This window comes from Lacerta agilis, chromosome 9 (assembly GCF_009819535.1).
Source record: "Lacerta agilis isolate rLacAgi1 chromosome 9, rLacAgi1.pri, whole genome shotgun sequence".
Taxonomy (NCBI): domain Eukaryota; kingdom Metazoa; phylum Chordata; class Lepidosauria; order Squamata; family Lacertidae; genus Lacerta; species Lacerta agilis.
Genome location: NC_046320.1, coordinates 33,402,546 through 33,474,634, shown reverse-complemented (window position 1 = coordinate 33,474,634; position 72,089 = coordinate 33,402,546). Strand labels below are relative to the sequence as shown.

The 72,089-nt window shown below is 42.8% G+C and overlaps 1 long non-coding RNA gene across 2 annotated transcripts; it reads right to left on the bottom strand.

Moving 5' to 3' along the window:
- Positions 1-28,507: 28,507 nt before the first annotated feature.
- Positions 28,508-59,471, bottom strand: LOC117053325. Of its 2 annotated transcripts, none has more exons than XR_004427379.1 (3): positions 59,338-59,471; positions 57,770-58,024; positions 28,508-28,769 (listed from the first exon to the last, which is right to left on the bottom strand). It is a non-coding gene; the product is annotated as an uncharacterized LOC117053325 (long non-coding RNA). The 2 variants fall into 2 exon arrangements; XR_004427380.1 differs by lacking the exon at positions 28,508-28,769 and adding an exon at positions 49,778-49,956.
- Positions 59,472-72,089: the final 12,618 nt, after the last annotated feature.

Genomic DNA, 72,089 nt, shown 5'->3' with positions numbered 1-72,089 from the left:
AGATTCGGGAACCTGGGAAACACCAATCGTCACACAGGTTAAGCCGGACGGCTCAGTCCGTATCTGTGGTGATTACAAATGCACCCTGAATCTGGCCTTACAGAACCACGTGTACCCAGTTCCTGTAGTGAACCACGTGTCAGCGACCCTGGCTGGGGCCAAGATTTTCGGGAAGTTAGATTTAGCGCAAGCTTATCAGCAGCTGCCCATTGATGAGGCCACCGCAGACGCCCAGACAATTGTGACTCACAGGGGTGCTTTCAGGGTCAAACGCCTACAGTTTGGAGTTTGCGTGGCCCCAGGGTTATTTCAGAGCCTAATGGACCGTCTCCTTAAAGGCATCCCCGGAGTCACACCATTTTTCGATGATGTGCTGATTGCTGCATCATCAAAAGAGGACTTTACCGCCAGATTACAGACAGTGCTCCAACGCTTCCAGGCAGCAGGACTTAAAGTAAAGCAGAAAAAGTGCCTGTTGGGAGTTAGCAGTGTGGATTTCCTGGGGTTCCGGGTTGACGCGGATGGCCTCCATCCAGCAGAGGACAAAGTGTGCGCCATTTGTGATGCCCCAGACCCAAAGAGCAAGGCAGAGTTACAAGCCTTCTTGGGACTTCTTAATTTTTACCATGCGTTCCTGCCACACAAGGCAGCCGTAGCTGAGCGTTTGCACAGGCTCTTATTGGCCCAACACACCACCCCAAGCACAGTGACCGGCCGGAGCCCAGTGGAGTTGCTTATGGGAAGGAGGCTCACTACCCTCCTTGATCGTATGCACCCCGACCGGGCTCTTGAGCAATGGCCATCGACTGTGGTGCGGGGGGCTCCTAGAGGGTTCTTCCCGGGGGACACTGTGTACGTACGGAACTATGGGCCCGGACAGGGTTGGGTCCCAGGTACCATTGCCTGCTGTACAGGTCCGGTCTCCTACGAGGTAGGGTTGGAGGGAGGACTGGTTTGGAAGAGATACCTCGACCAGATCAGAACCAGGACACCTCCAAACAGGGAACTTCAAGCGGAACCCGAGGACAGAGAAATGGGTACTTTGGGAGACTCTGTGCCCAGGCCAGGGTGGGGACCAGATGGGTTGCCAGTGACTGAGTTACCTCAGCAGGGTGACTTCAGGCCAGAGTCCTCAGTGGTGCCATCGGCTATGACCCCTTCGGAGCTGGCCTCACCACTTAAGACTGCGGGTACCAGAGGAACCTCCTGGGTCACCCACTCGGGCATAGGAACCACGACTGTCCCAGCGGGAGCGGAAAAGGCCAGCACACCTTGATGACTATGTTTGTTCCTTTTGTTAGGAAGTTGGGGGGGAGGAGTGTTATGTATTGGGTTTAACACATGTTATGATTCTAACCAATCGTAGAAGCGTAGGTGGACGAAAGTTCTAATGGCAAGCACTGTCAACTGTCAACTGGCACTTCTTGCTGGGGCTTTCAGAGTGTGTTCTTGTTTAATATGGGAGTGAGCTGTTGAATAAACAAAGTTGCATTGGGCTTCTGACTTTTCCTGAATATTTAATAGCAGCACAATCCTGTACATGTATACTTAGAAGTAAGTCCCAGTGCGTATAATAGAGCTTTCTCCCTGTTGGGAAGGAATAGGGCTGCAGCCTTAGTTACTGTAGGACACTGTCCCCTAGCAGTAAACATACATACCGGTACATACATCATTTTATTTGCATGCCACATTTCCAGTTATAGCCATGCTGCAGATGGCTTACGCCATGAAAAGAAATACACAATTCAAAATACAGCAAAAGTAGTCATAAGGGATAATTAAAACATCAAAAGTACACAACCAAACTGAACAATTTCCACATAAATCACAATAAAGCTACACAAATTAATATCAATAGCAGCAACAATAACACCCCCTCTACAAAAATCCCTAAGCAATGCCCCCACCGAGAGTCTGTTTAGCAGCCTCATCATTTGTGCCTGGAGTCAGTCCCAGGACAGTTGGAAGAAGGCAAGGAGCAGGCCTTGCAGGACTCACACCCAAGATGATATTCCAGCAGTAAATGTAATCTCTTATTCTCTGGCCAGAGTTACTACTCTTTCAACATGGATGCTTTTCCCACAACCATTTTTCCCCATCCCTCTGTTGCAAGATCAAAATCACCCTCCAAACGTTTTCTCTTTCATCTTTGATTGTCCTTAAAGGTGCTTTTCCCTCCCTGTCAGTTCCCTCCTGCAGGAAAACACTCCCAGCAGAAACTATATAGCCTAAAATATCTGTTAATCTACAAATACATGATACAGAAGTTTGTTTTTAAATGAAATCCTTCACTAAATGTGTTCAACATACCCATGCCAGCACCCATAATTCCTTACATGCTGAGATAACGGGGCCAGGGGGGAAGAGAAGTTGGCAGGAGAGAGGAGGAAAATGTCTTCCTCCGCTAAGGGAAAAGGAACTGAGGAGATGCTGAAGGAAGTTAGAAAGTGAGATAAAAGGCTAACATATAACATAATCAACAACAGACAAACCGGGAATGGAAGGGGGGGGGATATCAGAAGAAACAGGACAAAAAAGTGATGTACATGGCCATGGAAGAGAAAATGGGAGAAGAAACCACAAGAGATGGATAAAATATTTTTGAGAGACTGGGTGGAAATACAAAAATATAAAAGCAAAAGCTTTTCCCACTTAAAGCTGGATCAGTTTTCCCAATACCAGCGGGAAAAGTGCCTGTATTTAGCACGAGGAAAACTGATGTAACGGATTCCTTGCTGCAAGGGAAATGCGTGCACCAAACTCTGCCTTGCCACCATTTTGTTTCTTCTGCCCCTGCACCACCATTTTGTGACTGCTGGGCCTCAGTCATTGCCAGCCATGTTAGTGGGCTCTGGGAGCAAACAGTTTAATCATGATCTAGTTAATCCTAAATAATACTATCTGCTCCTTTTAATATAACTAGTGAAGTATAAAAGCTTTAATATATCCTGTACATGTATACTCAGAAGTCCCAGTGCATATAATGGAGCTTTCTCCCTGTTAGGAAGGAATAGGGCTGCTGTTATGTCTTGGGTTCTGGGAGCAATAAGTCCAGCGACACTTCTTTGTGAACAGCTCTTTATTGTAAGGATAGGACAAGACTGGGGAATAGGGGGCAGGGGAAGCTCTATTTATAGACACACTGGTACAGAGAAGAAAGATACATTTAAGCGGGAACCAATAATATTCAAACTTTCCGGCGGGACCCAATCAGGCTGTGGATTGTGCTTGTACTCTTTAAATTGACCAATGACATTACTCCACCCGGCTGACAGAATATCTTAATTAATACACAACAGCTGCAGCCTTAGTCACTTTAGGACACTGTCTCCTAGCAGTATGACACCTATCAAATGCCTAAAAGAGAGTGTGAATCAATTGGGAACCTGGCTTGCTGCAAAGGCATCCCTTTATTTAGGTGAAAAGAGAGCTAGAATAGATCGCAAAAGCAGCAGCTATGACATACTCCCAAGCCTACGGTCATCCATTTTGGAGAGGGAAGAAATAAACTGGAGATCTACCTTCCTGGAAACTTGCTTTATAAAAAATGGACTAAGCTTCAGCTAACTTTCATATTGGTTATGCTGCGATATACTGGAAAAATATACATAGCCTTTTTCTCTGTGTTGTATATTTATGTAAAGCTAGCGTGCAAGTCATGTGACTAGTCAAGCAAAATGGCTGCATCTGCAGTGGAGAAGGCGTTTTGAGTTCTTGAATTGAGCAAAACAGAATCTGTAACTTGTGCAATGACATTTTCGATTGTGATTTGGGGGGAAAAACCTCCAAGCAGAAAATGTATCTACAAATGGCATAAAAAAATGTGAAACTACAGGCTGTTTGTGCAAACTTAGAAGTCCTGGAAGTGTGTGTCGGAAGTCATCAATAGTGTTTGCACCACCATTCAACGAAGCCCGGGAAAATCAACACGTAGTGTGAGTCGTGTTTGGGCAGATAAGGATTACCGGTTCGATGTGTGTCGTTTGACAATGGGTGCACATAGAGAACATCTGTGACTGTTTCTAAAAAAAAAAAAAAAAAAAAACTTTAAATATTCCCCTACAAGTCTGTTACAGGTAATATATATTACATTCTTCTTTTTTATAGTGCATTGAAACGGTATATTTAATTATTAATCACCCTGTATTAAGATATAAAGAGGTTCACACACCTACAAGTGCAATCATACATGTCACCTATTCCATCTCAGTCTTGCAGCGAAGCCACTTGGAGGAAAGCAATCCCCAGCAGACCTCAAATATATCCTAATCTGCACTTAAATTTGAGAGTGGATGTAGCTGTGATGCACCAGGCTCCAGTACTCCAGATAAAAATAATTAATGAAAAGGGAAACTAATACAGGTTGTAAAGGGCAGTAAAATTAGGGCATCTGGGAGAGAAAAGTAGATTTGACAGTTGGTGGCCTCTGTAAAAATTTGTTTGCAGCTGTAAAACATTTAATGTTAGGATCCTTTAATTCAGACATTTTTGTTCACCATTTCAACTGACTATGGAAAGCAAGGCTGAATGTCAGATATCTAGGCCTATGTTTCAGACAACAGGGGGCTTTTATAATCAATATCACCAGTGCATCCAAATGAGCTGGTTATGTCTCTTCTAAACCTCTGGTAATAACATGCTTCTTTTGCTAGTATACTAACGGAATGACTCACAGCATTTTACAGCTGCAGTTTCTGAATAGACTTTACTGTATTACCCATTACAACACTTTCATCTGGCAGTAACAAACACTTACTTCTCGAAATGAGGGAACCGCCAGAAGGCCCTTGATGCTGGATCTCAGTGTCCGGGCTGAATGATGGGGTGGAGACGCTCCTGCAGGTATACTGGACTGAGACCTTTTAGGGCTTTAAAGGTCAGCACCAACACTTTAAGAGAGCCAGTGTGGTGTAGTGGTTAAGAGCGGTGGACTTGTAATGTGGTGAACCAGGTTCGCGTCTCCGCTCCTCCACATGCAGCTGCTGGGTGACCTTGGGCTAGTCACACTTCTCTGGAGTCTCTCAGCCCCACTCACCTCACAGAGTGTTTGTTGTGGGGGAGGAAGGTAAAGGAGAATGTTAGCCGCTTTGAGACTCCTTTGGGTAGTGATAAAGCGGGATATCAAATCCAAATTCTTCTTCTTCTTCTTCTTCTTCTTCTTCTTCTTCTTCTTCTTCTTCTTCTTCTTCTTCTTCTTCCAGATCATCATAGCCACATCTTTGCACTAAAAATCATCCTTGTTGGAAAGCAATGTTGTAATAGATCTGAGAACATTTTTGGTAAGACAGGAAAGCCATACCACTTCTACCATAATCTTTTGATGATTCTTCAACTCACAAATACAGTATTGCTTGAACATTGCAGTTCAGAAAAGACCTACAATTTTATGGTGCATAATCTCGTGTTTTTGTTTATCAGTGTTTGCATTTGTCAGTTGCTAAATATAATATAAAATAATATAATATAATACACTTTTAGTTTTACTTCAGAAAATTGAATACAAGAACCTATATTTGTGATATAGAAGGGGAAGAAATGGAGGCAGTGAGAGATTTCACTTTCTTGGGTTCCATGATCACTGCAGATGGTGACAGCAGTCACGAAATTAGAAGACGCCTGCTTCTTGGGAGAAAAGCAATGACAAACCTAGACAGCATCTTAAAAAGCAAAGACGTCACCTTGCCGACAAAGGTCCGTATAGTTAAAGCTATGGTTTTCCCAGTAGTAATGTACGGAAGTGAGAGCTGGACCATCAAGAAGGCTGATCGCCGAAGAATTGATGCTTTTGAATTATGGTGCTGGAGGAGACTCTTGAGAGTCCCATGGACTTCAAGAAGATCAAACCTATCCATTCTTAAAGAAATTGGCCCTGAGTGCTCACTGGAAGGGCAGATCCTGAAGTTGAGGCTCCAGTACTTTGGCCACCTCATGAGAAGGGAAGACTCCCTGGAAAAGACCCTGATGTTGGGAAAGATGGAGGGCACAAGGAGAAGGGGACGACAGAGGATGAGATGGTTGGACAGTGTTCTCGAAGCTACTAACATGAGTGTGGCCAAACTGCGGGAGGCAGTGAAGGATAGGCGTGCCTGGCGTGCTCTGGTCCATGGGGTCACGAAGAGTCAGACACGACTGAACGATTGAACAACAACACGTTTGTGATGCTGCAAATGCAGGTGTCATTTTGAACAGAGATTAAAACCCTCAACATATTTTAAAATTCATTATTTAGTGGCTTAAACTTAGCTCCAGTTGCAATATTATGAACTACTTGGGAAAATATACCCATGCCTGAACCCATAATGCCTTGCATGCTGAGACACGGAGCAGTGGAGACATAGAAGTTGGCAGGGGAGAGGAGGGAAATGTCTCCCTCCACTAAGGGAAAAGGAACTGAGGAGATGTTGAGGGAAGTTAGAAAGTGAGATAAAAGGCTACTACAGTGGTATCCCATGTTACGCACGTGATCCGTTCTGGATCGAGCTACATAACGGGCGTGCTTAACACGAACGCCCCGGGGGGGGGGAATAAAAACCTGGAAGTTCGCACATTTTTGTGCTTCTGTGAAGTGCGCACAATGCTTTGCGCACCTGCCATTGTGCATGCTCCTGGGAGGACTTCCGGGTCGCGGAGGTCTGTAATTTGAACGTATGCAACATGGGGCGTATGCAACTTGAGGTATGACTGTATATAACATAATGAACAACAGACAAACTGGGATTGGAAAAGGGGGAATATCAGAAGAAACAGGACAAAAAAGTGAATGTACATGGCCATGGAAGAGAAAATGGGAGAAAAAACCACAAGAGATGGGTAAAATATTTTTGAGAGACTGGGTGGAAATACAAAAATATAAAAGCAAAATCTTTCCCCACTTAAAGCTGGATAAGCTTTCCCAATACCACCGGGAAAAGTGCCTGTATTTAGCATGAGGAAAACTGACATAGTTGATTCTTTCTGAGAGGAAAATGCTGAAGTAAAAAATAGCCATTTCCAAAGATTGATTTGATACCAGTAGAAAATTATGCAAGTAATTGCCAGCTCCTTGTGCCAAACTCTGCCTTGCCACCATTTTGTAACTTCTTCTGCCCCTGCACCACCATTTTGGGTCTGGTGGGTCTTAGTCATGTGGGCCCTGGGGATAGGCAGTTTAAGAATTTACAATCTAAGTAATCCTGAATATTACAGTCTGCTCCATTTATTCCAGCTAGTGAAGTATAAAAGTTTAATTCATATATTTTTACCAATTTGAACATTGAGTTTATTTTAATGCCTACTCTGTATACATTATACCTCCATGTACCATCAGATAATCAAAGCTTGATTCTGATTCTGTAATAATATAATAACATATATATAATATATAGACATATGTTTTCTTGGAAGTAAGCCCCACTGTGTTCATGGAGCTTACACCCAGGTAAGTGACTGTGTGCTCCCTTAGTATTGTGATAAAGTTCAATACACCCAACTGCTTTGGGTGGGAGGAATATTCATCTGTTGCTATTGGAGAGGCATGTAGTATACAGCCTTTTTCTGAGGCAGGTCATTGATCAATCTAGACCATTGCTGCCTACTGTTGGATGGCAGCAATTCCCCAGGATCTGGTGCAGCCTTTTCCATCCTCTGCTATGGTGGAGGTGTTAGGGATTGGTTCTGGGACTGTCTGTGTGTGGACTTTGTTACTATGGTCTGTGACTTCATTGCCTTTCTTCAGGTCCAACCTAAGCTACTTTGAAACCAGTCAATGTCCTCTTGGTTGAAGGATGAAACTATGCATATGTATCTATCCTATTTCCAACTGACCTTAAAGATAGAAAGATCCGCTGGTAAGAGTCTGGTGTAACATTTAATGAGGCAGCTTCCCTCCCCCTCCCCTTCCACAAAAAACCTGCTTTCTATTTTGTCTCAGTACGCCTCTTACTACTAAGTGTTCACCATGGAAATTTGGAACTGGGTCTGAATTTGTAGTTTCCATGGCAATCAGGATGTGATTGCAATGATGTAGGGCCAAATGAGTCCTTGGAATAATGCCAAGAGAAGGCAGCTTTCCTAAAATGTTTGCATGCCATTCATTTGCTATATCACCCGGTGTACAAAATTCTAAATAACTAATATATTGTAGGGGTGCGGGTGGCGCTGTGGTCTAAACCACTGGGCTTCTTGGGCTTGCTGATCAGAAGGTCAGCGGTTTGAATCCCCGTGATGGGGTGAGCTCCTGTTGCTCAGTTGCAGCTCCTGCCAACCTAGCAGTTCAAAAGCATGCCAAAAAGTGCAAGTAGATAAATAAGTACCATTCCGGCAAGAAGGCAAATGGCATTTCCATGTGCTGCTCTGGTTTCGGTGTTCCGTTGCGCCAGAAGCAGCTTAGTCATGCTGACCACATGACCCAGAAAAACTGTCTGCGGACAAATGCTGGCTCCCTCGGCCTGTAAAGCAAGATGAGTAATTTATACCCCGCCCATCTGGCTGGGTTTCCCCAGCCACTCTGGGCGGCTTCCAACAGAATATTAAAAACACAATACAGCATTAAACATTAAAAACATCCCTAAACAGATGTCTTTTCAAAGTAAGATAATTGCTTATTGCCTTGACATCTGATGGGTAGAGGAGGTGATCAGAGAAAGGGCTCAATACAGCTGTTCTCCTGAAAGAATGTTGTGTTATCCTCCACAGGCAGGATGGGGAGCTTGTGGCCTTCCAAACATTGTCGGGCTCCAACTCCCAGAATGGCTAAAGGTAAGAGATAATAAGATTTGGAATTCAACAGCACCTGCAGGGCCACAAGCTCCAAGTACCTATACTGCAACACCCACAACTGTCATGGCCCAGGAATCAGCTTCACCTGTTGAACAGCAGCCTGAAAGGGGAGGTGGTGGAGGAGGTGCTGATGAGAACCATCTGCCTACAGTCTTCTTAAGCAGAGTTTCCAGCAGCAGTCAGATGCTGGTAACAACGCTTGTAGTTCATGGCCCTACCTTGCTGCTTCCTGCATGTCTTGACCCTTGACCATCGGATTCCTTTACAGTACTTCTGGACTGTCTCACCACACGGATTGCTGTTTGCTCGACCCTAGGGCTGGACCTGACCTGACCTTGCAAGCTGATTCTGCCTACAGGCAAGTACCGGGTACACCTCAGAAACTCTCTTTGCTGGTTGGCCTCCCACTCCACTGAGATCTGCATGTTGCTGCTTAGCAACAAGACTATGACAACAACTTGGTCTGATGCAACTGTTCAAGCATTGTTCTCTCATGCCACACGTCTGGTACTGGTGTTTGGTGAGAGTTCAAACCCCAGCCACAAAGCTTGATGGGATGAGTCCCTGTCTCTCAGCCTCCCCTAACTTATAGTGGTGTTTTGAAGATAAAATGGGCAGAGCAGAACCATGTACCCTTGTAGGATGGGTGGATTTCTCCCTATTAGGAAGGAATAGGGCTGCAGCCTTAGTCACTGTCTCCTAGCAGTATGACACCTATCAAATGCCTAGAAGAGTTTGTGAATCAATTGGGAACCTTGCTTGCTGCACAGGCGTCCCTTTATTTAGAAGGTGAAAAGAGAGCTAGAATATATCACAAAAGCAGCAGCTATGACATACTCCCAAGCCTATGGTCATCCATTTTGGAGAGGGAGGAAGTAAACTGGAGGTGTACCTTTCTGGAAACTTGCTTTATAAAAAATGGACTAAGCTTCAGCTAACTTTCATATTGGTTGTGCTGTGATATACTGAAAACATACAAAACCTATTTCTCTGTGTTGTATATTTATGTAAAGTTGGAATGCTGACAGTCTATATTTAAAAGCACAGCTTTCGGATGTTTACGGATGGGATTATGTGGTGGAATTAGCACACTTTGCCATCTGTCTGTACAGATTTTTTTGTTGCTTCTCAAGGTCTGTGTAGAAAAATATGTATCTCATATAAAATTGTGATGCTTTAGTAGAGATTGCTTTATTGCAGAGGGTTGGACTAGATGACCCTTAGGGTCCCTTCCAACTCTACAAATTTGTGAAATGTGAAAGCTGGCTTTCTTGCGCTTGTAATGTGAATGGGATGATGTATATGCCTTCACCTGCAGGGAAAAGTTAAGCAGGCTGAGAAGAGAGAGGCTGGATTTAATGGGCCGTTCAATGGTATTTAAATAGGAACACTGTAAGACCTTTATTTTTACAGAAGCTCTAATGGATACCAGGATTAGAGTTTGTGGGATGCTTTATTTATCAGATTTTAATTAACAGTTTTGAATGTAGGGTGGGGTGGTTGTTGTTGTTTAGACCTTGGTTTTGTCCACACTCTTGCCTTCCACATGGAGAAAGCTAGAAAACTGGATAAATGAATGAATGAAAATGCTGCTGCTCTTTCCAGTCCCCATGTTTTCTATCCAGCATGTTGGGTATTTGGTCTACATGTGATCCAAATCTGAGGTGGTGACTGGGTAGCTGAATGGGGCTAGATTAATGGCATGATTTTTTGTTTATTTTATTACATTCATACCCCACGTTTCCTCCAAGGAGTTCAAGGTGGTGTACACTGTTCTCTCCTTCCTCATTTAATCCTCACAAGAACCCTGTGAAGTAGGTTAGGCTGGGAGGCAGTAGCGACCGGCCCAATATAACCCAGTGGGCTTCATGGCTGAGAGTTAATTCAAACTCTCGTCTCCCAGATCCTAGTCCAACACTCTAACCACTATACACACTGGCTCTCTGATTTGGTTAGAATTGTTGTTTGTAATAGGAAGGAGTCAATCTTTTTTGGTGTTTGTGTGTGTGTGAGAGAAAGAGAGCTTTTGAGAATCATCAGAATATGACCTGCCCATGTCATCATTGCAAACTGGACAGCAAAAACAGGTGGAAGTCAGTTTTGGTTTAGCTGCATTGTACCACATGGTTGTTGTTCTACATAGTGAGCCACTTCTGTGCACTGGTTCACTATTTGGATCTGACCCCAGGGGCAAGAGCTCATGGACCTGATTGAAGACTGCAGGAATACTTGATGGAACTGAAATTTCCACAACTACCTCCTTATAGAGACAGGAAGCCTATATTGTATTTTCTGCATCATTTAAAGTGATAGTAACCATATGGGATGAGCATTTAGAAGGGATGGAAAATTTGTCTATTTCAACTTTCTCTTTTTCCTGATCTTAAATTCAGTTCCCCATAGTTTCACTTCGGATTGTATTTTTTTTTAACATTCCCACAAACATTAGCATTTCAGTCCATGTTCTCCTAACATATATATTTTGCATGCTGTTTTGACTAATATATGCATTCTTGCAAGGTGTTTTGCGTGTCATTTTCATGGGTATGTACATTTTTATGAACAGTTTCCACTAATATACACATTTTTTGGTACACGGTTGTAGAAGAGCACAGCAAAATCTGGAGTAGTGTGAATTTCAAAGGACAGCTGTACAGTATTTGGGTTCACATATTGTTTCTTGAAAGGTAAATTAGGTACCATAGGTTCATCGTAAGATGCAAACTGAACCAAATTTCCACCCACCCCAGTCTTCAGCAAGTTCTTATGTAATTCTAAGATTTTACAAGATGGTATGCTGTGCACTATTTAATTTTTTTCCTGCAGAATATATATTTGATGTTGGCGTGCTAACTGGAGATAACGCAGCATCTGAAATACATACTTAAGGAGACCTCTTGTGTTTGTTGTTAAGTACTACAGGTTTAATATTATTTTAATACAGAATTATTTGTGACAACCCAGAACAATTGCAATTTCCAATTCTACATTTGGATGACATTATGTGTGCACATCTCATTGGATATAAAGGCCATGCTAGTGTTATTTCTGTTCCCCTTTCATTTTAAATTACTTTAGTTTGTAAGCACGTGGACAGTCTCTATGTTGTGTTTTATGTTATTTTGATTGCTTTATAAACAATGAGAAATACAGTGATAACATTAACAGTGGCTAGACCTTTCCCACACAAAGCTCACATGTATTTTGATAAAGGGGTGACTTATACATGTAGGTGTTTCAAAAATACCATGTTCATGTATTTTTCTACTTGCATGTTGAGGTCACCAAGCCACCCCTCAAATAACACACACTTCACACAAGAAATTAAGCTTAAGGTTTTTGGCATAATTTTGGCCACAACTTAATTAAATTACAAAATGTGAGTGGTTGCTTAGGCATTGGTTCCGACTATCTGTCCCCGTTTGGGGACAGACTGACATCCACCCGCCTTGCGTAAAGTCAGTAAAGGGAAAACACTTTGGGGAGAATGGGGGCTGGGGGATCGTGCCCTCACCTCTCCCCTAATGTTCCCAGGGGCTCTTGCGTGGGCCTAGCCCCTGACCAGGGGATGCGGACAAAAGCATGGTGAGCCCCTGGATTCCTTTAACAGAATTCCCCGTGCAGCAGCAGCATTGGAGGGGCAGGCACAGCCAACCACTTCCCCTCCACCAACCAATTTTAACCAATGCCTAACCGCAACCTTACAAGTTGTGACTAATTGCTACGCAGTAGGCGAAAACCAAATGGCACCAGCCAATCAGCCAAACGGAAAATATCCTACCAGGCCCCTGCCCCAAAAGCAGACGACCCCATGACAGGCATAGCAAGGTCAACGCAGAAGCCTAAAATTGTAGGGAGGAGGGCGGGTGATCCGGTGCATGCAGCGAAGAGGGGCTGCGTGCCAGAAACATATATAGCCTCTGGGCTGTCCATCAAAAGTTGCAACATTCAATTCTCCCCAACAACCCACAGAACCCAATCATAGTCCTTGGCCATCTAAACGATCCCACCCAGCAACAGAGAGGTGTTTTGCTGGCCCCCACCGCAACGTGTGCTCTCCATGAAGGAGAACTCGCTTTGTGAGTGGCTACAGAACACAAAGCATCATGTAAGAAGCAGCCTTCAGACTTCCTATCATGAGGGCATGCTAAATTGAATGTGCATGCTAAATCTTTGTGCATGATAAACTGAATGCGAAAATCTATGATCGTACTAAGCTCAGTTGCCTCAGACCCTGCCAACATGGCCAATGTTCAGGCACGACAGAAATGGACTAAAGCTGTTTGGCAGTGGAACAGACTCCCACAAGAGGTGGTGGACTCTTCTTCCTTGGAAGTTTTTTTTAGCAGAGATTGGGTGGTCATCTGTCATGGATGCTTTAGTTGAGATTCCTGCATTGCAGGTGGTTGGACCAGATGACCCTTGGGTCACTTCCAACTCTAGGATTCTATGAATGGTGATAGGTTCCCCACTTCTGCCTTATAGTGTATGGGCAGTAAAGAGGAAACAACACCCATACCGTGCTTGGAGCTGCTTCAAGTGTGAGGCAGGAGATGTCTAATAGCTCTCACCTTGAGTAGAAAGAAAGTCTACTGAAGCTGACAGTTGGCCAGAGGAATGAAGTTGCATTCACAATTCAGGTATAAGGTCTTTGCATCTTGTTGCAATGATAAATAACTGACGCGTCGAACAGAAGAGTGAGAATGGAGGGAAGGCCTCGAGCCACGCATGAGGCTCCCATTTATTGAAAACTTCACAGCTAAGTTAACCATTAACATACACAGAGAACTCCAAAGACCAAATAAGGAATGGTGTGCCTTCTAATACCAAATATGGAAAAGCCCCTCCTAATGGCACACCCTTTTCCTCCCTTCATTGAGTACGTGACTTGATGCATGCTTACAGCTCTCTCACTCACCCCCTCCTCTAAACACCTCATGATCCCCAGTACTTTTCCACCTATTCCTTTGTTCTCCTGCTCTGCCTAAACATGTGTTTCCCAACTTGGTGCCCACAATGCCCACAGAGCCATATGGCATGCCAAATGAAGGCTCTGTAGCTTGGCTAATTAAGTGTGGTATGCCAACACTGTATATTAATTATTCTATCTTGACAGTATCTTGACAGAGAGGCGTGGTATGCCAGCGCCTGGCTAAACTATAATTCCCACAGCATCTGACATCCCCAGCTGTTGAATCTACACTATCTAATGGGTGGTCCATTCTATTTTGCTGCCTGAGGTGAAACAGAAAGTGCCAGCTCCCTCCACCAAAGCTTCACTTACTGAGGTTGCATGGTGGCAGCTTCTCACGAGATCTCTTGTGAGATTTCTGCCATTGCCTTTCCTCATTTCTCCAGTGCCAGGGATGGGTGGGGCATATGCAGGGACAGTGCCCTTTGGGATTCGGCCACCTGAGGTGACTGCTCAGGCCACCTCATGGGCAAACCAGCCCTGCTGTCAAAAGATGGCTGAGATGGGGTGGTGTAGGTGCTGTGAACTAGGCCAAGGAAAGGGCACTGAATAGGCTGTATGATAGTCTTTACTTTGATATGGGAAATAAAGGGCTTAGGGCAAAGATGGGGCCTGTGGCACTTCCCAGCCAGCATGATAAATTATTGGGAATGGCAGAAGGTGCTGTCCAGCAACACCTGCAGGGCTTCAGGTTCCACACCCCTGACACAGGGCCACAGACGTTTTCTTCTGTTGTCAAATCATATTGCCAATGATACAGTGGTTCCATTATGCTGTTTTCCTTCTGGAATTGACAAATGGTAGCACCCAGGGAAGTAGTGTGTACCCAGGGACTGTCTGTTGCTTGCCCTTAATGCATACCTCTAGTTGAGACATTTTTTGTTGTTAAAAATTGTGGGGAAATGATTGCCAATCTGCAACAATGTTTGTTAGTGTGTTAATCATTTATTTACCCCATTCATTTTTGGCCCAAAACAAATCCCTACCCCTTGGGAAATAACATTTTTATAAAGTGCACTATAAAAGCAGCATGAAGGGTTTCCAAAGGCAAAACAAGCTTTTGAACTTTTTTGCAGTAGAAAGGGAAGATGTGACTTTTGTGTGCTGGCAATGCTTTTACCTTTTTACCAACAGTGTGCATTGGTATCGAGTTTATTGTGGCTTAACCTTATCTAAAACGAATGAAAGCATAGAAGCTTCCACCTCTATGAAGTGTGTATTGATTTCTGCCTTTTTCTTTCTTGTCTGTTCTTGGTGGTCGGCTGTCTCCCTAATGTGGCCATTTGCAGCTACTGCAGGCTTTGCTTGAATGCTCCTTGTAGGAGAGTAAAAGAGGTCAGTCAATCAGCTACCAAACTAGAAATAGGTGCAATAAGGCTGAAATATTATACAGTGGTACCTTGGGTTACAGATGCTTCTGGTTACAGACTCCGCTAACCCAGAAATAGTACCTCGGATTAAGAACTTTGCTTCAGGATGAGAACAGAAATCGTGCAGCGGTGGCGCGGTGGCAGTGGGAGGCCCCATTAGCTAAAGTGGTACCTCAGGTTAAGAACAGACCTCCAGTACGAATTAAGGTCTTAATTTGAGGTACCACTGTATACACTTAACTGGGAATCAGCTGCATGATACACAGTAGGATGTATGTCTGAGTGAACATGCATAGGAGAATGGTGTAAAAAATAGTATAAGCGATCTATATTACCGTACCTTTTGGAAATTCAAATTAGCAATGTTTTGTTGAAGGAAGGTACAGCAGCTCAGCTGAAAGCAACACAGTTAATTACAGGGATCGGGGAGGATCTAGTCAATTCCTGATCATAATCTAAAATATGTTATACTGCAATGCAGGTTTAAGAAACTGGCTCTGGTAGGTGGGCCCAATCCTTGTTTCCTCTACCCCTCACAGGGTATGTTATGCTTACAAATGTATGCATGGTTATGCACACTTTATCCTAGGATATGCCTTTTTGTATGTGTTAGTTGGCTGGAGTTCTGGACTGCAAAGTTCAAAGAAGTACAAATTTTGAAGGTTGTGTTTAGAATCATGGACTCCCAGAATTGTAGAGTGGGAAGGAATCCTGAGCATCATCTAGTCCAAACTCTTGCAATTAAGGTATATTTTTGCTGAACATGGGGCATGAACCCATGACCATGAGATTAAGAACCTCATGCTCTATCGACTAAGCTAGCGTGTACTGCTTTGGAAAGCTAGGGAAGTTCACCTTCAAATGTGAACTGAATCAAATTGATTTCCCATCCCTAGTGTGTAGACAAGCTTCAGACAAGGATAGAACTGTTGCTGCCCCCCAACGTAAAAAGTTTTATGGTCAGCAGAAATGGAGCACATGTATCTTTCTTCCATTACAGCATTTCTGTTGCTGGTATGGCGATGGTAACTACAGGTGAAGGTTAAAGAACTTCAGCTCTGGGGACAAACAAAGCTGTGGATTCCAAGTATGTGTTCCTTGATAGTTTAGGAATATGCATTTACCCTGAACATTTTTATAGTTTACTGCAGTAAAACCAACTGATATTAGCCTAGCCATGTATGAACCTGATTAATACATTATTAGCCCTGAGCGTCACAGAATAAGTATTTTATCCTCTGTTTCCTGTGTCCAGTCCACCAAACTCCAACACTCTACCCACGTTCTTAAGAATGGATGAGATGTGAAATGCCTGAGTTCTTTGAGCTTTTCCTTTGGAGGTTCAGCAGCAGCTTCTTGCTGTCATCAGTTTTAATTGAATTTTTAAATTTGTATTTTAATCTGTTATTTTAAATAGATCGTTTTTATGTTTTCTTGCTGTGATTTTAATTGATGTTAGCCGCCCTGAGCCCGGTTTTCTGGCTGGGAAGGGCGGGGTATAAATAAAATTATTATTATTATTATTATTATTATTATTATTATTATTATTAGGTGGGGTGTCAGAGAACCCAATGCATTATCCAATGAAAAATCAAGTTGACAAAGTCAACTTTCTCCTGTTAGTCATCTAGTGAAAAAAATTAATGCATTGTGAAACTACTAAACTATGAAGGTTCATGTGTCGATAGTGCCATCTCTGATGAAAATAGAGTAGAACAGCAATACTTACTTCATGTAAACTCATTTTTAAGATGTCAGCTAAATTAACAGCAGAGGGACATGCTTACTGTCAGAGCAATGACTTCCTAAGACACTAATGAGTTTCAGTAGTAATGCAGATGAAGTTTATTACTACAATAGTAGTATAGAAAGAAGCAAGAAAGCAGGTCCCTGACCCTAGGTTCAGAGACAGTAAAACAGTGAGAAAAATACTGAGAACTTTGAAACAGGATCTGCTGGCTGAGTGCTTGCATGTTTTAGAGCAAGAAAGCTGACCAGCAGAATGCAGTGTACTTCTTATCTACTAGTAAAGGCTACTTCTTCTTGCCAAGAAATAATAAAGGCAAATGCTATTTATTGTAGAGGGACGCGGGTGGTGCTGTGGGTTAAACCACAGAGCCTAGGGCTTGCTGATCAGAAGGTCGGCGGTTCAAATCCCCGTGGCGGAGTGAGCTCCCGTTGCTCGGTCCCAGGTCCTGCCCACCTAGCAATTTGAAAGCACGTCAAAGTGCAAGTAGAAAAATGGGTACCACTCCGGCGGGAAGGTAAACAGCGTTTCCGTGCACTGCTCTGGTTCGCCAGAAGCGGCTTTGTCATGCTGGCCACATGACACGGAAGCTGTATGCCATCTCCCTCGGCCAGTAACGCGAGATGAACGCCGCAACCCCAGAGTCAGACACGACTGGACCTAATGGTCAGGGGTCCCTTTACCTTTACCTTTATTTATTGTAGGGGAAACTTACAGGCTATACTTCCAGTCTTCAAACCTACCCACTACCTGAAGCCTTTGCAAAGTGATGATGTATATATTGTTTTATGGTTTTGAAGAAATGCTCATGAGGCCTTCCTGTCATTTTGTTCCTCTTTTTTCTTTCTTTCTTTCTGAGGGGGTGGCAACATTTGGAGTGAGATTCGCTTTATCCAACTCCATTGCAGCTACCGCTCTACCCAAAAACTTAGTTTGCAATCAAGAAAGGGTTTTTTTTGGCTGGAAACCAGCATATGCCATGTGTATTGCATGATCTAGTTTGGAGCTCCATTGCTTTTTCTTCCAAATAAACTTAGTGTCTTGCATTTTTACTTCACTCTGCCTGAAAAGGCCTCTCCGAGAGGGTTACAAAGATGTAGTAGTGTGACAAGCCACTGCTCTCAGGCTTAACAGTCTTCATGGAGAGTGCGATCCCATCCAAAACAAGTTGAACACATAAGCACATATCCACTTGTCCTCATCCAATTCCACCACTAATCTCAGGCATCTGTTTAGGATCTTCTCTCTTCCTCCCTGGGATAATTTCACCCAGCAGTTTTATGCAGATGTTCAAGAACATGGGAGACAAGACTGACCCACACAACAGTGTACATAAATTAGGCATGTCTATTTCAATAGGTTTACTCTGAGTAGGACTAACATTGGACACAACCCCTCTAAGACCTTTGGAGACCTGCTGGCAGTTCTGGGCTAGATGGACCAATGGTTTTTACTTAATATAAGGGAACACTGTTTATTCCTAGGACATGGAAATGTTCAATTCAAAAAGGCAATATTTAGTCATGTACATATGAAACAAGAGACATTCAGAGCTGGGGGGGGGGGAATTACGGCATACTACCACTCCTCCATCTTCCACTAATGCATCCCTTTATTTTCTTCCCTTTTTTGCTGAGTTTCTTCTTGCCCATTTTAACAGAAAAGCACAGAAGCAACGCTTTGTTATTGTTCAGAGTGGCAGGGCATTTTAAAAAACGTTTTAAAGCCCTTCTTTATGGTGTGTGGGCTGTAGATTACATTGTACTGTGGCTAGATGGCAATGTATCTTAAGCAAAGAGCTGCTGTGGGCTATGGATTTATGCCATTCTTGAATTTTTCGGAACTGCTGCTTTGCTTCAGAATATCCATGCCTAATAAGGTTTTGGCTTGATTCTGTGTTTGTTGGGGAGGGACAGAAGAGAGAGATGGGGACTAAACCAAATAGAGGAAGAAAGTAATTTATTTGTTGAACCAGCGGGGTGGGGGAGATCACCCAGAAATGCTATCAGACAGGAGCTAAATCATAATCTGGTTGGTTTCTTTTAGCTCTTTCTGTGCCATCTGTTGCTTCTCCACCATCCCAGCAGGGACAAGAAGAAATGACAGAGAATCCCATTGTACCTCTGGAATCATGAGCAGATTGAAGGTGTGAGGGGCTCAACACACACACCAGTCCAAGCTCTGTGCAGACTGCAACACGGAAACTTTGTCGACAAAAACTATGTAGCCCAATTTAGTGGTGTGAAATCTGCAGCTATCAGCAAGTATACAACAGATAGGTCAGCTGTGGGTTGGCAGGCAGCTGAAAATATGACTCAGTCCACTGATTTGTATTCATGCAGGTACACTTTTAATCATCTTGTTTATTGGACATGATTTCAAGGGCATGAGTGGTGTTTTGATTTAATCACCATGCCTCCTAAGAGTACGAAGAGACAGGAATACCAATCTTAAGACTCCTCACACGCCATTTTTTAAGGCAGAGGTTCTGAGGGTACAGTTAAAAATGTAGAGCGTAAATGTCACCAAGAGGTGCTTGAAAACATGTGCTTCATATAGGAATACTTGCTAGAGTTGCGGGATCGGCCATAGTTACCTGTTACCTGGATCCTTAGACCAAGGCTAGAGAAGGACCTACTTTACTTCTTTCTACTCCCAGGGTTCCTGTGTCTATTAGTGTGAGGTGTGCAGCCTCTTCTCTAGAAAATTGCACATATATTCTTGTTGGAAATGTCCAGTCATTCTTTGCCTGCCATTCTGGGATTTGGCTTGAAACTAAGCAACAATATCATGTACAGTGTAAGAATTGTGTCTCTACTGTGGAGCTTTCTATGCTTCATCACTTACATCTGATTTTATATCTGGTCACTGTCTTTCCTATCCATCTATACAATAAAAATGTAAGAATGTCATCACGCAGTCTATACTGGAGGATTTGTAGAGCCGCATCACAATCCTGGATTTGCATGAAGTCTGGGCTGGGTAGGAGAGCAAATGTGATGGCAGGTGGCACAACGGCAGCAGCTGTGGCCTGGGAGAGTGAAGGCAGGGACACTGAGAGGGAGAAAGTGGTGGTTTAAAATAATGGCAGAAGTTTGAGTAAAGAGGGAATTGAGAGACACTGAGAGGGGGCAAGTGGCAATTTTAAACAATGACAAAGCAGAGCTGCAGTATAAAAGAGAAGTTGGCTTCAGAAATGGAGTTGGGAAGTTGAGAAGAGAAATGAGCTTAGTATTTGCATGGGTTGGGAAGGGGAAGTTCTAGGAGTTTAAGGTGCGGGGAATGGCAGGGGGTATGGCGAGCCGAACAAGCAGGGACACAGCCCCATGTAACCTGATATGATGGTTTCATGTGCAGAGTAGGCAGCTGGAGCAGCTCTAAATCTGTATTTCCCTCCTGTCTTCATCCCCATAGTGTCTTCAGGTGGAATCATAGAAAAGCAACCTTTTTTTTTAAAGGTAGGTTTTACATTTACACAGATGTTTTTGACAACATGGAAAGAAACTGTAGTGTTTACCATTAGCCAGTAGAGTGTGCTCAGTCCTATCTCAGTGAATCGGCGATTGCTCCTGCTTTTCTAAGCACATGGAATACACTCCCAAATGGTATTTATAAATAGATCTCCCTAATACAGCAGGGCTGTGTACTGCAATCTTGCAGCCTATTAGCCTAAATAGAAATACATTCTGGAAGTGTTCCCTCTAATGTTAAAGAACGCCCTCTCAACATGCTAGTGGGGATGGCTTTTAAGGCATGAGGGGCTGGTGCCAGCTGGTAGTCTTATTTTCCTTGGCTCCAGGCTGGCTGGGAGTGGCACAGTCTGTGATTTGGATTGTGTAGCCTTCTGTTCACTCCACCCACAAGACAGGAACTTCCTCTTCTGTCCCATCTGCGAGGAAAGCAAGATGACAATGGGGATGTGTTAATGGAGTTGCCTTACAGGCCTGCCCTCCCTTCACCCATTTCCCCCTTTTTTCCTTGGCAGAAGCTTCCCATGGCATTGGGGTCAGATTAGATTTAGTGAAGGATGACTGAGGTGCCTTTCATCACTGTGTGTGCGCGCACATGCACGTGCACACACACAGGGCAGATCCACACCATACATTGAAAGCACATTCAGTTCATATTTAAAGCACATGGCATCTCCTGGGAAGTTCCTTAAGGGGGCTGGGAATTGTGAAACGACAGTTCCGAGAATTCTTTGGGGGAAGAGTGTGCTTTAAAGGTGCTTTTAATGTACGGTATGAATCTGCCCACAGACTTTCACATGAGATGTAAAAACTTACCGGTAGGTGGTGTGATACAGTGGCGTTCTTAATAGGCTGTTAGTTGGCAAAAACGTCACTGTATATTTTTTTATTTTGGAGTGGGGTTGTAAGAAGTTACCTTTGGCTTGCAAAATTCGCAAATTCTGTTTTGAAAAGGGGTAAGAAGTTTCTTAAAGATGCATCCAGAATCTAGTCAATTCAAAAAGTGACGTGCTATCACATTAGAGGCTCCTCCTGACACCTTTTCCATTGCACATTTATGTGATGCTATTGGGACAGTCGCACACAATCCTGCTTTCAAAAATGTTTATGCAAGCAGAGGTTTCTGGTGCTTATGCCTTTTCACTCCCAGTGTACTTCCTGACTCCATATTCTGTTAACATTCCCCCTTCCAACCTCTAGAACCAACTGTTGAGATGATAAGTATGCTCACATTCCAGCCATACAAATATATCCAAGGTAGGCACAGAGCTAGGCTGATGAGGGGTTGTCAGGGGACCAGCAGGGGTTAGCAGAGAGCACAATGAGGGGGTGTGAGGGATCTCAGATGCTGAGGTTACCGAGCAATGCCTGGAGAGTCCAAGCACGTCATGCAGCGGTGACGAGCAGGAACAGGGCGGAATGGTGGAGGGGCTGTCAGACTCTAGAGAGCCCAAACGCCACCTAAGCAGCCAACTGAGCAGCTCGGGAACAGAGGGGGAGGTGGCAGCCCCATCGCCTCAACAATGTAGGGGGCTCAAGTGGAAGGAAGAGAGGAGGAGATTTGGGGTGCCCCAACTACTGTGTTGGAGGCGTTCCCGCAAAGCGCCACTTCTGGGATCTGAAAGTGACTGAATGGGTGTTAGAACCTTAGCTCTGACTTGTACATATCTGCATAATAAAGCAGTGTAAATATACAGATCGGGAGTCTAGAGTTGTTACTCGTGGGAAGCACCACAACCGCCCTGACAGGGGTGTGGCCAGAGGAGAGCTTGGTGGGCCAGAGGGAAGGCCACATTTGGCACCTGTGCCTGAGGTTTGCCACCTCTCTTTTAAATGAATTTCAATTGTTGGAACAGCAGTGGCATATTGTAGTATATTTCCTTTCTCCTGTTTTTCTAAAAATGTTGTGCCTAAATGGTATCTTGTGTGATCTAACGTGAGCATGATATATTTGCATAGGTTGTAACATTTAAGTAGTTGATGACTAACCAGAACTGCTATTTGTATGGAGCTACTACAATAGAAAGGCGCCCACCGACCTACCTCAGAAAAGAAGAATGTGGGGATCTTTCTGAGACCTCTGTGCAGACTTATGGACCCCACCTGGTTCTCTCCACTTCAGCACGTGTTACCTGCTCTGTTGCCCCTGTACACATTATTTGAAAAGTTTGTCCCCTTTATCTTGAGTATTGACAAGCAAGGGAAACAATCTGAGGCAAACCAGGAGCTGGGGAACCACCAGCCATGGGATCAGACAACTAAACGGGACCAAAGTCACAGCCACAAGTCAAAGCAGGAGACAAGGTTGAGAAGCAAGGAGTACACGATCCATCTCCTGTCCAGTTCTAGCCAAATGGTCCCATATTGTATTAGTGTTCTGAAAAAAGGCAATTGCCATAGTATACTTGGTTGATTTCTAACAGCTGTCAATGGCATGCAACATTGTTCCATTTGAACCTCTTATCCCCCATTGCAAGCAAATATCTGATGTATAGGGAAAGAGAAATGACTATGTATGTTCCTGCTATTTGTGCCGCGCAAGCCTTTTACATCTCACGTCCCTGGTGATCTGTAATCACTTTACTGTGATTCTTCTGTGCTGTGACACCATAACAGAATATTAGATTATAGTGGCATAATGTCATACATAATAACATTAAAACATGGAAAGCCTGAAGCTTGACTCACTTTGATATTACATTCTCATTTTTAAAACCCAAATGCCATTTTTTATTCCAGAGGAGGCTGCTTCAATGTTTAAAATATTTTGAGTGTTACGGTAAAAATGCAAATACTATTTTTAAAGCTGTCTTTTCTCAACAGAATGCTATGCTTGTGCTACATGGCAGATAATGCACTTAATGGAAAGACAGGCAATTAATTATATTCCTTATTAGTTAATTTTGCTTGGCAAATTCAACAGAACTTGGTTATGCTCTATGAATCGAGGTAGACATATGGAGACCATTCTATAAAATCAACACGATTCAATAGATCTAAGGAGATCTTAACCTCTCCTTTCGTTGCATGGCATGATACTTGCAACGAGCCTATGAATTCAACAAACCAAGTGGTAAGGCTTTGCTGGACTATGCTACACAATGGTGAATTGATTGTAGCAAATGCTTTGGGGATGTATAGCCTTGCTATACTGTCTTCAAAAGCAGCTATCTGCTTGCTATGAAAACTTCTTTCTAGTAGGTCCACCATAAAGTCATTTGACTGTTCCTGTTCAGGGGATGCCTCAAAGTACAGTGGTACCTCGGACTAAGAACTTAATTCATTCTGGAGGTCCATTCTTAACCTGAAACTGTTCTTGAGGTACCACTTTAGCTAATGGGGCCTCCCGCTGCCGCGCGCTTTCTGTTCTCATCCTGAAGCAAAGTTCTTAACCCGAGGTACTATTTCTGGGTTAGCGGGTTTGTAACCTGAAGGTGCTACACTCAATATGCCAACAAGTTTGGAAAACTCAGCAGTGGCCAGAGGATTGGAAGATCAGTTTACATCCCAATCCCAAAGAAGGGCAGTGCCAAAGAATGCTCTAACTACCGCACAATTGCACTCATTTCACACGCTAGCAAGGTTATGCTTAAAATTCTACAAGGCAGGCTTAAGCAGTACGTGGACCGAGAACTCCCAGAAGTGCAAGCTGGATTTCGAAGGGGCAGAGGAACCAGAGACCAAATTGCAAACATGCGCTGGATTATGGAGAAAGCTAGAGAGTTCCAGAAAAACATCTACTTCTGCTTCATTGACTACGCAAAAGCATTTGACTGTGTCGACCACAGCAAACTATGGAAAGTTCTTAAAGAAATGGGAGTGCCGGATCACCTCATCTGTCTCCTGAGAAATCTCTATTTGGGACAAGAAGCTACAGTTAGAACTGGATATGGAATAACTGATTGGTTCAAAATTGGGAAAGGAGTACGACAAGGCTGTATATTGTCCCCCTGCTTATTTAACTTATATGCAGAATTCATCATGAGAAAGGCTGGGCTGGATGAATCCCAAACCGGAATTAAGATTGCCGGAAAAAATATCAACAACCTCAGATATGCTGATGATACAACCTTGATGGCAGAAAGTGAGGAGGAATTGAAGAACCTTTTAATGAGGGTGAAAGAGGAAAGCGCAAAATATGGTCTGAAGCTCAACATCAAAAAAACTAAGATCATGGCCACTGGTCCCATCACCTCCTGGCAAATAGAAGGGGAAGAAATGGAGGCAGTGAGAGATTTCACTTTCTTGGGTTCCATGATCACTGCAGATGGTGACAGCAGTCACGAAATTAGAAGACGCCTGCTTCTTGGGAAAAAAGCAATGACAAACCTAGACAGCATCTTAAAAAGCAAAGACATCACCTTGCCAACAAAGGTCCGTATAGTTAAAGCTATGGTTTTCCCAGTAGTAATGTACGGAAGTGAGAGCTGGACCATCAAGAAGGCTGATCGCCGAAGAATTGATGCTTTTGAATTATGGTGCTGGAGGAGACTCTTGAGAGTCCCATGGACTGCAAGAAGATCAAACCTATCCATTCTCAAGGAAATCGGCAGTGAGTGCTCACTAGAAGGACAGATCCTGAAGTTGAGGCTCCAGTACTTTGGCCACCTCATGAGAAGAGAAGACTCCCTGGAAAAGACCCTGATGTTGGGAAAGATGGAGGGCACAAGGAGAAGGGGACGACAAAGGATGAGATGGTTGGACAGTATTCTCGAAGCTACTAACATGAGTTTGGCCAAACTGCGGGAGGCAGTGAAGGATAGGCGTGCCTGGCGTGCTCTGGTCCATGGGGTCACGAAGAGTCGGACACGACTGAACGACTGAACAACAAACCTGAAGCATCTGTAACTTGAAGCGTCTGTAACCCAAGGTACCACTGTATGTTGCTGTGGGTTTGCAGAATAGCTGATCTTCTAATCACCAAACTTAAAACCATGGAGAAACCTGGTCTGAACAAAGACATTGGATTCTTATCTCATTATACATGACAAAGCTATCTTTAGCCATCTCACCCCTTGCCTTTCCCTGCCAGACTAATTGCAGCCGTTGAGACAACAGGTTTTCCACACCTATCAGCTGATCACCCATTCCCACCACACTTCTGAGCAATACCCCTCCCCACTCCCTCACTATATTTAAGGATCTGGTGACTTCTGTTTCAGTGTATCTGAAGAAGTGTGCATGCATACGAAAGCTCATACCAAGAACAAACTTAGTTGGTCTCTAAGGTGCTACTGGAAAGAATTTTTTATTTTGTTTTGACTATGGCAGACCAACACGGCTACCCACCTGTAACTGGAACTTCTGGATTCAGCCCCCCATCCCCCAGTCTGTCTTACCCTGATCTCTGTCTTGGGGCTGTGGGAGGCATTTTGCTTCTTGGACGCTTAGATTCAAGTGTACATGAACATTAAGCCCTAGATAGTGCCCTATATAATATTTTGTTTTACACTCAGGAGGAGAGTGGTTTTGATCTGTAATTACTGAACTGAATCTTTATTGCTCAGAGCCATAGGCCACCACAATTCAGTCCATCAATAATATAATATAGGATGCTTTGTTCTGCTACATCTCAAACTCAAAGAACAAGCAACTTTTTTATTTTTAAATTTTTAAATTTTTGCAGGACAGGTTATTGCACACCGAATGGATACTATCGTGGTGGGTTCTTTTTTCAGAAAAGACATTCCCTTATTTGGGATGCTAATGAAGCCTTTTCCTATAAGTTTGCAATTTCTGGGCAGATTCTAAAGTGACATGAGGTTGCTGGAGCAGAGGAAAAAATGTACTGATTCTGTGTATTGAAATTAGAATTTACGCTAGTCCTTGTTTTGTTTTTATGCTATGTCAGAATGTGCAAACAGCTCCTTCTCCTGAATGCTGAATTCATGGATGGGTGAGGGAGTGGCCACCAGGTGTGATCCCACTGTCCTTTACATATGAATGGCTTTTTATGTGAACACCTCTGTGCTTTTCTGGGTGTGTGTGTGTGTGTGTGTGTGTGATGGAATTTGCAGGCTGCAATTCCAAGAGGTATACATTGCTTCTTGTAGACTTCCTGCCACAGAATTTATTTTCTCGTAAGTGCTTTGTCTTGGGCAGGCTTCCTCAAACTCGGCCCTCCAGATGTTTTTGGCCTACAACTCCTATGATCCCTAGGTAGCAGGACCAGTGGTCAGGGATGATGGGAATTGTAGTCTCAAAACATCTGGAGGGCCGAGGTTGAGGAAGCCTGGTCTTGGGTACTGGGCAGACTTCATGCAGTATTGCTGTTTTGATACATTTAAACCGTGGGATTTATGTGGGGTGACATAACATCTGGGCTGGGGGAAATTTGGAGGCTGAAATGCACCAATAATTTTGTGTCTCCCTTTGGATAAACACCCAGGGATAAATTCAGTGTTATATATTGAGTTCTAGCCAGAACAACCTGGGACCCCAGTTTGGATATCTGGATAGCTGTCCCCTTTGAGATATGCCCAAACACCTGAGATATGCCTGAACAGCAGCATTTATGTTAATGAACAGCATCAACAGCAAGAATAGTAGCATAGTCAAAGCCATGACAGTAACCTGGGGTGCCAACTCCACTTCCTCTGAATGACTAGATGTGCCAATGAAAAGCTGTGCTGGTTGCCTGTACTCACAGCAAACTGTGCAAACTGTTAGCGGGGGTCTCACTCTCTTTCTCTGTCAAGAAACAAGCAAAATTGAAATATACTCAGAGTCCAGTGTGAATTTCATGCTCTTTATTCAGCTCATAGTAGTGAGGAATGCAGTTCCCCCAAAACGTTTGCTTTATATACACTATTTACACAATGGGGCCCCACGTGATTGGCTAATTCCGGGATACTCCTGTATGCCAATCGGAGTGCGGATTCACTTCCACCTGGAGCTGGATTGGGTGGCTCCTGCGGACCAATCAGACTGCTGCAATCTCAATCCTATTGTTCTGGGACCAATCAGACTGCTGCAATCTCAATCCTATTGTTCTGGGACCAGTCAGACTGCTGCAATCTCAATCCTATTGTTCTAGGACCAATCAGACTGCTGCATTTTGGATCCTATTCAACTCAGTACATAACAAAAATATTCCACAATACTGAACCAGTAGGCGGCAGTGGCATTTTCAGCATTATCCCATCCCCACAAAAAAGTGTACTGCAATTCAATTCAAAATCCTGCAAGTGGCAGAAGTCTTGGGTTTCAAAGCATGCACAAAATTCCTTGGTCTAAAAGAGAATATTGCAGGAATCTATGATTAGGAAGCTACCTTATACTGAGTCAGACCATTGATCCACCCAGCTCAGCATTGTTCATCGTGACTGGCACCAGCTCACCAGGATTTCAGGCTCCAAGTCTCAGCCCTAACTGGATTGAACCTGGGACCTTCTGAATGCACGGCAGATGCTCCACCGCTAAGCTATGGCCCCACCCATGCATGCAGCACAATTCTGTGAGTGTTCCACTGCTTCACTGAGGCTTACTCCTTAATAAGCAGATGCAGCACATCCCATTTCACAGCCTGAGGCAAAACGGCAACATGCCACCTTGCCCTGCTGCTACCCCACTGCTGCCACCTCCTTTCCTTGGGTTGCGAAGCTGTGGCAGCAGGTACCAGTGAGATCTTGCCAAATTCTTGCGAGATCTCACCAGAAATTGGTGGTGCCTGCAACAGAGGCAGCAGGGAGGGCAGGGCGCCTACAGGGGCACTGTCTTGGGGCTTCCACTGCCCAAGGTGGCAGCTTCACCCTGCCTCATAGACAGCCTGGCCCTGCTAGTAAGTGTCCTTCAGCTGCTGTCTCAAGAGAAGTAATTTTTTTTTCAAGGATCTGGAACAAGAGCATTTATAAATCTCTTAATCCTGAACCCTTGATAGACCTCAAAGTACTAACTCCCTATATTCAGGGTTGAGTGGTTTATGGATTGCAATCTGATCTTGATAATTTTCTTTGTGGGGCAAGTTGGTGTTGACCATTTACCAGATTAAAGTTAACTAGATCAACTAGCTGAAATTGGTATTTGTGGGGTATAACGATCTTGAGATAAAGTACTTGGCGCAAATGATTCGGAAGTAGCAAATAGGCCTGTTGTGTCAGTATGAATTGCAATGTGAGATGAGATTTTGCAATTGCCTTTTTATCATCTCCCAATTTTTATATTGCAGAAGAGCTCTATATATCATGGGGAACATTGTGGGTCCATCCATTGTGGCTTGCAGCCCCAGGGTTTAATTTGAACTGACATTCACCAGAGTTCAGCTTTGGCCTTCAGAATGAAAGGACTTGCCTGTTCCTTTCTGAAGAGTCAGGATGGAAAGGAGAGCATTTCTCTGCAATTATTTTACTTCAGGCTACTTCCTCAAATTTGGCTTTTTCTCGAAGCTTGACAGGAAGAGGGAAGTATACTGCTGCCCACAGGGTCTTAGTTTCTTAATATTTCCATCACTGAATCTGCAAAGGTAGAAAGGCATTGGGTTACTGTCCCTGCCAAATCTTATCTGTAAGTTATTTACAGTGCAATCCTATCCATGTCTACTCAGAAGGGAGCCCTGTTGAATATACTGGGTTTCACACGTAAGTGCCTATGGGATAGCAGTTCCAACAGGCAGAAAGCCATATATTTGACAGTGAATATATTGAAATTTAGCAACTTAGGTACTGCTCCAGCGGGAAGGTAAACTGCGTTTCCATGCGCTGCTCTGGTTCTCCAGAAGCAGCTTCGTCATGCTGGCCACATGACCCGGAAGATGTCTGCGGACAAACGCCGGTTCCCTTGGCCTATAGAGTGAGATGAGTGCCACAACCCCAGAGTCGTCTGCGACTGGACCTGACAGTCAGGGGTACCTTTACCTTTACCTTTAGTGCTCAACCCCAAAGCTGAGTGAAGATAGGAGCAAATGGAAAAGCACGTGCAGATCTCTATTAAAATGAAACAAAGCAGGATAAGGTTCAAGCAAATGAAAATATATTAACACGCCTCTGCTCTAAATTCTCTGGATTACCACCAATGCCTGGAAATCCAGATGAAGCAATAAATTTATTTATTTTTTCATATTTTTTAAATTTTCAGAATACAGTGGTGCCCCGCTAGACGAAAATAATTCGTTCTGCGAATATTTTCGCCTAGCGGTTTTTTCGTCTAGCGAAGCGGCAATGCAAACCGCGGTTTTCGCTAGACGGAATTTTTTTTTTTTTTGCGTCTTGTGAGGCAGCCCCATAGACAAATTCGTCTTGCGGGGCAGCCTTCCGCTAGACGAATGCCTTCGTCTAGCGAGTTTTTCGTCTAGCGAGGCATTCGTCTAGCGGGGCACCACTGTAACAGAAAAGAAATACATATTATTAACATATATTCCACAAGTCAATATAAATACTCTGCCGAGTTTGTGACTTCCTTCCTTCTCGCCTCTGGTTTTCATTTGTCCATCGTTAGTCAGCTTTCCTAGGTCTGTCTCTGCCTTTTGAATAATTATAACATTATTTAGCCTTTGGTCAGAGACTCTTTCCGTTGCATTGCAAATATTATGTCAAACCTGTCAATGTTTTCACATCTTTGCAATATTTTTTTTAAATATTCAATAATTTTACTCCAGTTCAATTGAAACTTCTGGTCACTTTGGTACTTTATTCTCCCAGTCAATTTTGCCAATTCTGAATACTCCATCAATTTTATTCTACTTTCTTCGATCGTTGGTAAGTCCATTGATTTCCATTTTTGCGCTAGTAAAATTCTGCCTGCTGTGGTGGCATATAAAAACAGTCTTTGGTCATTTCTAGCAACCTCCTCTCCCACCAGTCCAAGCAAGAAAGCTTCTGGTTTTTTTGGGGGGGGGGGAGTATATTGTAACATTTTTTTTTCTATTTCATTGTATATCAACTCCCAATAATTTTTGACCCTGTCACATACCCACCACATATGGTAAAAATCTCCCAGATGAAGCAATAAATTTAAGATCATACAGAAACTATGAGCATAAATGACCATTGAAAGATTAACTCTTTGCATAACAGCTGGCCCAAGGCTTTTATCAAACCCATCACAGGCCCTGCTTAGCCATGATGAATTCTCTGTCAATATGCTTATATTAATCCAGAAACATAGGAAAATACCGGTAGATATGTTGGTTTTTATGCATGTTGTTGTTTTTATTGATATTTTTATAGACTGATTTGATTGATATTGATTTTGTGTACTTCACTAGGTTGTTAACGTTGTATTCCACATTGGGACTGTTGCTATAAATAAATCCTCACCTAAATAAATATTATGCTGCCCCAAAAACCAAGAGCCAGAGGCAAAGGGTTGGTGGTGGCCCAGGGAAACTTTCATTAAGCCTCAGATCTCCTGCCCTCTACACCAGGGGTCGGCAAGGTTTACCTCACCTGGGCCAGTTCACTCCAATGAAGATCATTCCATGGGTTGTTGTTGTTCAGTCGTTCAGTCGTGTCCGACTCTTCGTGACCCCATGGACCAGAGCACGCCAGGCACGCCTATCCTTCACTGCCTCTCGCAGTTTGGCCAAACTCATGTTAGTAGCTTCGAGAACACTGTCCAACCATCTCATCCTCTGTCGTCCCCTTCTCCTTGTGCCCTCCATCTTTCCCAACATCAGGGTCTTTTCTAGGGAGTCTTCTCTTCTCATGAGGTGGCCAAAGTACTGGAGCCTCAACCCATTCCATGGGTGCACACCTGCAATTTCCAGCGTATGTGCAGACACGATTTCCGATTTCCAGCGCTGCAGAAGTGAGTTCCTGCATTGTGCTGCGCTGCTTTAGTGCAGCGCACAGCTTGGTTTGGGGCTGGCTCGTGGGCCGGTTAAATGACCCCCCATGGGCCTTCTGTAAAACTTAGAAAAACTTTGTTTATAGCATTCCTTTTTCCTCTGTGGGTCAGCCTAAATCGGTGTCTCTACATGTAAATTAGCATGTGCAAATGTTATGCAAATATCTGTCATAGGTCTGTGCCTCAAGTCTTTTCAGGAACTAGCAACAGCTTGCAAAGAGCAGGTTTCTGTCACAATTCTCCAGCACCTCCTTACCTTTGAAGAGAGAGAGAGAGAGAGAGAGAGAGAGAGAGAGAAGAAAAACGAGCAGAAATACTGGAACAGTTCTGTGAATGCCCACAAGGTTTTATTATGAAAAGCCCGACAACCTAAATTCAAACATAATTGTGATAAAGCAGACATGAATGCTGTGTGCATTTCACTGGGCCACTCCACTATGGACAAGTTGACCGGAGAACTTCCCGTTCTTAACCCCTATGTTATTTCTCCCATTAACACTAAACTGGAAGTGCAAGAAGCAGTATATAAAGACAGGCACAGCTTGTACATGCCTTTGCTTATTTCTTTGGATAGCTTTTACAACAAAGGACATCCCACAGCATAGAAGCTATATCCTAGCGGTGGGGGGGGGAGGTTGGCCCCCCCAATAAAATATTTGAGGGGGTCGGGTCCCCACAATGTTTTATTCACGTTGGCACCCCTGTCCCACAGTCTTTTCCCTCTACCCTGACATCCCCAGTTTGTGGCCTAGCAAAAGTTTGACATGTTTTCCCAGGTATTGTAGGGCATAGACATGCTGATCCTGGTGCATTGAGTTCACAAAGAAGCTTCAAATACATCATCTAAGCTCTTAAAACCACTTCATCTGACCAGGTTGTTTGTGCAAATTGGTGCCCACCCTAAGAGGTGTCTGAATCCACCTGCCCTGTGATCTGTTTTCAAACCTTGAGAAGCAAAAGGAGAGCAAAGAAATTGTTATTCTTGGCGTGGTAGGGCAGAGAACTTGATTTCGTGAGTCGGAGACATTTTCCTAAGCTGTTGCCTCTGTTAACTGTTGATTAGCTAAAGACTGGTTCAGAAACCACAGCCCTGTTTAGTGTGACCTCACTGATATGGCATCTGGGCAATTATCTTGGAGATAATGAGCCCCTTCATCTAAAACTGAACAACAACATCTCACTCAGAATGCGTAAGATCAGAGCCAATCTGGCTCCCACCAGGGTGCCTGACATCCCCTTTGTGTTACACCTTATTTCAAATCTAACCTTTCACATCATGAATTAATTGAAAGTGTTTGAGATTAAAAATTAATGAATTCATTTATAGCAGCATGGTGAGTTTCGATGAGGGTGGGGAGGGAGGAGGAGGAGAATGGGGGTACAAAATATCAATGGAATAATCGCTTCGATTTAATATTCTAGGAGAGAGGAAAAGAAAATGTAATTCTTGTTCACATGTAGAATCTTACGTTTCTTTCACTTGTTTAGGAGCCTAATTAGCACAGAGCCCGATTCTTCCGCTAAACTGTGAAAAATAAATTACAGTTGCCCATCAGCGATTCATTTCTGCAATTAGAGGCTGGTTCCAAGTGTTGTTTTTTCATACAGGTCATGAGCTCTCCCTTTTTATTTCTCATTCTGCCCTACCCCAGCAAGGTTACATAGGCTTCCTACTAGAGCAGTAGCCCTGGATTATATATTTTGTAAACCACTTTGAGGTTTGTTTTTACAATCAAACGATGTATAAATTTTATGAAATAAATAAATAGCACCCATATAGGATGATGTTGCATATAGTGCATACCCCTCAACTATCCTGGGAAAAGCGGGACATCTCATTTAGCCATTTTGGGTGCTGCAATCTCACCCAAAACAAAAGTGCTTTTTTGGGAGTGGGGGCGCGATCTTATGCAGGTCACATTTTGATGCTGGATGAGCAGTATAAGCGTCTATGCCCATTATTCATTTATACATTATAGCACACCATCTCTCCTCGAAGTTACCCGGGGTGGCATACTTATTGTTAGCTCATTTTATTCCCGCAACAACCCCTTGAGGTAGATTAGGCCAAGGTTGACCATTGAGTTGTCATGTCTAAGTTCGGAAACAGGGGCCTTCACATCCAGTACTGTCCTAACTGCACTTCAATAGCCTGCCAGATTCACAGGGCAAACCAATGGCGAAACCCAACCCATCAATGTATAAATTGATCTTGTTCATCCTTTAGAGGAAGTAAACTAGGGGAACTTCGAAACTCAATGGTGGCAAATATGTTGTAGATGCAGGCGGTCACTGAGTAGGACTAGGAAAGGGGTCCTGTCTAAAACCTTGGAAGACCATTGCTACTGCAGGAGCTAGATAACACAATGGCAACTTCTTATGGTCTTAATTTAAAGCATCCTTTTCCTTTAGCGATGTCTGTGGTTCCAGGAAAATTACTCTTCATTATCTTATGGTTGGTTGACTATGCGGATTTTCATTACTGGGCTTTTATTTGTGTAATTAGTCCTAGTTTCAGAATGTGTGCTTATTAAGTGTGGCAAAGTTAGTGAGTTGCTAATGCTTTAGAACTGTTTAATGAAGCACTTGGAAGATTGGGATTTCATAGATGACTCAAAATACCCCTGGCAAAAAAACTATTTTTTTGTGTTCTACCCCTTTCCATTGGTTGTGGCGCAATAGACCATCCAGATGTTATGCAGTGGGAATGAGCTGGTCTAGAGGGAATAGAGGAGGGGATAGATCTGTCTTCCCATTTATTTGTACTCCTGTGCCTTAGCAAGGAATGGACAGCTTCCACAGAGCTAACAAGAAAGTGTGTTAAGCAAAGAGCAGGCCGCTGATTTGGCTGGAGAAAGGATATATTTGCTTGCATTTGGCACATTCTTCATGTTTAGAGGGCTTCACAGTCATTTCCATGTTTGATTGACATAAGGAGAGGGAACACATATCTTCTAAATAGGCAAACTGAATGGATTCAAGACGACCTTAAACAGATTGGAGTACTGGGCCCAAACTAACAAAATGAATTTCAATGTAAATGGAAGGTTCTATACTTAGGCAGGAAAAGCCAGCTGCACACATATAAAATGGGGGATACCTGGCTTACCAGTGGTATAGTCATACCTCTAGTTGCATTAGGTTCATGTTGCAGATTTTCGGGTTGCAAACGCAGCAAACCCGGAAGTGTATTCTTCCGGGTTTTGCCACGCGCAGGAGCAGGAGCACTCTATTGCGTCACACGCAGAAGCAACACTCTACTTATGGACTTTTCGGGGTGTGAACGGCACCACGGAATGAATTGCATCTGTAAGTAGAGGTACCACTGTACATGTGAAAGGGATCTAGGTGTCTTAGTAGACCACAAGCTTAACATGAGTGAACAGTGTGATGCAGTAGCAAAAAAAAGTTAATGCTGTTCTAGGCTATATAGTATCCAGGTCGTGGGAAGTAATAGTACTACTGTATTCTGCCTTGGTCAGACTACACCTGGAATACTGTGTCCAGTTCTAGGCACCACAATTTAAGAAGGATTTTGACAAGCTTTGAGTGTGTGCAGCGGAGGGCAACCAATATGATCAAGGTTCTGGAAACCAAGCCTTGTGAGGAACGGTTGACCCTAGAAAAGAGGATAATAAGAGGAGATGGCCATCTTCAAATATCAAGGGCTGTCACATGGAAGATGGAGCAAGCTTGTTTTCTCCTGATACGGAGGGCAGGACTCAAACCGATGGCTTCAAGTTAAAAGAAAGGAGATTCTGACTAAACACCAGGAAGAACTTTCTGACAGTAAGTGCTGTTTGACAGTGGAACAGACTCCCTTGGGAGGTGGTGAACTCTCCTTCCTTGGAGGTTTTTAAGCAGAGGTTGGATGGCCACCTGTCATGGATGCTTTAGTTGAGATTACTACATTGCAGGGGGTTGGACTATATTACCCTTGGGGTCCTTTCCAACTCTATAATTTTATGATTCATTCCACACGGTACTTGTAGTTTGCTCTGAAAACTTTGGCATCTCTTCATATTTATAGGTCGTTGCATAATTTTCTTTCATGTTAATTCAACTATAACTGGGTGTTTTTATTTTTTTGAAAAGTATTTGAACTATATTGGTTTCACACTCCTCCTTTTTTCTCTCCCCCTCCCCCCATCTTTCTTTGGAGCTAGCTAATCAAACACAAGTAATTAATTTGCATCACTTGCAACCTGGAGGTATTTCATTACCACATCGCAAAGGTGAGAAAATAAGAAAACATTAATATTAATAGGCTCATTACATAAGGAAGTCAGAAGGGATGGTTGTTGTTTTTTATTATTAAAGTAAATAACTTTTTCAGCCCCCCCTGCAAGAATGTCTCTCCTGGGCTTGAGAATGTCAGGGATTTCAACTGTTTAACCTTCATGAATGCAATAATCAGCAAAGCCTTCTCTTACTGTTTCATGTAATTTATATCTCGCAGGTAACTGAAACTGAGACGGTGTTTTCAACTTAAAAGTTAATGGCATTGCATCTGTTGCGGGGTGCACATTTCTGAGACTTTGCTGCATAGTTCTGATTCTGAATTCTATATGCAATGTGTAGGAAAGGATTAGAGCAGTGTGGGCAGCTCCCCCACCCAGGGCGCTGAGCTAAGAGGGTGGAAAATTGAGAAGACCCATAAGTGAGAAGATTGATTTTTTGGGGGTGCCAAATGATGACCTTGCTCTGAGTGTCATATTTCCAGAGATTACCAAAGTCCATCACCGGAAGGAGAAGTCATAGGTCTGATTTAGTGGCAGCTGGTGTCCATTGGGACTGGTAGGGCAAAAGGCAGGGAGCACTGGCGAAGAAAGAGGGGTGCGGGGGGAGCGTACCGCCCCCAGTGGAGTGCCATCGCGGCTGCCCCCCTGCCTGCACTGGGCGCCACACCCCCACAGGTGACGTGCCACACACCCCAGGATGTGCGCCAGCCCCGCCCCCGCCTGCTCTCCGTCCATTGGTGCCGGAGCATGAAGCTCCGCCACTGGCAGGGAGCCCAACAGAAGTTGGTGCCAGAGCCAATAATAGGCATAAACAACTAATTCTAGTTCTGTCCCCATCCTCCTCCCTGCTTAGTTGTACAAGAGCAACACTGAGACTAAGCAGGAGGGACCCAACAGGCACTGCCATGTTCTGCACTGGTTGCAAGTGAGAAGGGAGGCAGGTGAAGACAGGCTGAGGTTGGTGGGGAGGCAGCTCATTTGCCCTAATGGACATAACAAAATCTGTGTACTGAGGGAGTTGCTGCTAGTCTTTGTTTCTTGGGCTCCTATTGATCTGCTGTAGCTTGATGAGTTGCCCCCATTTCCCTCTAGAAGTACCATCTCTTTATCCTTCAGCCTCCATCCTTAGCACCTGATTTTCCGTCATGTATGTAATATGTTCGGCAGCCTTTGGGGAAGGGATGTAGCTCAGGGGCAGAGCATATTGTTTGCCTGCAGAAGGTCCCTGGTTCGATACCTCCCCAGTAGGGCAGGGGAAGATCCTTGTCTGGAACCCCAGAGAGGAGGGCTACCAGTCAGTGTAGGCAGTGGGGAACCAAATTGCTATCTGAAAAACACAAATATTCAGGAATCCTGTTGACTTGCATTTGGAAACCGAAATGGCCATAACTTCCTTGTTTGTTCACATAGGGACATGCTAGCCTCTGCGTGGAGGATTAACCCTGCCAAACTGCATATAAGTTGTTCCAAGGGTTTACGTGCTAGCCTTTAATATATAAATAAATAAATAAAATAAAAATAGACATTGTGTATTTTTTTTACATAGGGGCATGAAATTGGAGATGCTGTAGCCCCCCCCCCCCCCAATAGGAGATTAGTTATGCCAAATTGCAGACAGGTAGCACCAGAGGTTTTCACACTTTACAGTTTAAAATGTTTTAAAATTAACATGGACATAACTTTTTAGGTTTTTTTTATTGCACATGGGCATGAGCTTTGGAGACAATTTGTAGCTTCCTTATGAGGGGATTTAATCATAGCAAATTGCAGACAAATAGCTCCAGTGTTTTGCCACCCACCCGTCCTCCTGACGGGTTTTTTTTTGGGGGGGGGGGAGGTTTCTGTTTATTTGGCAGTGGCATAAATAGCCTGACTAGTGGAAAGGTTTCCATGTCTGTCAGACATGCCCATCAGTGAGCATTTGTGAGTGCAAGAGTTCCCTGTGCTGAGATTCCATCATTCATCCCTCGGTGACAGTTGCCAATCACGGTATGGGTGTTAGATGTGGAGCGACTTCCATTTTCATCATCATCATTGCTGACTGACACCTGGTTAAGGTGTTCACAGCATGCTTTTTGTAAGAATGTCTATAATTTATCCACGTGACATCTAAATTCTGATAAAAATGTAAGAGAATTCTTCTGTGGAAGAGGCTTGACTTACGGTTGCTGGAGAAACGAAATGTTGCATCTCTTATCAATGTTAAAGTGCACTTAAATCCTCAGCCATGCTAGGACACCATTCTAGTTCAGAGTGACAGAGTACTGTATTTTCCCAATTCTCCTCCATTCTCATTACAGCCCTGCCTTTCCATCAAGTCCATCAAGACAGGCAGCAGTTCTTATATCCCATTCTGCACCAACCAGCTGGCCTTTGTCCCGAGAGTGAATTAACAAACACAATTCAAACTTGAACCCGAGACAAAAGTGACAGGCTGTGGATTTGCTTCCTCTTCTTTTGCACTTTGATGCACGTAGCAAGACTGAGAAAAGTATGTGTGAGTTTCAAAGTGAGGGCTGCTTGTTAAATGGTGGGGGAATGCAGATGCTGCTGAATAAAACACCTCCAGATCGCAGGCTGGGAGGATGAAGCAATGTGTTTAACCTACACATTGCTGTTTTTATTTAGCACAGATGAGATTTGGCACTCTTTTAATAGCAGCCTTAAAGGTTAATGCAGATGTGCAAGTAAAATGGGATGTTACAGACTATTTAACACCATCTCCTCTCAGTGAATATGTTAGCAGCAGTTTGGAACAATTGCCACCATGTTAGCAGTCCTCTTACAGTGAAGGAAAGGAAAAGAAAAGAAAGCGGTGTCTTGTGGGAAAACACTGCAGAAGAATAGGTTCTCTGAATCTAGAGGGTTTGGAAACAATGCTGGCTGCATAAAATCAAACGTGTAGATTATTTGCCATTGCAGGATGGTCAAGGAAGTAACAATGGACCTATGGACTTAGGACAGCTGAGGAAGGTCATCATGAGTTGCTTCCTCCATATACTCAGATACTCTTGTTGTTGCCATGCTTCGCAGGTTGAGAGGGTACTCAGTATTCCAGGCAACTCAGTGTGTGCTTGTATTTCTGTCTTGTTCCCTTTATTGGAAAGTCTATCTATATTTATTGATGCAGAGCCTTAGGGCCCCACAAAGTGAACGAGGACAGGAATTCTGCATTAAGAAATGCAAATTCTTGGCATCTCATCACTTCTGGCTGGTTTTTATGAATATTGCTACAGACCCCCCCTCCCCCCCAGGGTTGAATGGTTGGGCATTCTGTTTCCTTCCCCTTTAGCCAAGTTAATCACAAGCAGTCGTGACATCTCCCTGCAGAAGTTCAAAGCTAAACATCAATCATTGTGGCTGCAGTTCAGAACCTTTGGTAGAATGAACAAGAAATTGAGGTCTTGGGGAAATGTGGAGTGACAGACCTCTTGCAACTATAAGAAACTCTTGTTGGTGTGGTACACAGGGCATGCTTGCATCACTTTGCTCCTTCCTTTGTGTGAGAGAACACTTGCACTTTAACTTTCTTCCTTACAACTCGCCAACATTTTATAGAGGCCAGAAATTATGTCATTTTCAAATGCAGCATGGCCCTAAATTGTGAAGCACACTTTGGCTGCAATACTATATTCTCTTGCTTGGGAGTAAGTTCCGTTGAGCTACTTACTTCTCAGTTGACATGTTGCATTGTGCTGTTAGAGATCTGCAGTGGGTGTTATGTATAATAATCTTGCCTGTCGTCAAGCTGATACAGTTTCAGTGTGGTAAGAGGGAGATTATACAGACTTCCAATGTACTTCAATTCATAGAAAATAGCTCAGACTTCAGATATGTCTTTCAACAATCATCCATAAAAAACCATATTAAAAAGTTAAAAGCAGAAGTCAGCTAACTACTATGTAAAGATGCCTTCTTAATTGCCTCCATAAGGCTGGCAGAATAGAAAAGTTTTCAGCAGGTGTTTAAAAGTCGAAACAGAAGGCACCTGCTGAATCTCTGTTGGCAGAATATTGTACTATACTGGGCCAATGACACTAAAGGCTCAACCACTTCTTGTCCAATGAACAACGTCAGCTAATTTAAATTGATCTGCAGTATAAACTTGGTGACTTTCTTTAGAGCAGACTTTCTCAAACTCTGCCCTCCAGATGTTTTGAGACTACAATTCCCATAATCTCTTACCACTGGTCCTGCTAGCTAGGGATCATGGGAGTTGTAGGCCAAAAACATCTGGAGGGCCGAGGTTGAGGAAGCCTGCTTTAGAGAATCACCTACACACTGGACACAAATTAGTGTCTTGTGTAGTTCTTATTTTTTCAGCTGGATTTATGCTGAAGAACTTCTCATTGGGCTGTGCCCCATAGAATATGTGAAAAACCACACCCTTTTGTCATTTAGACAAGTTTCCTTTACAAGAATATAGGGTCGTTTTTAAAAAACAAAAACAAAACAAAACAAAAAACACCAAAGTTTTACTTTCCATTAAATCATATAGCATTTTGCATGCTAGTGGCTCCTGTAAGGGCAAGGTTTCCATTTACATGCTAATGAAGTGCTTTAAGAGGTGGCATGCCAAGTCATCAACAATACAAAAGGGAAGTTAATGGGTATGTCTGGAAGGCTAACAAGAGAGGTGTGCCTATAAGGGACGGAGTGGGAGTGCAAAAGAGATTCCAAAAGACATCTGCGTTTAAATAGGCCAGTTGGAAAGGGGCTATGCATTTTGTCAAAAGCTGTTTAGGGGGAGAAAGGAAGAAGTAGCTTCCTAGCCCTGATGTTGCTTAAGGAGATTTTGCCTTTGGTCCAGATCAAGTATCTTTAACCTTCTAGACTCAGGAGCCACTCCAATGGTCAACTGGGACCCACTTGTAGATTTTCACCATATACATCTGCCTTTCTTGTTTTGTGTTCTCTAGATCACACACTAGATGAGCGTGTGCCTCACTTATGGTTTGTGCTGGTTGAAAACCGATGATATAGATTAGTGGTGGGAACCACCTGTCCTTTATGCAGGGCTGGTCCACCCATGAGGCAGGATGAAGCAGCTGCCTTGGGTAGTAGAAGCCCTGTGCTCCCATGAATGACCAGCCTGCCACACCATCTGTGGAGAAGTAGGGCTGGCGTCAGCACTGATTTCTGGAGAGATCTCACTGGAACCTGCTGCTCACCACCATGCAACTTTGGCAACAGGGGTGCAAGCCTGGTGGCGGCAGCAGGGCATCACTTCCTGTTTTGCCTCAGGTGGTGAAATGGGATGCACCACCCCTGTCTGTGGGCCCAGTTAGGCCTGCTAAGTCTCAGCGGTTGGCCTTGCAGGCTGTTTTGGGTGAAACTTTCCTGTTCCTGCCGTCATATAGCGTTAGACGGGTGGGGTGGGTGGGAATTCAAGCTGCAATGCAAAGGAAGGCTCAGAAACACAATCTTAAGTGTGTCGCCTATTCTACTTTTACAAGCAAAATTCATCACTTTCATAATGTGGTGCCTTTTTCTGTCGCCCTGCATGGCAACAGAAAAAAAGGAGCCAAATTCAAGCAGGGGGTGCAAAGGAAGAATTGGGAGCATACTTTAATGTGCACTCTATTCCTCTTTTGCAAACGTGGTGTGAATTTCCAGTCACCTGACTCCATAGGACAGCGGTCTGTGGAGGGTTGAGGAATTGGATTCTTCCAGATGCATTCCATCCCCTCTCCTTGGTATAGGCTCATTAAAACAACAACAACAACCACACACACACACACACACACACACACACACACACACCAACCCACCCTTGTATTTCTTTGATAGCTTAACATTTCAGAGTAGGCTGTTTGAGAGTCTGCTGTATGACTGTCTATTAAGATGAATGTGGGCTACAGAAGGTTTCAAATTAATTTTCTCAAAGAGATGAATTTGTCTCTTCCTGCACTGTTCTCTTTAGTTTAGAAAGTAATTCTTGAAATGCCATCTTCTAGAGTACGTTTGTCACACACCACCAGCAAAAATGTCTGCAACAATAGTGACTGCTTCAACTCGAAGACGAGGTGAAATTGATAATAGGTTAGGGATAAATTGTCTTAGGTGCCAAGAACTATTGCAAATATTCTCTGTCATTTGTGCAAAAACTACCTTTCCCATATACATAGTATAGCCCCCATCCCTCTTCCCCAAACCCTAGTCTGTAAAATTTAAATTGGGTGAATGGAGCTGGCACATAGCATTGAAGTCACTGTGTATCCAGACTTTTAATTAGGCTGCAGGATGATTCACACTGGATTGACTATTGCAGAATAGCCCATGCAGAATCTGGAAAGGTCTTGTTCTTCTATAGGGATCACCATACTTTTTGGGCTGTGGGGCACATTTGCAAACCAGAGAAACTGTTGTGAGCACAACATAACACAGAGACCGCAATCTATTCTCTTGGCTGCTTATAGAATTCAAGTCTAATTTCAGCAGGGAGAAGGGCTAGGAAAGGACACTGTGGGTGTCTGGGAAGGTGCATGTGTGCCTGAAGCTGCCATGTCTGCAAACCCTGTTTTTATAAATAGCCTCCTGTTTTATAATACAGGGACTGAAAAGTTGTGGAGGATATATCTTGGGGAGAAAACGAATTCGCCTTTCAATATGGGAGGTATGTGTTCAGACCCATACCCTGGACAAACTAAAGAATTAAAACAATGGAGAGTTTATGGAGTTGTGATATCTTCAAAATCTTTTACATTCTATGAAATCGCAATAGTCTGGAATAGGGTAGAAAAACACCTCCCAGTACGTTTCGGAGCACAATTCAAAGTGTTGGTGCTGACCTTTAAAGCCCTAAACGGCCTTGGTTCAGCATACCTGAAGGAGCATCTCCACCCCCATCATTCTACCTGGACACTGAGGTCCAGCGCTGAGGGCCTTCTGGCGGTTCTCTCACTGCGAGAAGCCAAGTTACAGGGAACCAGGCAGAGGGCCTTCTTGGTGGTGGCGCCCGCCCTGTGGAACGCCCTCCCACCAGATGTCAAAGAGAAAACCAACTACCAGACTTTTAGAAGACATCTGAAGGCAGCCCTGTTTAGGGAAGCTTTTAATGTTTGATGGATTACTGTATTTTAATATTTTGTTGGAAGCCACCCAGAGTGGCTGGGGAAGCCCAGCCAGATGGGCGGGGTATAAATAATAAATTATTATTATTATTATTATTCAAAAAGCATTTGAGGAAAAAAATTGTTTAGTGTCTATGATTCTTGGGAGGGAATGTCACTCCTATAAGGTTTATAAAATAATAATAAATGGTTCTCATGTTGCCAGGTCAAAAATGAAAAGCAATGTCTTGTCATGGAACTGTCATGTTATAAATTTGTGAATAATATGGTTCCCTCATATATTTGATGCACGCTGCTGGATGCATTTAAGATGGGTCAGCAGAGACCCTCTGGTGGTGGGGACGATCAGAGTTCTGCCATTGTAGAGGTGCACTACTATGGCATAAGTGTTTCAACCTGCATTGTTAAACCAGAATAAAATAAAACCAGTTATAAAGAAAGTAATCAATTGAAAACATCTGCAATTTTGGAAATGATACATTTAATAGTCATATTAATTTGGATGAAGAAATGCGGGTCCCCCCAATTGTCATTTTCTGTGCAGTCTAAGGGTGTTCCATACGTGTGCCAGCATTGTTGACATGGCCAATCAGTGTGTGACAGTGGGGCACGAATCAAGAATATAAGCTTACTGCCTGGGAGCGCTGCCATCTAAGAGATTTCTTAATAAAGAAGAGAAGGAACTTTGGAATTCCAGGAAAGGAGAAAAAGGAGAAGCTGCTTTGTGAACCAGGACTGCCACTAGGAAAATGCTAGATGTACAGACGATTATAAATTATTCAAACTCGATTGAGAGAGATGAAAAGGGAACTATTCTGTTGTTCAATATGGTGCAGAAAGCAGAAATGGAACAAAAGTACAGTGCAAAGAAGAAAATGTATTAAAATTATATATGTCCTGTTGTAGAATCTTGGGTATACATCTGAAGCAGAATGTCGATTCCGTGGACCAGCTCCCTGCTACCTAACCAATTCCCGGCCCACAAGAGAACCTCTCATCTTATTCCATGGCCACTAGCTTACCCAGACTCCTTTGGTGAGGTACCTTGTCAGAAGCTTTTTGGAAGTCCAAGTACACTATGTGCTTGTAAAATGCAAATTTTAAGATACTTGGGAATGACATTGCTCAATTGTGAAAGAAGCTTTGAATCTGAAGATAACACAGATGAAAATATTGTAACAGAGACCCTAGGAAGCAAAAAAAGAAAAAAAAGTGAAATAAAATAGCCCAGAATTACAATTCAGATAATTACTGACATTTCACATCCAAAAGAAATCCCCTCCTTAAGACAGAGTAACTGTCATTTTCCTTTTCTAGCTCACCCTCCTTCCTCTGCTTCTTGATGCTGCCTTTGAATCTTTTTCTCATTTGCCTATCCTTTTCTGTATCACAGATTTCAATTCTGTCTTTGAGCCACTCTGTCTGCTAAAAATAGTGCTAGTGAAATAGTGAATGGTCCCATTTAAAATGATGTCTTCTCATTGAGAGGCAATTATTATAGAGGTGAAATGAACTGCAGTTTCAAGCTGTTCACTTGGAGGCTCAGGAAGAGATTCGCCGCCGTTCAGGTGTCCTGCATTGTATTCCACTGTGCATGCAAACTGCCCCATTCAGTTCTGTGGATGGGAAGTTGTGTATTTTGTAGACTTATGTCCTCTAGTACACTCAATAGTCCTTGCAGACAGAGGAACTTAACAGTGCCCTAGAGTATCCTCCCTGCAGTCAGTCGCTGAGTCATGGCCTTCATGCCTATATAGTTTCCCCCCACAGAGCAGCTTTATCCTTATTTTTACAAGTAAAAGCTTAGACAATAAATTATTTGGCAATGTCATCCAGACCCCAACCAGGATACCAGATGCTTGACACATCTGCTTAGTGTCCTACTTTTCTGGAAATTGAGTGAAATTATATTTGAATTTGTTCCAGATGCCATACATGGAGGCAAGATATAGCTGGGGGGGGGGGAAGAGGATGGAGGAAACAACCGAGGGAAGCAAATATGAAGAATTCTATACTATTGAAGAAGTATCTGAAGAAGTGTGCATGCACACGAAAGCTCATACCAGGAACAAACTCAGTTGGTCTCTAAGGTGCTACTAGAAAGAATTTTCGATTTTGTTTTGACTATGGCAGACCAACACGGCTACCCACCTGTAACTGGATCTATACTATTAGCACACAAAAGGAGAGCTAATAAAAAAGATTCTTGCTGTATGTGGAAATGCTATCATTGAAACATGACTTCAGGGAGATGTGACATCTAAACAAATTCCAGCACACTAAAGAAAAGAGCAGTACCGGGTTTTTTTTTTTTGGGAGGGGGGGTATTCAGAGAAACAAGCCTAGCAGTGATGAAGAAAATACATTTTTAATACGGTGTTGCTCTTCTGATCAGTAATCAGTTGACGGAGCGCCTTGTCTTTGAAGCCACTGGTTTGCAGAAGTTCTGATGAAGTGCTAACTAGGTGAGATTTCCTGGACATGTTGATAACAATGGGTTTTAAATCTCATGAGTCTAGGGCAGGCTCAGGGAACTTCCAGCCCAGGGGAGATATTAGGCCCGGCAAGGGTCCTTATTTGGTCCATGAGGCTGTTTTCCCCACACGACAACCACCTGCCCTATACCTGATGTTATATGTGACATCAGGTGGGGGCAGCGGCAAATAAACACATTGCTGCAGAAGAACTGTTGGGAGTCTTCAAGTGCTCTCCTGATTGTTTCTTGTAAAGCAGGACTTGCTGACAGTTTCCATTGCTTGATTGGCACTGACTGCAAATAGGATCAGATGCCGTGGACTAGGGTCTGTTTCCTCACTCCCCTCAGTCCCCCCTCCCAATTATTACCACATGACAACATCTACTGTCTCTGTCATCACCATTACCACTGAGTCCTAAACTGCTTGGTACTTCCTGCTTTCCTTTGAACTTGGCTGCACACAGTTATTTTCTGTGAATCTGTGCTCCGTGTATTCTTACCAGCTGGTTGGCCCTGGAGAAGTAATGTCTAGGTGGACTTTGGAATTACTTCTCAAGTACCCTTGCAGAGAGAGCTTGCCCCTCTCTATAGGAAGCATAGGCCATACATTTCAGCACATCTGTTATGTGCAGGATCCGAGACTTGCCTCTTCCACTTACTATGTATGCGACACCTCTGCTTGTGTAGCATTCGCAGTGTGAAATGAGAGCTAAGGTTGAGCCCTTTACCACATAATGGGCTGTTGAGATAAGGACTGAGAGTGGAAGCGTCTTGCTCTCAGATATCCCTTTTCCTTGCTGCCTTGTACGTTATATTGCTGAGAGAGTTCAAGTTTCCAAATGAATCGGAGGCTTCTGCTACACCGGCTTTGCCATATATAAATAACATCAACAAATAAAACTGCCATGGGTTCCTGAGCAGCAAAGTCTTGCTGGAGGATGTTAATGTGTGGACTACTAAATCAAAGTGTTTTGTGGAATATATTTTAAAAGTCTTGCCTTATGCCTAAATAAAAACCGCTTTTACGAGAAGTTGATCCACGAGGCGCCACCTTTCAACACTGGCCTGTTAAAATATCGAAAATAGTGCTGTGCAGAAGATGCTCCCTCCATTAATCTTGTTTCAGCTCCCTTCTCGTCCTTGATATCCAAAATTACATTTATAAATTATCTGATCTTCACATTTCAAATATGCCCCTTTTGGCACAGCAGATGTAATGAGCAGCCTGCAGTCGCCTGGCCTGCGTTTCCCTTTCCTTAATTGCTCCTGGAATTAAATAAGGAGGCTCTTCCAAGGTTTGTGTTGTTTTTTGAAAAGCAGTTAAAACACAGCCAGTTCTAATGAGCCAGTGTGTGGACACCAAGATTTCCTCCTCTCTCTTTAGCACCACATTTACGCCCTCCTTCCTGATGGCTCTTGCTGCTTCCTCTTTATCGCCACACAACATCAAGCACTATAGCTCAAATTCATGTTGCAGAGAAAACTCTGCACTATTAGAGGAGAGATTGTCTTCCTTTCCTCTGTGAGGAGTTTTGCTTTATTTCCCTAATGGAGGAGCTGGATGTTGAACTGCTTAAGCCATAACATTTAATTTTCAACTTTTGTCCTTTACAGCCTATTAACTCAGAGGCTGTTTCTCTCTCCCTTTCCTCTTTTTCAGATGTGAATTGATCTCATTGCGCTCCAGCGAATAAATGGCCCTAGAAGTCCAGAGCATTTCCACATGTATTGAGCTTGTAAATTAGACCCTCTTTTCTTTTCTTTTTCTCGAGGGCTCCGTCAACACTAGGATGGAAAGTGTGAGCCTCCTGCAGTTGTGAGAGAGTCCAGCCTAAATTATATGACTACTGAGGGGCCTCTGATAGTGAGGACTGTTTTAGAGTATGCACAATGTACTATAGGGTTGAGTTCCCTCATGTCTGGGGGCGGAATATAGCCTCTAAGCCTCTTTGTCTGGCCCTTGGGACCCTCCTGAAACTTGTTCTGAATAGAGTCACCTGTGGAAGGGTAGACACTCAGACAAATACCCAGGACTGAAGTCTCTCAGAGTTTTATACCTAAACTTCAATGCTTTAAATTGGGCCAGTGCAGATGCCACAGAATAGGTGTTTATATGAGTGCACACAGCATTCTGCACTAGCCACAGTTTCTGAAGCATTTGCAAGTGTAGTTCTATGTAGAACACATTACAGTAGTCAAGCTGGGAGGTTACCAGACTGTGTATAACTGTGGCCAGCTTACTCAGATAAATGTTTTTCTTCTTAGACAGCCTAACTAGTGGTGGTGAGGACAAAAGCAAGATCTGGGGTCTGCATAACTGACCTTGGGTGTAAAAATGGAGACCAGGGCTGCATCTACACAGCTATAAAAAATGCTCTGGGGGGGGGGGGACCCTGTTTTAAAGCTCACAATGGAAAATTTCACAGCGTTCCGATTTCAGCTCCACAGCACCATCTAGTGCCACAGTATTATAACACGTTTATTAACAACTTTTTACAAATGTAGCTGAGTCCTAGAGATGGTTGGAGACAGGATTTCAGTAGATGGGATGCACATTGTATCTTTTCATTGCACTTGGTTATTAACAATGTAGCACCAGAGATCCATATTTGCACACCTGCTACAGAGAAAGCTGGTCCCTTTCTAATGGCAGCACAGAAGAGAATTCACACACACACACACACACACACACACCTTTTTTCTGGGGGAATGCTCTGGAATGAGTACCAGCATCTTAGATCAGGCTGCCACCACTGCCTCCCAGCCAGAGGTACGTGCCTCTTTTATCCCACGCTGGAGCTTACTTTTAAAAAATAACGTTTAGGGAAGGAACAAACAATGGGATTATCCATGCATGCTCCTGGCAGTGGGTGCCGCCTTCTTCTTCTTCTTCTTCTTCTTCTTCTTCTTCTTCTTCTTCTTTTTCTTTTTCTTTTTCTTTTTCTTTTTCTTCTTTTCCTTCCTTCCTTATTATTCTTTCTTCTTCAATTTATGTATGAGGTCCCTAAGGAGGGGAGAGCTGCACTTGGGCAGAAGGAAGGAAGGAAGGAAGGAAAGAAAGAAAGAAAGAAAGAAAGAAAGAAAGAGGGAGCTACACATGTGTGGTTGTGTGTATGCAAGAGAGAATGTGGTTGGCCTCTGTGTACATTTTCCCTAGTACCAAGGAGTGTTCTGCCTTCTCTTGTTAGTAGACAGCAACAGCATTGCATGTGTTATGTTACTGTTTATTTATATGCCCTTTTTAAGCTCAGTGTGTAGAAAATCAATAGTGTGTGATTCCCAGAAACAGGGCCAGCAGGACATAGTGTTCACCCCATGGTAACCATGAGGTGGGGTGGGGGCAAGCAGCAACGGTATCTGAAGAAGTGTGCATGCACACAAAAGCTCATACCAATAACAAACTTAGTTGGTCTCTAAGGTGCTAATGGAAGATTTTTTGTTGTTGTTTTTGTTTCAAACAATGCTCCAATTTCCTCTAAATTTGTGCTAAGCCACGCCCTCTATAACAGACACTGGTAATTTTGTGACTGTTCCCCTTTGCACTAGTTGTAATTTTTAATTCTTTGCAACTCAAAATAATAAAACGTCATCTTATAAACTGTTAAACATTTTGATTTTTATTATGTATTTGTTATTTTTACCATCTTTTTAAAATTAAAAGCTCCTCATAAATTCAACAGAGGGAAGTGGGTGCAGGAAGAGGAGAGGGATGGAAGAGGTGTTTTACAATTTATCAAGGTATGAGTGCCAGCGCCTTGTTTTTATGGTGATGTATAAATGCATGGTTTATGCATCATTTCAGATATGGAAGATGTGCTTTAGAAACCTCTGTAGGAAATCCTGTGGATAGTAGCATGCTGTAAATTCTATCAGGGCAAGCAGAAAGAACATACTTTGGCCTTTATCTATAAAATAATGTTGAAAGCACTGCTTTCTTTCATTGATAAGGATGCTGCTAGGACACAACGAAGTCAAGGTATTTTTTTAAAAAATGGTTATGTAATTCAATATCTGCTTCTGATTTGGAGGAGAAAGGATAACAGAAAATCAGTGAAGCTTGCTGGTAGTTAAAGTTTTTATCTACTGAAATTTTATCTAAATGAAAATTGTGAAGGATGGCATAGCAACATCTACAGCTTTCCTTGGTTAAGAGACTTGCCTCCTAAATCCATAGCTGTGTTGTTAATCCCCAGTCATTTTTGTTACAAGTGAAAAATCCTTGCCAAGTGATCAGACATTAGTGGAGTGCTGATTGTGTTCAGTGAATAGATGAATATGGTTGTGGGAGGCTTCTCTGGTAAGCCACTCTGTCTAGTGCATCTCACAAAACCATTGTGAAGCAAAATTGCCACCCTGAGCTCCTAGAAATGTCTGTCACCTTGGGCATAGCAGTATGCTGCTACCTCAATTTCCCTGTCTGTTTAATGGGGATAATTAAAGACGGCAGAAGAGGATAGCATTGATTGTATAGCCAAGCAGACATGGCATTTTTTTGTGGTCAGCCCACAGAACATGGCTGCCAGTAGGTCTTCCAGAAGAAGCTCACAGACAACTGACCATGATGAATGCCAGAAAGCAGGAAATGTATGATTTTGCAAAACTAGGTAGAGGGAAAGGATAGCAGTGGCAAAACTGGCTTGAATATCAGGGGCCACACAAGAGACTCACAAGGTTTCGTTCCGGTTTTATTGTAATACTGTTATTTTAATTCACTCTGAGTGACTTCACCCACAAGCTGCTGAAGGGTGGGCTAAAAATCGACCGATAAATAAATAAAGATGGCAGATGGTCTCCTGATAGCTAAAACTCTCTTTTTTCCTCTCCTTTAAAATTAGATGCCCATTATACTTTGGGTAAAGTGACACCCTTCCGGCAGAACAGTAGGGCACAGAGAAGGCAAAAGTACACTTTGCAGTTTTGAAAAGCCGTAGAGTTGAGAGTTTCTAATTGAAGCTGAGCTGCAGCTGTGGGGGCAGATGGGGAGCCATGCTAGTTTCTCTCTGGGGATCTGATACAGCATCGGTGAATTTACTGGCGGTGTGCATTTGCTTCTCCTCTGCTTGCATATCTGCAAATAAAGTAAATACAGTGGTACCCCGCAAGACGAAATTAATTCGTTCCGCAAGACTTTTCGTCTTGCGGAAATTTCGTCTTGCGAGGCACCGTTTCCCATAGGAACGCATTAAAATTTAATTAATGCGTTCCTATTGGGAAAAAAGTCCGGGGGCCCCTTCCGACCGTCACCGGAGCCTCGCCGCGCCGTGTTTTAAAGCTACAGGGAGCGAACAGCAGCACTGCTGTTCGCTCCTTGCAGCTTTAAAACGTGGCGCGATGAGGCTCCGGTGGGGAGAGGCGGCGTCGGATCGCGCGCGGCCATCCAAAATGGCGGCGCGATCCCACTCCGCCCCCCCGCGCACCGGAGCCTCGTCGCGCCGTGTTTTAAAGCTGCAGGGAGCCAACAGCAGCACTCCTGTTCGCTCCCTGCAGCTTTAAAACGCGGTGCCGCGCCATTACAGGGAGCTGTAAAGGCTTACCTTTTTCTCCGGTCGGGAGGGGTGTTGTGCATCGCATCCATCTTGGATCGACTGTGCATGTCTGGAGATCGCAGACATGCACAGTCGATCCAAGATGGATCGGGTCCATCTTGGATCGACTGTGCATGTCTGGAGATCGCAGACATGCACAGTCGATCCAAGATGGACGCGATGCACAACACCCCTCCCGACCGGAGAAAAAGGTAAGGATCCGGTGCTTACAGTGGTACCTCGCCAGACGAATTCGTCTTGCGAAAAAGAGCCATAGACGAATTCGTCTCGCGAGTCATCTAAAAACTCGCAAAACCCTTTCGTTTTGCGAGTTTTTCGTTGTGCGAGGCATTCGTCTTGCGGGGTACCACTGTATTACAAAAGCACCATACAGTGTGTAACAGTGCACCTGATCATTTTTACGAACCAGGGAAGTTTGGTCAGCGCCTTCATTATATACACCTTTAGGTGCCAGGGGAAAATGTGCCCTTTTTAATGTGTTTGTGGGAAGGGGTGGGGAAGTTATTGGTTTGTTTTTTACTACTTCTTGTTGTTTTATGATGCATTTTGTGTTTTTAATCTTGTATTTTTATGTTGTGAACCGCCCTGAGATCAACTGATGAAGGGCAGTATACAAATTTAATAATAATAAAAAATCCAGTAGGAAGATTGTACTAGATGGTAAGGCCACTGGCTGCCTTACTAAATAAGGATAGATTATGGTAGGAATAGAAAATCTGGCCATTTCATATTTCTGCCAAGAGAGCTGCAGTTGAGCTGCAGCTCCCATCAGCACTGATCATTGACTATGCTGGTTGCAGCTGATGAAGTAGAGTTGGAGTACAACATTTTGAGGTTCACAGGTTAGCTGCTCATCCTGGTTTAATATCTCATGAGCAGTGATTTCAGACTGTTAACATTTGAGTAAAGCTTTTACGTCTAATTCGTGGGTAGAAGTTACACTGCGTTCATCTGCTCTCCTGTCATAAACCTGCGACTCAACATGGATATGTTCCAGTTCCTTGCCTCTGACATGAATCATGTATTGCCTGAACTTTAGGGCAGATTTGTCCCATTTGCAATTTTGGATCTCTCTGCTTTAAAAAAACAACATTTTTTAAAATTAAGGGATCTCTGTACTTTTATGTAGTGAAGATATTGTACTTTCCCTAGGGTTGCCATATTTGAAAAAAGTAAAAACCAGGACGCCCCAAAAGTTGTTTGGCTTTTTAAAGTCAATCCCTGAAATTGTTGAGCTTCAAAAACACCAAAAAAACCCCATGATTTTTGGATTGATTTGCCTAAGATCCAGGACAAGGGCCACATTCCGGAAATTCACCCCAGACATCAGTTCTGCCTTTGAAATCCTGGTAATATCTGGGAAAATCCAGACATATGGCAGCCTTAACTTTCCCTTAAAAAGAAGTGTGATTAAGGTTTATGATATTTTTTTTTGTTAAAAGGGACAAAAGGAGTTAAGGCCGTCCTGCTGAGATCTGAGAAGATGTCATTGAATTCCTGGCATATTGGTGAGCAGCAGATAAAGTGTGTGAAATATCTCCTAAGCATCTGGTTGTTTATTTGGGGCTTTATACAGCTGGCATTCTTGTTTGTAAACAGCAAAATCTACAAATTTAGAAGTATGTTGAACTTTGGAGACAATGGCTGTGTACACACCTTGCATTAAAAACTCATGACTCCCTACAAAACAACAACAACAACAATCTCCTAGGAATTATACCTGTGTAGGGTAATTCTCAGGATTCTTTGGAAGGGAGGCGGGAGTCTTGTGCTTTAAATGTGCTTTCTGTGTGTGGTGTGTTAAGAGCCAACATTGTTGCAAACTGGTTCTCTCTGGCTTGAAATTTCCAACAGTTCACCCACCAATTGCATATGGGGCTGAGCTATGGGAGTCCTTGTCATTTCTGAAGTTAATACTCTGCGTCCTCCAGATATGCCTGCTGTGCTTTTAAGATCAGAAATGGGAGAACTCCCAGTGTCTATGACGTCTTCACTTGCGGCTTGGGTTACAGTCTGTGGATGATGGGAGATTTTCCTGGGGGAGACAGCAACCAATCTAATGGAGTAAAGTGAGTTTTCTGAGGTTCATTTTACAGGGTTAATTTAACCACTGCCAAGTCTGAAATTGAGAACAAGCTTCACGATTTGGAAGCCCAAAACAATTTGGCAGCATTAGCTGACTCCAAGTTCTCTCTGTGGTTTCATACCGTAAAATCGCAGTACGCTTGCAGAGAGTACCTGTCAGATTTGAGTGCTCATTCTCAGAGAAGAGCTTTTTCTGCTTTATGATATTAGACAGTTCACACAGCCGTCTTGAAAGGGCAGAGTAAGGCAGTACAGTATGAATCAAGACACTGCATTTGTGGAAATGGAGATGTACAAAATCTATTTTTCTACATTTCCAAATAAAACCAAGTATCTTGCATCTGTTTGTTCATTTGAGCTCTATCTTGCCTTTCAATCCAGAATTGTCTCCAAGGTGGCTTACAAAAAAAAATACAATACAAATGCATATATTGTTTTAAGACAATCTTTCGTTGGTTAGAAAATGATCATTATTCAATGCAAAGTAATTTCTCTTTTAGCTGCTATGCTCTTGGTGTTGCTTTTGGATGCTCAGGTGAAATCATTGACCAGTAATGCTTCTTGCCACTTTCAAGTTGTGGAAAAGCTACAATGATAAAGTTCTTAGCTTTATTCAGGTACATCTAGTTTTGAATAGGCAGTGTGTGTTTTTCTATGGGGGACCATTCATTCATACAATCCCCAGTGTTATGTTCCCATATTACAGTAGTTCTAGTATGTGATCTATCATTGGTGTAGCCTGGCTCTAGAATCATAGAACTGTAGTGTTGGAAGGAATGCAGGAATCTAAGGAGGAGTAAGGGCCATGTGCGATTTTATAGTGCAGTACAGTGTAAAACACTACAGCACTCTGGTAGTTGAGCACATGACAGACTCTGTACTCACCTGGATGCAAACTTCACTCACTTCAAGCAACCAGATTAGTAGCTAATGGCATGTCTACTCTGAAAAGTTGTGGAGAAGATGATTTTCACCCATGTTGCAGCAAGCCTAGCACTTAAGATGCTTAACATTTTCAACAATGAGAGTCAGTCATAACCAAGTGCAGGCTCTGAGTCATTAATATAATTGTCATGTTTCAAAATGTAATTCTGCTTTGGGCTCTGGAATCAATCTTCCTTTTATGCAATGGGGAGTGGTGAGGTTGGAAATGTGTTTTTACAGAGCTGAGACTCTTTCTATCAGCCCATGTCTTGAGTGTCTTGTTTTAACGAACAACACAATGAAAATTAGGAAGATGAAAAAATGTACTTCAGTGGAGCAATCGCCCACTGTTGCATGTTCAACAAATAATTCTGCTATAATAGTACCTGTGAGGATTACATGGAACTATAAACATGTGGATTAGAAACTGATTAATAGCTGATTCAGTTCATGTTTATGCTCTTGAAAGATATGTGCAAATATTTAACAAGAAAAGAGAACGAAAAGAGAACGAAAAGTTCCTTATATGTATAATAATCAGCAGGAGAATAGCAGCACAACTTATCCTTCCGCAGCAATAGGCCTTGAAAACAATGTGACCACTTGAATCGCTCTCTCCATCTAGGTACTTTAGAGGTCACTGCTACACTTCAGGTGTTTCAAAGGTGTTGAATTTAAAATGAAAAATGAGGTCTGCTGATATTAAGTGCTGGAGCTAATGATGTGAGGCTAATGAATTGTGACCTGTGTTATTACAGTGAAATATTTACAACCATTGGAAATCTCAATTAGATTACTGGCTTTCTGCTTGATGGATTACAGGGGGGAAATGGTGCCTTGGGAGGACTATAAGAAATCTTAAAAACTTGTTGGAAAGCTGCCCAAGAGACTCTGAGAAGTAGTTGTAAGAAAAGTATGCACTGCCTGCCCTTTGGGTATGGTTCTTCAGGGAGCCTAGATGGGCCTGCTGTTCTGCTCAGGTCAAGATTTCGGAGCAGCAGCAGATTTGCAAGATATAATTTCCACCATTTTAAATGGAAAAGCAGACAGAACTAAAGGCAGGAGTGTCATGTGTGTTTAAGCATGCAGTAGCAGCCACCCCTGTGGTGAATGCAAACTTTGCTTGCTGTGCATATTGACTGACTAGATAGAGACATGCAAAGGTTTTTTTTTTCCATTTGAATTTTCCGCAATTCAACTCCAAATTTTTTTTTATGCCCTGATGCCACAAAAACCTATAGGGTGGAAAACACAAAATGCTTTGATATGCTTAGACAAATTTTCTGTCAGGACTCAGTCCAACCTTGTGGGAGCCACAGGCAATAAATGAGCCTTCCATCCACTTCATGCCTCTTTCCACTTGTGAGTTGTAGGTTGTTGTTGTATGGCTATGCATGAAATGTGCATACAGCCCCGGCAGGCCAGGAGCTGAGGCTCACACCCCAGAAGGTCTCCCACTGCTGCCCTCCAGAGCCCCCGGTTCCAATCTTCATCCTTCTTTCCATTTATCTACTTAATTTATGAATCACTTCCCATGAAATGTCCCAAAGCAAATTACAATAAAAAGTCAACAATGAAAATACACGTAAAAACAATTTCAAATCCAATGCAGATATAGCCTGGGAGGAAAATGGCCACTTAGGCTCCACTGCGGTTGCCTGTTCACCTTTTCTGGTGGTCTAGTCGACCAGTTAGAAATTTGATTGGAGGCTAATTCCACCTTCTTAATGACTTTGCAGTTATGTATCAAATGAGCTTGGCAGTTCTTTACACTTAGGCTTCGTTTAAAAATGGTTAACTTGAGGATAGATGTTTAGAAACAAAGCAACAGTAGCTGTCTCTTCAGGGTTCATTGCAGGGGGAGCAGAATCACAGACCCCTCTAGGTGGCACTGTTGAAATACATCAGAATATAAGGGGCTCATCTTAGTATTATAGGTAGGGAGCGAGAGGAGAAGCAGTCCTTGTCCAGAGAAAGTGGTCATTCAATTAATTCAGCTCCCCTCCGTTAAGCACAGAAGCGTTCAACTACCATTCCTCTGCCGAATTGCTCCAACCTCTGTTATAGTCCCCATCCCAAACTTCTAAATTACTTGCGGTTCAATGATGCATCACACATTCCCAAACTATGTGCCTCTTCACCTAAGGAAATCCATTATACTCCATATACAGCAGAGTTGAGAGATATAATTGGTCTCTGGTGCTTCAGGAATACTTGAGTTGTGCTTTTAACCCCATATTTTCCCTCAGAACATATCCAAGCATTCTGGTACTACAAAAGAAGATAAGAGTCTGTCACATATTCCTCATTCCACACTTGTAAGAAATTGATATTTTAGTGTGGCACCTAAACTTTGGAATTCCTTGCCTATTGACATCAGACTGGTGTCTTCACTGTACTTTTTTTGGGACCGGCTTAAAACATTTTTATTTAGGCAAACCTATCCCGATACACAGATGTGGTGTTCCATTCCCTTTTAGTGTTAATGTTAATTATTTTAAAATGTTTTTTAAAAATAATTTTAATGTTTCCGCAAACTGCTTAGAGGTTTTCCTACAATCAAATGATGTTTAAATTTTGTTAAATGAAAACTGGGCTTTGTGTGAAGAATGGATAGCTAAATAATTTTGAAGAATAGATAAAGATGGGTTTTGAATTTCAAAAATGGGGAAGAGGCTTTGTTTGACTTAGTGCAAGTATAGCAACACAAAGCTTTCAGAATTGGCTTCACAGCTTATTTTATTAGAAGAACATCTTCATTTGTGCCTGAGAAGATAGAATATTGATGTCAAGAGGCACTGGGCTGTTCAGCAGTGGGGAAACCAATTCCTTTATTTGGATGACCTTTGGCCACTTGCATTTGTAAAATATATTTTCATCATGCCAAAAGTGCATGACAGCAGAAAACTGCAGGTAGCTTGGATTCTCCCCTCCCCCTTTACTTGAGGTCTGTGTTTCTTTCATACTCTGACCTTGAGTGGAATGTATCGAAAATACTGCAGATTGCCCTTTTAAATTTGGGGTACACAACACAAGATGTTGCAAAGGTAAGACAGAGTAATCAACAGTCAAACAAGCCTTTTTGATGCTGTCTGTTTTTATGACCTTGTGACTGTAAAAAAAAGAAAGAAAGCTAAATGAATATATTGACTGCTAAAAAGCTCCAGGGAGGAACCTGTGTGCTATATTTAAGGGGGAGTGAAAGTATGTACACAGACAGTTCATTTTTCAAAGGGATCTGGATAAAAGTTGAATATTGTAGAATTCATCTGCACTTTGAGCAGTGCCGTAGCTGGGGAGGGAGTGCTACTGGGATTTTTTTGCCCCCGGGTGAAGCCTCCAGAGGAGCGCCATTGAGGCTCCAATGTTGTGTGTGTGTGTGTGTGTGTGTGTGTGTGTGTGTGTGTGTGCGCGCGCGCGCAAATACTCATGGGGTGTGTGTGCCAAATTGGGTCTTTGACCCAGGTGAAATAAAGACTAGTTTCACCCCTGCTTTGAGCACTGAGTTGAAACAGGAAAGAGTGTCACTTTTCCAACTTCCTCCTTCAGTCTTATGTATTTTCCAAGGAAAAGAAAAGTAACCACTCTCACCACCTTCAAGAGGACATTGAGTAGTGCAGGGTGGGGTGGGAATTGAAGATATTATGGGTGCCAGGAGAAGATATGAAGGCTGCCTTTGCAGTCACAGGCACCATGGTGGCAACCCCCATTTTGAAATATGCTCCCTGAAGAACAGCTTTAGGGTGAAAACTCTTGGTAACTTGGTTCATATGATTTTTTTAAAATTGTAAGCATCATAGTGCTTCTTTGTAATTTCCCCCTTTTCCCTATTTAGAGCCAGATAGAGTTCTTTTACTATACATTGTTTTATAAAGATACTAGTAATTTAAAAGTCCCTTCTTTCCGGGATACAGAAATAACTGGTGCTGCAGCAATTAAGAGAGGCTGTTCAAGAGGCAATTAACAGTCTATATGTCACTAATCTCCCAGATGTTGTCAACAGGAAACAATATAATGGGTAAGACCTTCAAACAGGAAATGCTTAATTAAGATTAGAAAAGACCTATGCCCTCCCCCCTCAACTTCCACCACAAGAGCATCTGAAGGATCATCTTGTCCTAAGGAGAAGAAGCAGTAACAACTTGTTCTAAGCAGAAGTTGTTTTTCCCATTCTATTGCAACTTTTTTAAAATAGATGCTTATTGTTGTAATAATCCTATGTAAACTGCTCTGTGAGGTCCTCCTGGAAAGCAGAATATGAACACTCTAGATAATAGATAAATAGAATAGATAATATAATAGACAGATATTCCGAACAGGACTTACTTGTGAGTAAACATTCCAGAAGCATCTTGGTCTCAGGATGGTATTGTTGGATAATATAATGCTATTCCAAGTGCCACATGGAATCTCCTATTTGAATTCTGCTTTCAGCTCTGGAAAAGCACTGGCTCAGCAGATATAAAGACCTCTAGCAGTGAAGCAAGCTGGCTGAACAGTGTGTGGCAATCTGTGTGAGCGACTTCACTTCCACAAGAACAACTCAACATGGGTTGATCTGCAGTATCCAGTGCTGTTTTTCTAGAAAAAGAGGTGCCAGAACTCACCATGAACCTTGTTCTCTTATAATGGCAATGGTGCCCACCTGAGGGGTGCTGGAACTGAGTTCTGATGAGATCTGCTGAGGAAAAAGGTCCGGCAGTATCCCACAAAACAAGGCTGACTCCCCTCTCTGAACTTCTAGCATGAAAGAAGAAAGAATAACAAAAGCAACTTTCTGAACAATAGTTTCTCTTCTTGTAGTTTGAGCTTCTCTTCTGGAACTTTCAGAGGGTTGCAGCTCAGTGCCAGAGCACATGGCCAGCAGCATTTGCTGCTTTTTTGAGCTGAGGGGGCCTGGCCTGGCACATGACCACTTTTTGTTAGAAGAGCTAGGCTCAAGCAATAACTGGTCCAAGATTATCTAGGAAACTTAGTTGTATGATAAGGGTTGTGCATGCTAAACCACAACACTACTCTGCCAGCTCACTATTCTGTGACTTACAGTTGACCCTAATAAATGCTAAACTAACTGCTGATAAATTTAATGAGGACTTTTCTTTCTTTTTTAAAAAAGGAACTGATGTGGAAATGTGAAGTTAAGATTAGAAAAAAGAGAGAGAAACAGACAGATTTGCCTGTCCCTATTCGGTGTACAACACTAGAAATAGTGGAAAGTATATTTAAATGGAAAATTCAGGTTACCAGTAGTGGGGTGGGGGCAATAGTGGAGGGCCAGCTGTTGCTACCAACCCCTATTGTGAGCTTCCCAAAAGATTCTGGCTGGCAGCCCTTGATAGCTGCAGAGGTGCTTAGAAGTCCAACAAGAGCGGCAATATCAGCTCTTCTGATTACAGCCTTGTGAATCCCAGGACTTTTCAAATGACAAAGGCTCTCTGGGGTGTCCTTTTAAACTAAGAGAGCATCTCTATGTTGTATTTGAATGCAGTGTTTAAACAGAAGCAGCATGTAGATTCTAGTTACATTCACCATTTATAACACATCAAGGTTTTAGAAGAGGCACCACAAAGCCGAGATGAATTGTTACTGAGGCTGCAACTAGATGTGGGGTGGGAGACTGGTAATTAGAATCGCCTGCGGATTTTCTGCTTGCCTGTTGTTGTTGTTGTTGCTGCTGTTGTTGTTGTTGTTGTTGTTGTTGTTTTAAAAGGATAAATAGCAGCCAAGAAGGACCAGAATCAGATTGGGAGTGTGGCACTTGGAAGCATGTGAAGTTTCACCTTTGCTCATCGTGTACCCTTTCCTTATTTAAAATGGTTTCCCAAAGCTGCTGTTTGCCCCCTGCAGGAAGCAGAACCAATTTTAATCAGGAAAATGGGAAGACAAAAAGATACCTCTGCGCCACTTCAGAAGCATGGTTCAATCGGATTCAGGGTCCACTGCAGTGGTGCCTATTAATCTTTCTTTTTAAAAAAGCTGTGGGATAACTTAATCATACATCTCCCATGTCACGACTAGTTTGCCTGTGATAAGAGAAATATGGTAGAGAGGGAGAACATCTTTATGTGTTTTGCATGAGATCTGATAGCTGAGAGAACTGTTGGAAATAGAGAGTTGAGATAACAGTTGCAGTGGGTTGTTGGGCGGAATGTCTCGGAAGGATGCCAGCAGTTAACGGAAGGTCCACTTATATAACAAAGGGAAGAAAAGTTGGAAAGAACAGCAAAGGTTGCAGGATTTTGATAATGATAAATCTGAATGTGTTTTCTGATCTTCTCCTGGCCTCTGCACCTTTTGGTACTGACCTAGAAGGCAGCGTTCTGCATGGGTTAAAAGGTTATTTGCGTGAATAAGGAAGAAGGGTTTGTAGCTAAGAAGAGGAAATCCCAGCTGAGAGGATTCAAATTTTCAGGGGAGTATAACATGTTTTTCAGGTGAAAGTTCAACAGATAAATGAAACATAATTGAGTCTGACTCCATTTGTGAGGATTGATTAGAAAATAGGCTATTAGACGTCGTGGAATGTTTTTAATGGCAGCTATTTTACAGAGCAGCCCCAAGTGCAGCAAACCTGGCATAAATTACACCAGACCAGGAGTCTGTCAAGGAAGGCCTAGGATCAGGCAACTGCCCAGTGGAATGGAAATAAGCCAATGAAGCCAACTCAGCATCACCATAGGAATTGTGCCCACCTGTGGACATGCAGAGGAGAGTCCCCCACTGCCCTTATCAGGTGTGTTTGGACTGCAAGGGTACACAGAGACAGAACATGGGAAGTGGCTCAAAAATGGCAGCCCAGGAATGTAAGCAAACAGAACGGAGCAAACACAGCATCCCTAGGAGCTCTCAGTATATCAGCTGATACACACATGTACCTGAGTCTAAACACCCCAGAACAAGCCCTCAAGGGTGAGTTATCACCTATGCCTTTCTGCATTTCCTTTCCTTTTGACCTCACTGTTATAATCCTCCAGCATCATGTATATATGTGTATGTAATTAGGGATGGGGAAGAAAAATTAATTTCACATTTAAAGGTGAACCCACCCAATTCACACTTTCTGAATCAATATGCAAACTGAAACACAGCAATATTTTGAAAGTCACACTTACTTGAATTTTGCACTGAAGTTCCCCAGCCAAGTAATGTGTACAAAAAATGCATATGCAAACATAAACTGTGCGTAAAACTGTACATTATTAAAAACAACATGCAGAAATGTATATTGGGATGAATTACATTTAAAAATGTGTATATTATAAGAAATTCACACTCAAATGCTGATGAATTTTCATGAGGACTTAAAAAAAAGCAAAGTAATGTGAAGAAATGAATTTAATATTGGGAAAATGAGAAACTGAGATTTGCTCATCCCTGCCTGCAATTCAGGATAACACTCCATGCATCTGATGAAGTGGATTGCAGTAAGTTTTAAAGTGTGAATGTATTTCCACAAAAAAAGGAAAGAAAGCAAGCCTGTATAATTTGGTGTTACATGATTTCACACTGTTTCAGAAATGGGCTCTTTCAGACCCTGCCTTCTAGTCATGGGGTCATTTCAGAATGTTAGAAATTAACACACAGAGAGAGGGGGGTGGCATGTTGCATTTCACTCACCCTGTACAATTCATTGCTAGTCTCCATCATAGTTACTTAGCAGAAGATGATTGTTTCTGTCAAATTGTTCCTATCTCTTACATACAAAACTTTTCTGATCCTTACTCTCTTGTCGTGTCTCATATGTCATCTGTATTTCTGCTGATGACTGGCCTGGATGCCTGGAATACAGCCTTTAACAGATACCTCTCCTGGATATTGTGACTGGATGCTTCAACCTCTGGCTTTCCTCTGTTCCTGTCCCAGTCCTATGACTTCCTCAGCTGTTTCTGGTCTCAGTCTGTCCTAACCTTATCTGTCTTTTTGCCCTGAAATTATAGGGTACTGCCTTGGATACTGATCTCTGGCTTGGTTACCTGAATTCTGCAATTGTTTAGGTCCATAGTACCTGGCTACCCTATTTAAGCTGATCTAGATAATTTAGGGCACCTCCGGACTGTCAGTATTATCTGGGCATGATCCAAGTACACACTTGGACATTTCGCTTTGAGCAATTAAAGAGCTCCGTCAGCAAAGCACAATGATCCCCATTATAAAAATGAACTGTTTGCAATTAGGACAATGACAGGGACATGAATTCAGAAGTGTGGAACCAGCGAATGATTAAAGGGAAGACGTATAAACACTCTGCTAGCAAATGGGGATGGATGCTTATTGTTGTATAACTGCCCTGCAAACAAATCAGAAAAAATGCTCAACAGAGGGTAGATATAATCTAACCTCCATAGCCTCCGATTCTTCGCAGATGAAATTAGGGGCACCCATTGCAACAGCTGCTGGGAAGCAGGAGTCAGCTTTCTCCCACAAGCCCTGCTTGTGGGGTTTCTGCAGGTGTCTGGTTGGCCACTGCAAGAAAGAGGATGCTGTGCTTGATGTGCTTTCTTGTCAGATCTAACAGGGTTCTTACGTTCTTCCCACTCTAAAGGTTGTTCTCTCCCTGCTAGGTTACAGTGTAATCCCAACCATGTCAACTCAGAAGTCAGTACCTGTGAATTCTATAGGGCATATTCCCAGGTTAAGTGGGGCTACGACTGGACCCTTAGTTTTTCTGAGAGCCTTGTCTTGCTCTGGCCATTCATAGATGTTACCCTGCCCCCTCCACCATGCTTCCTACCACTACATGGGGAGTTTTTAAAAGTTTCCATAGGAAAGTGCCTTAGTCAAACCCTTAGTTCAGCTAGCCCAGTATTGTCTCTAGTCTGGCATTTTGTTATTTTTTAAGTTGCGACATGCTCCACTGAGTTGTTCTGACTGGCAGAACAGCTCTCCAGGAATTCAGGTGGGGTGTCTTTTCCCAGTCCTACCTGCATATGTTGTCAGGGAATCAAACCTGACACAGGTGCTCTGCTACTGAGCAGCTACAGCTGTGGCCATTCCCCTAAAAAATGAAGCAAGCTTCTGGTCCTCATGGTTCCAGATGAAGGGCTGATGTAAACAGGAATGTAGAAAGCTGCCTTACACTCAGCCTGACCTTTGGCCCATCGTAACCAGTACCATTTGCAGTACTGTCAGCGGGTTACCAGCAGGGGAGCATGAGAACTTTGTACATCCCCAAGCTTCTTAGAGGACAAGCCGGATACAAAGGTATAAAATATGGGTAACTAATAAAAAGCAATACCACTCCCACATCACCCTGTACAACTGGCCAAAGAGGATACCCTGGAGGGATGGGCTTTCTCAGATGGGCTTTCTGGGTAAGCGCTGCTGTGCTACACCCATTCCAGCACAGCATTTCCAAGGAGTCCAGTCAGCTGCAGGAGAGACCAGGGTGTCTGCAGCCTTCATTGCACTGCAAAGGTGCAGAACCCCTTGCCTCGAAGGCCCCCATTTCCCCTTCTCCTCACCGGCAGCCACGGCTGTTCCCAGCAGCAGCTTCAGCACCTCAGTCACCTGCCTCAGTACTGTCTCGCTCCTGGCCATGGCGGCAGCTTTGCGCTATGCTTCAGGCCAGGTAATGGCCTGTTGTTTTAGCTCCTAAAAAATATCATGGCAGGATATGGAATGTAATCACCATCTGCAGTGTGGAACCTGGGAAGAGAGTACTGTGTGACCATGAATGGTAGCCATTTCTAGCCTAGCATGATTGCCTAGGGTTCCATCCTTTGTCATGGTGACTGATTATTCTACCATATCCTACCCCCACCCCACCCCCCCAAAAAAACCCAGTAGCAATGTACCACTAAGAAGGCAGGAACACTTTTAGTATTACCGACCAGTGAAACAGTAGTTTCAGCAGTGGCATTGCTGAAGACCTAACTCCTGACCACTAAAACTAATCTTCTCAATAGAAAAGGGGGAAATAGGCAAGCTTACCAATCTGTCTCTGCTTGCACATGACAAATGGCCGTGTATGTTCACGTATTTCCCATCTCTTAGACGAGGGAGAACACCAGCATGTCTTGATTTATTTCACTAAGCAAGGGAACATAGGAATTGTCATCTCAGGTAATAGATGGGCTTGATACTCTGTTCTTGGCTTTTTTGTTTTGATGTTTCAGGCAGATATATATAATGCTAGGTGGTACAATTATGAAGTAACCTTTACATAACTGCATTGCTTGTCTCTCTCCCGTCTGCCGCCTGTTCTTTTACTATGTTCTTTTGCTTTTGCTTTTGGATAGGATAACTAAAAGTGAACGAAAAGAAAGATGATATAGGCATTCTTTTAGATTCTTTCCCAAGAAAAGCATCCACAAGTGCCTCCAAGCTGTCAGTATTTTGCGGGAGGGATCCACACCAGAACTTCAGGTTTGCGCAGCTAAGGTGCATTAAAGGGCTCTGTCACCCTTGCAAATCAAATCCACTTAAAAACTGGGACTTCTGCAGTTTGGAAAGTGATGGGGAAATGTATTGAACAGTGTGGGCTGAAAGAATGATGCACAGGAAGATATGGGCTGTGTACACACGATACAGCACATTCCCCCCCAAAAGAACTGTTCTGGAAATTGCAGCTTTGTGAAGTGTAAACTACAATCTCTGGATTCTTTGCAAGGTGTATGTGTGCACGCGCTTGCTTTAAATGCATGGTTTGTATGCAGCCATGGTAAACACCTTGCAAGCAAATCAGAACAAATGTTCAATAAAGACCAAACTGGGAATGTTGTGGGTAACAGGAGAGGATATTTCGATTAATATTATCCTTCCTCACTCGTGCTAGCAAGTTTCTTCATACAGCAGAGTGCATTCCCCTATTACACAGCAGGAAACTGGTTGCAGACTCGTTAGAATCTCTTAAGATAATAAGCAATTCAGTCTGGCTCGCCCAGATTGGGATATGTTCCTGGTAGTATCCCTTGAATCCCCCTAAAAGAATAAAGACACAACAGTCTTATTCATAAGTAAGAAAAAGAAGTTTACTCATGATCAGGCAGAGCATGGTGTGATCCCCGAAGACAGGCTTTAGGCTTAAAGTTACAAATAAGTACAAATAAGTTTACCCCAGATGGGAGGTAACCCAGTCGAAGTGCAGTCAAAGTGAATCAGGAAGCAGGCAGGACAAAAAAGAAGGGAGGTGGCTATGTGACTTGGCCTTTTACCGGGTCTGGAAAGGTCATGGCCACCTACTGGTCACATGCAAAGGAAGGATGCTCCATCCAGGTGTAACAGGAAGTTCGAGTGGCTGGACCAACATTCCCTGCATGTCCACTCTAGCAAAACAGGTAATGTTGTACTTGACTGCTCCAGTGGATTACATCCCACACAAACAGTCTAACCACCGTGTACACTTTTGTGCAAGCAAATTAAAATGACCCCCAGGTGGGGCAGTGGGTCAGTGTGTCTGGCTGTTAACCAAAAGGCTCAAGCCCACCCAGGTTTGCCTTACAGAAAACCTGCACCTGTTGAAATTTCTTCTTCCCATCTATTAAACGTGCTGGAACCCTGATCTCCTTTGCAAATTTAAGGCCCACTTTTAGTCTGCCACACTCAGTCAAATCCTAATCTCACCACTCTTTCGATAAGGTACTGGGAGGGTGGGGGCTGAAGAGGCCATCAGTGAGAGAGGAATACAAGCTTGTTGTGTTTATACAGCCAACATGTGCACCTTTATTCTGATTCATGCAAGATAGCCATCTGCTGTTTTTACACAGGAAATAAAAGATGGTGCTGTTAGCATTTAGGCAAGTACAAGGCACCTGGCACAGAACTGGGGAGGCATTTCTTCAGCCCAGAAATGTAGTAAGCACCTTTGTTCCTCCTCAGCTGATTGCAGAGAGACATACAGCTAAGGAGGTGTAAAACAGCTGTACCACTCTGGTGAGGTATGCATGAATTAGGCCTTAGTTAAATCAATTGCTGATCAGCTGCATAATGGCTTTTCCTGTGCTCTTATCTCTTTGCCACTCTTTTCTGATAAAATGTCAAGGAGTTTAGCAGAAGCTAATGTGCAAAGACCTAGATCTGCTTGTGAGATCTGCCGGTGTGTGTGTGTGTGTGGAATCCTTCCCCAAATGGCTGCTAGTGACAAGGCCCTGAATAAAAGCGATCCTTGATATTAGGAATTTCAGCTCATGGTCTCTGTTTCTGCATAGCGTATAATCAGCTCAAGAGCAGAATATCTTTAGTACATTTTTATCTACAACCCTCAATACTGAGGAGATGGAAAGAGAATCTTCTGGTAAATTCTGACTCAGATGCACATGGATGCCAAAGACTGTCCTATGCTTGAATTTCTCAGAAGCCATTTTGGTCTTGGAACAGTTTGTTAGAACAGCACACATGTCAGTATATTCTGTCTCTGAATTATCACATACTTGTTTTTCAGGTTCATTCCATGTCCTTACAGAACCTTGGAGTGGCACAGAGGAAGGATTTGCAAAATCTCTGAAGCAGCATTCCCTTAAATCACTGTAGGAGCCAGCTGAGGCTTTTGACATGCTCAAAATAAGTAAGTTGACTTGTAAGTTGCTTTTTTAAAATCTCTCAGGGATTCTTTTTCTTTTTTTCTTTTTGATTCAGCTGGATCTCCTCCAGTATGTCTGCTCTGACTATGGCAATCGAGAGCCGCAGTTGGAAAGGATTCCTCAAACTGCTGCAAGCTGCAGACTGCCATTTGGTGGCTTTTTCTTCCTGCCAAAAAGAGTCAAGTTCTACTGAAGCTTTGACAGCTGTGCCTTGTCATGAAGAAAATCCTCCTAAGAACAGAAGAAATTATTTATCTTGATAGTCCTGTGTAATGACCAGTTTTATTTGCAGAATGCTTTCATCGAGTTGTGTATCACCCCCCCTCCCATATTTCCCCTAGCAACAGACTGAGAGAGAAAGAGAGGGAAATAACTTACATCTTTAAACAAACAAACAAACAAACAAACAAACAAACAAACCAAAACCAAACCACCCACAGTTCATCAGGGTTTGTTTTTTCATATCTTGTGAAGCCAAAACATCTTGCTAAAGATGATTGGCATGGAGGAGGAAATTGGGATTTATATTGAGTGAACACAGAACTAAGGCAATTAAATCACATAAAAGTGCCAAATTATATTAGCAAGGAAGTGTGCCACTGAAGTTCCTCAGAACAAGCCTGGCTAATATGGAACAGAGGAGACTGCCTAATATCGAGCCAGATGATTGGTCTGTCTAGCTTAGTATTGCCTCAGCTGATTGACCATGGCTCTCTAGGGTTTCAGGGCATTTTCACCCTGCCTGAAGATGCCAGAGATTGAATGTGGGGCCTTTTGTAAGCAAAGCAGATGGTCTGTCACTGAGCTTCATCCCTTTCTCCTATTAAGGGAAAGAGGAATTTATTATTTCTTAATCTTTGAATATTCTGAATAACTAACATTACAATATTCAAACATTACAATATTCAAAAGAAAAATGTTAGAAAAACAGTACTGGGTTTCCTTTTCTTTTATGGTGGCATTAACAGTTGTGGCCCTGTTCTGTTTAGCTCTCCTCTCCTCCCCCTGGCAATGCACTAATGATAGATCAGGGCGTCACTGACACAGATAATGAAGAGATTGTTCTGGGTTTACCCCTTTTGACTTGATAGCTTCACACACATATGGGAAAAATTCATTTGCTGTTTCAATTACTTCTGTAATTAAGTTGATCAAACACAATCCATATAAATTACCTAAATTGAATTTGATTGACTTCTCAGTCCCATGAAGTGAATAGGGTCATGTAAACCATACTGAATAGCTACACTAAACATACTTCATTTTCAAAACTTTGAATTTGCTAGAAAAACAGAAATGCATTTAATACACTTTCTAGAGGAGCACTCTCTATACTTCTCAAGTCTCAGAAGATTTATTTTTATTTCTGTTTAGAAAACTCTGTTTAGAAAACTCTATACTCCTATTTCTGTTTATAGAAACCACAACTTTTATGTATTCCGTTTTTCTTTTAAAGGAAAAAACAAGAAAGAGCCTAGTAGTACCTTGAAGACTAACCTATTTACTATGGCATAAGATTTCATGGACTGGAGTCCACAAAAGCTTATGCCATAATCAATGGGCTAGTCTTTAAGGTGCTGCAAGTCTCCCCATTTTTGTTGTTGTTGCAGCAACTAACCTAATGCAGGAATGCAACCAAAATGGGCATACAAATACATATATTATAAAGATACAAGGCTTGCTTACATGTTACAATGAACACAGGCATATTGTACACAGGTAGATTTATACATCTCAAGTATTGTGCATGCAGGTGCACAAACTATATAGTCATTAAATGTTACATGTGAATGTGTGTGGCACTAGTATTTGTCCACACAGATTGTACACGTTGTGAATGTAGCATGTAAATATCTCTACTGTCATTTGGGATGCAGACCTCACTGCAGCTCTTTGACTATATTTGCACCGTAGTTTATTTCCTTTCCTTCACATTTCCCTAACTATTAATTATCACATTATATTTGAGCTTTCACACAATGATGTTGTTGTTGAGTCGTTCAGTCGTGTCTGACTCTTCATGACCCCATGGACCAGAGCACGCCAGGCACGCCTGTCTTTCACTGCCTCCCACAGTTTGGTCAGACTCATGTTGGTAGCCTCGAGAACACCGTCCAACCATTTCATCTTCTGTCCTCCCCTTCTCCTTGTCCCTCCCAACATCAGGGTCTTTTCTAGGGAGTCTTCTCTTCTCATGAGGTGGCCAAAGGAATCTGAGCCTCAGCTTCAAGATCAGTCCTTCCAGTGAACACTCAGGGCTGATTTCCTTAAGAATGGATAGGTTTGATCTTCTTGCAGTCCATGGGACTCTCAAGAGTCTCCTCCAGCACTATAATTCAAAAGCATCAATTCTTTGGCGATCAGCCTTCTTTATGGTCCAGCTCTCACTTCCATACATCACTACTGGGAAAACCATGGCTTTAACTATACTTTGTTGGCAAGGTGATGTCTTTGCTTTTTAAGATGCTGTCTAGGTTTGTCATTGCTTTTCTCCTAAGAAGCAGGCGTCTTTTAATTTCGTGACTGCTGTCACCATCTGCAGTGATCATGGAGCCCAAGAAAGTAAAATCTCTCACTGCCTTCATTTCTTCCCCTTCTATTTGCCAGGAGGTAATGGGACCAGTGGCCATGATCATAGTTTTTTTGATGTTGTGCTTCAGACCATTTTTTGCGCTCTCCTCTTTCACCACCATTAAAAGGTTCTTTAATTCCTCCTCACTTTCTGCCATCAAGGTTGTGTCATCAGCACATCTGAGGTTGTTGTTATTTCTTCCGGCAATCTTAATTCCGGTTTGGGATTCGTCCAGTCTAGCCTTTCACATGATGAATACTGCATATAAGTTAAATAAGCAGGAAGACAATATACAGCCTTGTCATACTCCTTTCCCAATTTTGAACCAATCAGTTATTCCATATCCAGTTCTAACTGTAGCTTCTTGTCCCACATAGAGATTTCACATAATGTAAAAGCCACTTTTAGAAATCCAGTGGAATATATAGAAGTTTACCACTCGCTTTTGTATTAATTTGTTCCAGAAAACAATCCATTTACAACCCCATTAACTCAGAAAATTGTGAGGGTGAAGTGATGAAATTTGGGGACAGTATACCAGCATAAAGTTGTTTCCTGCAATTTTTGAGGCTGAATCATGGCTGAACAGAAGCATGCATGTGCGGAAAGGGTCAGGGAAAGCAATATTGTCCAAAGGCGTTCGTTGTTGCGTCACATCACATCCACTCATGTGAATGAAATTTAGTATTACATGCCGGTATAGTGATTCAAAAGCCACAGTTCCATAATGCAACAGGTACTGCAATGTGAAAGAAACATTAGAAAACAGGGCAGAAGCACTAACATTATAACCAGGAAAATGAATGCAATATTCCCCATATCTGAATATTGTCAAATATTTGACAGTGTTTGCTGCCATGGAATGTGTGAAACAACATTTAACTCAAGGTTAGGGAAACTGCAGCCTTCCAGATAGTATGGCCAATGGCCAGAAAACGTTGTAGTCTGTAGGGCCACAGGTATCCCATCATCACTTAAGTATTTTTTTTAAGATGTATTTCCATTCAATATGGCCTGGATCATCAGTAGTCTTGTGATATAATTGGATTTCAATGATATATCTGAAAATTGGGAGCATCTACAGAGCTGAGCCGCATGAGGGTTGACAGGTGTCTGCTTAAGGACACAGCATGGTTCATGACCACAACCAGGTCTGGGCTGCAGTGTCAAATCTTTATTGAAGGGCAGTGCATCACAATAATAGACTTTGCAGGCCCATTATATCCTTGTTCTCTTTTAAATTCTTGACAGCTTGGCTCTTTTCAGATTTGAAAAGAGGTACCTTTGAAGTGAACCAGCTTTCAGATTCTGAATGTTCAGAATTATTGTATGTTTAACTCCAATGTAAAAGGTTTGGGGAAGTTCTTAGCAAGCACAGTTTCAGTAACCGTAATTAGAACTAAAAGGCGTGCATAGCACTGAATCATCAGATAATGCTTAAGCTGTGGTGTCGCATCACTGTATAATTGACAACTTGCTGTGCAGTAAAAAAAAAAAAAATGTAATAATAGCGCTTAGCTGTTATGCAGTTTTCCTGGAAATAACTGATGTCATGATTCATGCGGAGAATAGAGGCAACTTCATGGAGTTTACTAAACGTTTGCCTCAACAACCCAGTTCCATTACTTTGAAAGCAAAAGGCAACTGGCAAAGATTGTTGCTTCTGCAGGGAACAGATTTTGCAGTTTTACATTTGTGTATCTTTCTAGCGTTGTTTTTGTCTCTGGGATCTGTTGGCTTTTTGTGCCATTTGGCAAACAGGAGGGAAAAGTCCCAAGAGGAATGGTGGTTAGACATCTACAAGTGAGGCCTGCAACAAAATGTTACAGTATATCCATGTCACCTCCTGATAGGAGAGCCCCTTTCAGAGTTCCAGCCAAGCAGCAATGCTTTTCTCTAGGGTATGTAAGCTGATAGAAGCACAAGCTGGACATTTACAGCTTTTCTTAAACACCTTTGCACTTACGCAGACCATTTGGCATCCTGATACCATGTTCTTGTTTCTTAGAGACTTGTTTGGGCTTCATTTCTGTCAGCATTTGCCATCTTTAGTTCTCTGTTAGAGAGAGTGATGTATCAGGTTGAGTATGTGCTGAACACTTCACAATGTTTTTGCCAGGCAGTGCCCAAAAAAGAATGTAATAAAAGTGGTTGTTATTCCCGTTTTACAGACAAGTTACTAAAAATGGATTAGAAATCCATTATCCTCTTGTAGACAATATATGGATACTTGGCTGATATGGATGTTGGCCAATATAGTGAAAACCCTGATTTACTTGAATCAGACTATATTCAGTAAAGTTTCTTTTTAAAGAGAATTGGTAACTGGTGGCCTTGCAGATGCTAGACTCCAACTTCCGCGATCCCTGACAAATGGCCTTACTGACTGGGGCTGATAGGAGTCGTACAGCATCTGGAGCACCACAGGTATGTATATATATACACACACACATACACACACCAGTTGTATATATATATAACAAATGTCTGGTAAAAATATTTCTCATACACACGACATTCTTGTCTGGAAGACTATGAAACAGGAGGAAAAAATGCTTATCTTTACAACTAAACCACTAGGTGGCAGATAAACCATTGTATAGTGTTTGCATCTTAAAGCAGAGTTTTATCTTGCCTTTATAAATGACACTTGTGAGAAACATGAGTTTAATTTTTGTTCAATTTTCAAAACATCTCTGTTGCTGCTCTTTGAAACTGTGCTTGGGAACTTTTTGAGAGACACTCAAACTGTGAAGGAGAGTATCTTGGCAAATAAGCCTGGGGATCTGCATGGCTGAGTATCCCACAGTAAGAACTGCCAACTTTCCAGTACACCACTATAGCAACACCTTCAGGACTTTATTAGGCTATAATGTTTACGCTCACTAGAAGGACAGATCCTGAAGCTGAGGCTCCAATGCTTTGGCCACCTCACGAGAAGAGAAGACTCCCTGGAAAAGACCCTGATATTGGGAAATATTGAGGGCACAAGGAAAAGGGGATGACAGAGGACGAGGTGGTTAGACAGTGTTCTCGAAGCTACCAACATGAGTCTGACAAACTGTGGGAAGCAGTGAAAGACAGGAGTGCCTGGAGTGCTCTGGACCATGGGGTCATGAAGAGTCAGACACGACTAAACGACTAAACAACAACAACAAAATGTTTACGCCTCCCAATGGTGTGAAAAAGTTTCTGGATGCTTTCCGGACACCAAACTTCAGGTTTAGGTGAATCAGTTTCCCATATGTTGGCAACTCATCATAGATGTCCATGCTTATTTATTGTTTCCATATCTTCCTTAATTACTTGGATCCACACGTTGATCAGATGTAGAGTCCTCTGAATTTTAAGGGATAATTTTGGCTTAAGCATATTTTCATGACTTTGAATATTTTCTTGACTTAAACAAGATTACATGTGGAGAATTTCCTAACTTGAATTGTTGGTATTCCTTTCAAGTTTCCCCAAATAATGCAAAATCAAGTAAATGAATATGTTACAAAAGCATAGTTATTTTGAGAAACATTTATTTTCTACAATGCATTTCCCCTAGCAA